The sequence below is a fragment of the Rhinolophus sinicus genome, linkage group LG12, assembly GCF_036562045.2.
Source record: "Rhinolophus sinicus isolate RSC01 linkage group LG12, ASM3656204v1, whole genome shotgun sequence".
NCBI lineage: Eukaryota > Metazoa > Chordata > Mammalia > Chiroptera > Rhinolophidae > Rhinolophus > Rhinolophus sinicus.
Window position 1 is genome coordinate 20,959,020 of NC_133761.1, and position 72,089 is coordinate 21,031,108.

Consider the following 72,089-nt stretch of genomic DNA (forward strand, 5'->3'; position numbering starts at 1 on the left):
CCGATAAGACTGTCAGCAGATTTCTTAACAAAATTTACAGGCCAGAAGGCATTGGCATGAAATATTCAAAGTTATGAAAAGCAACGACCTACAATCAAGGTTACTCCAGCTAGCAAAACTATCATTTAGAATCGAAGGACAGATAAAGAGTTTCCCAAACAAGAAAAAGCTAAAGGAGTTCACTACCACAAAACTAGCATTACAAGGAATCTTAGCGGGACTTCTATAAGACCAAAAACAAACAAACAAACAAACAAACAAATAAACATTAAAATGGCGATAACTACATATCTATCAATAAATGTAAATGAATTAAATTATCCAATCAAAAAATAGGGTGGCTGAATGGATAAGAAAAGAAGACCCATATTTAATGCTGCCTATAAGACACTTACTTCAGATCAAAAGATACAGACTGAAAGTAAAGGGATGGGAAAAATTTATTTTATGAAAACGGAAACAAACAAAAAAGCTTGTGTAGCAATACTTATACCAGGCAAAATAGACTTTAAAGCAAATACTATACCAATTGACAAAAAAGGACCCAGTAATCCCACTTCTGAGTAATTGTCTGAGAAACCCTAAATGTTACTTCAAGGGGATCCATATGCTCATTACAGCATTGTTTACAATGGCTCAGATGTGGGGGCAGCATGGATGTCTGTCGATGGATGAATGCATAAAGAGTAGGTAGTATGTATGTACAAGGAATAGTGCTCGTCCATGGAAGGAAATGGGTTATTTCTATCTGTGGCGGCATGGATGGACCCGAAGGGTTTTGAGCTGAATGAAGAATGTCAGACAGTGAAAGAGAGATGCAATATGATTTTGCTTATATGTGAAATCTAAAGAATAAAATAAACTAAAAACAATACAGAAACAAACTTATAATAGATACAGAGAACATTTTGATGGTTGCCAGATGAGAGGGGGCGTTGGGAATGGGTGAAAAAGGAGAAGGGATTAAGCAGTAAAAATTGGTTGTTACAAAGTAGTCATGCGGATGTAGGGTATAGCATAAGGAATATAATCAATAATGTTGTAATAACTATGCATAGTGTCAGGTGGGTAGTCGACTTATTCAGGTTATAGATGGGAGAGGGTTTGGGAGACAGGGTAAAAAAGGTAAAGGCATTAATAGGTACAAATTGGTAGTCACAAAATAGTCATGGATATGTAAAATAAATCCTATGAAATATAGTCAATAAATTGGTAATAACTGTATAGTGCTATGTGGGTACTAGACTAATCAGTGGGATCACTTTTTAAATTATTGAAGTGTCTAACCACTTTGCTGTACACCTGAAATTAATATACACAGTGTGATCAAACAATACAGTGAATGTTTAAATTAAAAAAAAATATTACTGTAAAAGACACATTGTCATTAACCACCTCAAAATACTCCCCCTCACTTTGAACACACTTATCCCGTATTTCTTACCAAATTCTGAAGCGGGTGTGGAAGTCCTCTTTTGAGTGTCTTTAGTTGTGTTGTGTGTTTGCCTGGATGTCCTGAATCATTTTGACTTCGTGGAAGAGCCAAAAGTCATGTGGTGCCAGATCCAGTGAATAACGTGGATGAGGAGACACCACAAATGTTTTTATTTGACAGAAATTACTGTATACCAGAAGCAATGTGTGACACAATATGTTATCATGATGGAGGATGATTTACAGTGCACTTTAAAACATACCTTTTCTCAATCATAGCTCACACCCAACTGACCTCACTCAACAAGTTGAGTGATGTCACTCACTGTTATTAAGCTTCGAAGTGCAGCTTCCTGTATTGAAGATCCCTGTCTTTCCATTGGATGGCATTTGGCAGCAGCATTCACCATAGCTAATGATAACAATAGAAAGGCTCCAAGTTGCACATTGCTTATGGTATGGCAATTTCTGTCAAATAAAACATTAGGGGAGCCCTCACTCACCTTATTCACTGGATCTGGCACCGTGCGACTTCTGGCTCTTCCCCAAAGTCAAAATGACCATGAAAGGTAAACATTTTGAATCAATTCAGGACATGAAGGCAGCCAGGACAGCACAACTAAAGATGTTCATGAAAGAGGACTTCCAGAACTGCTTCAGAAAGTGGCAAAAATGATTGGATAAGTGTGTTCAAAGGGAGGGGAATTTTTGAGGGGGATTAATGGCAATGTATCTTTTACTGTAATAGTTTTTTTTTTTTAATTTAAGCATTAACTGTAGGTTTTATCACACCTCATAAATTAATATTGAAATGTCAACTGTAATTGAAAAATTTTGAAAGGGGGAAAAAGTTGAAAGGGAATAAGAGGTATAAATACCTTATACATATACCTTAAATTTCCAGGTATAAAATAAATAAGTCATGGGGATGTGATGGACAGCATAGGAAATATAGTAAATAATATTGTGATAGTGTGGTGCAGTGTTACATGGCTGCTGGACTTATGGTGATAAGTACTTTAGGTTGAGTAACTGTTGAGTAACTCTTGTGTACACTTGAAACTTTATGATATTATAGATTAGCTATATTTTAATAACAATCTGTTTCTATGTATTTAGATAACAAGTGAAATACAATTAGAAATTTTCTCATTACTTATATGAAATAACTCATCCATCTCTCTAATATGAGATCCTTATTTCATTTTGGACTAGGCTAAAGTCTATATCTGGGTCTCTATTTAGATTTTAACCCTGCTATCATAAAATGAGTATTTATTAATAACTAAGTCTTCCAGGTTTATGTACAGTCCTGCATTTTACTTCTACAGTATTAAGAATCTTGTTCATCAATTCATTCAAAATTACTGAGCTAAGGACAGATATAAAAATATTCATGCTATAAATGATACACAATTTTAATGATTACTTTAAAATTAATATATAAAATACTCAATATAAACAAGAATAATATTGGATTGTTAATATTTGTGTAACTGGATATTTAGTGTATAAAATAACAAAGACTGTGCCAAGATTAACTCCTAAAAAGGTATAGAACACAGGAAAATGAAAGCATGAAAATCCTCTGGGATATAATTTATATCAGTAATAAGTAACCTTTAATGTCTGGAGAGAAAAGACACAAGACTATACAACATTCAGAGATATATAATGAATATAACATTGGAGGAGAAACTGTGTATACTTTGTTCAATGAAAATCTTAAATACCTCACTAAATGAGGCACAACTGAATATTATCTTTGTTTCACAGATGTTCAAAATTCTTTACAATAAAAGTCTTAATGAACATATTCCTTATAAAGTTCTTTCAGAAGAATATGATAAAAGGTACAACAATGTTTCTCAGATACACTAAAGATTTCTAAAAATTCTGAAATTGTCTAGCTCTGTCTCTACATGCAGGTCAAACCATTTGGCAAACCAAGACTTCACTGGGGAACTGAGTATTTCTCTTATGATAAATCATCATAAATATCCGAAGCAGTCTGTTGTAAATATCTATCATTGTAAACCAAAAGTAAATATTTTGATACATCTTGGATATAAATCAAAACTTAACAGGAGTTTTAGAAATTGTTAACACAATTCCTAAAGGTGAGGTTATGAAGAAACAAGAATTCTGTTTTGGACATGTTAAATTCAAAGTAGCAGTCCAAGTGTGGAGTTGTTAAATAGGCTGTTGGATTTATGTTTTGGTATTTCAGGTAGATGGGGAGAACTAAAGATATGCATTTCAGTCATCAGCATATGTGTGCTTTTCTGTGTAATTTTTTAGAAGACTAATTTACATTTCTTTCACATTTATTTGTTTTCTTTTTTTGAATTTTATCTTTTCCTTTACATCTGCATATTTTGCAGGATCAGATAACAATTCAATTCCAGCATAACTCCCAATGATTGGAAAATTCTAAGCCCTCTGCCTCATAAATCTCCTTTCAGACCTCTTTCTTTGCAGAATAGTATTTGAATACAACTGAAGGAGAAACAGACATAATTTGAGAAATAGTTGAGAAATAACTGAATAGTTCATTGCTTAATAAAAAGCATCCCAAAACATGCAATGTTAATCTTCTTTAAAAAAAAAACAAAACACTGCAAAAATATAGCCAATTTTGATGTTTAAGCTATTATGAACTTGTAAATTCACAATATTTGGAAGCTACATAAGTCATTTATATTTAAGAATGTTCTTTGTCAGTTAATGAGAACTAATTATTCTTAATTATTCACATTGCTTTCCAAAACTCCTCTTGTGACCATTGACACATATGGATAAATTGATGCCTATGGCTAGAGATGCAAATTTTAGTTACAAACAGAATAAAGTATTTGTTTATTAAAGGTTTAGTTTTGAACTCCTTATTTCAGTTATACCTATTATAAATAAATGTAACTAAAAGTTCAATAAGATGTTGTATAATCTGCTATCATCTAAGTTCACATCATCTCTAAGGGTGAGCCAGAGACTGTATTGTTTCTAGTGCTTTGTGAAGGTCAATGTTCATTCATTCAGTAGTCAACAAATATTTCTTGAATACCTACTTTGGGCTGAATACTGTTTTGGTATTTGAAATACATCAGGAATAATTGATATCCAAAAATCAATTTATCATTTAGTAGCAGACTTAGCCCTTCTTCTAGCAATCCTATATGATGTATTAATTAGCCATTTTTACGGAAATATTAAGAAACAAATCTACCTAAAACTTTGTGACTTTAAACAAATAAACTTTTCTTTTTTTCAAGCTCAGAGTTCTGCAATTCAGTTGTGGATATGATGTTGTGGATTGGTCTCAGCTGAGTGGCTCTGCCTCAAGTGGTAGGTTGATTGGACATGGGTCTTGGCTGTGGTTTGGGCTCAGGTTTTTCTATGTGTTTTTGTTCTTGAGCCCTGAAAGGATATCAAACACCAAAATCACGCTCTTCTCATGGTAGATTACAAGAGTGCATAGCACATTGCATAATCCTTTTGGGTCACATTGGCCAAAGCAAACCATGATGACAAGTCTAAAGTCAATAAACATGAATTCATGGCAAGAATCAGGACACATTATAAGGAAGAGAAGATTTTGGAAAAATAATTAATTCTATCAGAGTAATAGGTACAAACACTATTACCATTTTAAGGTAATTTATTGTGAGGCTATTGGCTGCTCCAAGGTCACACTGCTAAAAAGTAGCATGATAGAAATCCAGGATTGTCTGATCCCAGAGATTGTGATTTTAACCACTGTACTATACTGCTTAAGATTTTTTTTTTATATTTTTGATTGCTTATCTATAAATAGAATCCTATTTATTATAGATTTATCATGAAATTAATTGCAAAAATAGTCATGTTATGTGTGCTCATAAGTTTAGTCCAAAATACTGTTTCTCTGTCTCTCTCATATCTTTGTGTGTTTCTTCGTCTGTATGTGTGTATGTACAATTTTCTGACATAGAATATTATAGAATCTAAGAGCATTATTAACAATATTAACAGTAAGGAAGTAAGCCTACTATAATAGCAAGAATAACATGAAATAAAAATCAAAGATGGGTTTGTATACTGGCTTGGCTACTACACAGCCATATGATCTTCAGTAACATGTCCCTCTGAATCTTGGTCTTATTTATTTTCAACTGAAGTCATTTCCTAGTTGAAATGTTTGTTATTAAGACTAAATAGAGAATTTGTTCAGTGTTCCAGGTAGTTCACAGTTCCTGATTCATAGTTCTGCCCTCTCCCCCTTCCAGGTAATAAATTAAGTGGGTCTGTTAGACAAATACCATCTGAGGGAGAAAGATTATGAAAGTTCAAAAGAAGTATATTATAGGTTAAGGATATATTAAATATAAGGATGTTTTTATTAAGGATATATAAAATATAGGTTAAGGATATATTAAATATAAATTGTAGTGTTAAGGATATATTACATATAAGACCTTCTGACATCAACAATAGCTCTTGTAAATCTAACATGAGTGTTTGTGTCTTAGATATTGATGCCGTTTTATATATTGTAAAACTGTTCAAATTATTGTGTTTATATTTCCCCCAGAATTGCATCTGCAAATGTAATGCAATATTTCCTAATTTTGAATTTTAGAAATAAGCTCTCCATCTGGATGGCTAGGAAATTTGAAACTTCTATTAGTGGTTAGAAGAAAATTTGTGTTCCCAATAAATTTAGTTCATGGATTATTTCTTGAATTTCTTAAACCTAAATTATCAGATTTTAAAAGAATTTTTAAAAATGAATGCACACAGACTTACAGGCACACCTCTCCTTAAGTCCCTATTCTGTTACCATAATGACAGCCGACCATTTATTTTTCCTATTATGTAAAAATTAACATGTAAGATTTATGATTTAAAAAGCAAAACCAAAAAAAATATGGAATTTACAGAAGCACCAAGGATACTTGTTTTATTAATTGTAAGTAAATATTCATAAGCGTTTCTATATCAAGAAACCCCCTGTCATAGTTAGATGATGCCTACAAGATATGAAAGATTTATTGGGTGAATATGCAATATCCTTTGTATGTATTCAGATGGAATTGCATGTTAAATGTTTCTATGACTTTAAATAGTTCTAGTCAATTGAGTTGGCATACAAAGAAGAGAGCTAATTCTGGTTAACCTTGTTTCATATCTTGCATTCAATGATGATTTGAGGAGAATGTGTATTTCTATAGTTAAAGTGTAAGGCAAATAAAAAGTTAGCTGTGGATAATAAGATCCATTTTAAGAGTAAGAAAAAATCTTCCTATGAAATCCTAGGAATGTGAATAAACAATCTCTCAAAGGCAATGTTAAAGGGGGGAACACAGGGTTTGCTCACCAACTGGGGACTTTTGAGATGTGAAGTCCTTAGCTGAGTATTAAACCTCTGATTTAAAATAAGTGAAATAATTTCATAGAATAGCATGAAACATATTATGCAAATAAATTTTAAATCTTAGATGAAAGTGATTATTCTCTATAAAAATAAAATTTTCAAGTCTATTTAAATAGAGATAACTGAATAAACAATATACACTAACAGTATTTAATTATCTCAACCTACTCACACACAAAAAGGCAATAGTTCCAAATGGTTTTGCAGACAAAAAGGAATAAAAACTACAAAGGAATAAAACACCTCTCTTTTAGGAAATTTAAAAAAAAACTGCACATTCAATTTTGAGGCTTGTATAACAATTATAGTAAAATCATATACAAACAGTATGAGAAGGGAAAATTATTGGCTGATCTCAGTTATAAACATAAACGTTATATTATATAAACAGATGTTACCAGAAAATAAATAGTAAATAAAATCCGGTAGTGTGTGCGTATGCATGTTTGTGTGAGTATGTCATCACGTCAAAATAAGGTTTATTGTTGAACTACAAAGATGATTTAATATTAGAAAATCCATTGGTAGAACTTGGTAGAATGCAGTATGTGATTTAATTTAATTTATTAACAAATTAAAGGAAAACTCATATTATCTTTTGAATAATAGATATAGAAAATGTACTTTGACAAAGAGTATAAAATAATCTTTTTTCACCTAATTAGGGATACAACCAAATCCATAAACATGGGGTGTCTTTCAATTTGTTTGTGTCTTAAGTTCTTTCATCAGTGTTTTGTAGTTTTCAGTGTACAAGTCTTTTACCTCCTTGGTTAACTATATTTCTAATTATTTTATTATTTTTATGCTATTGTAAAAGAGATTTTTTTCTTAATTTCCTTTTTGGACAGTTTAGTGTAGTGTATACAAACAACTGATTTTTATAAGTTGATTTTGTATTATGCAACTTTACTGAATTAAATTATTAGTTCTAACAGTTGTCTGTATGTGTGCATGTTTGGTGTCTTTAGTGTTATTTACACATAAGATAATGTTGTCTGTAAACAAAGTTACTTTTACTTCTCCCTTTACAATTTGAATGCCTTCAATTTATTTTTCTTGCCTAATTGCTCTGGTTAGGGCTTGTACTACTATGTTAGATAGAAGTGGTGAAGGTGAGAATCCTTATCTTGTTTCTTAGACGAAAAGTTTTCAGTTTTTCACCAGTAAGTGTGATGTTAACTGTGGGAGTCTCATACATGTAGCATTTATTATGTTGAGATTAATTCTTTCTGTACTTAATTTGTTGAAAGTTGTTATCATGAGGAGATATTGAATTTTCTCAAGTGAATTTTTTTACATCTGTTGAGATTATCATGTGATTTTTAACCTTCAACCTGTTAATGCAGTGTATCACATCAATTGATTTTCGTATGTTGAAACATCCTTTCATCTCAGGGGTGAATCACACTTGATTATAGTGTATGATCCTTCTAATGTTCTGTTGAATTCAGTTTACTAGTATTTTGTTGAGGAATTTTGCACCTATATTCATCAGGAATATTGGTCTGTAGTCTTCTCTGGGGAGGTCTTTGTCTGGATTTGGTATCCAAGTAATGCTGGGCTCATAAATGAGTTTTGAAGTGTTCTCTCTTCTTAAATATTTTAGAAGAGTTTAAGGATTAATGTCAATGCTTCCTTAAATATTTGGCAGAATTCACCAGTGAACCCATCTGGGCACTTTTTGCTGCTGATGTTGTTGGAAGCGTTTTAGTTAGTGATTGACTCTCATTACTCATTATTTCTCTGCTCCGATTTCTTATTTCTTCATGATTCAGTCTTGATAAATTATAGGTTTCTAGACAGACTTAATATTGCTAAAATGTCTATACTACCAAAAACAGTCTATAGATTCATTTATCACTATCAAAATCCTAATAGCATTCTTTACACACAAAAAAAAGTCCTAAAATTTTCATATGAAACCACAACATTTTTAATTAAATTTATTGGAGTGACATTGGTTAGTAAAATTATATAGGTTTCAAGTGTAAAATTCTATAATACATCATCTATGTATTGTATTATGTATTCACCACTCCACGTCAATTCTCCTCTACGACCATATATTTGACTTCTTTTATCCTCGTCTACCACCCTCTCTTCGTCCTTACACTCGGGTCATCTCTAAACTGTTGTCTATGTCTATGAGGTTTTGCTTATTTGTTTATTTGGTACTTCTAATTTTATATCCCACATATAAGTGAAATCATATTGTTCTCAACTTTTTCTGTCTGACTTGTTTTGCTTGGCACAATAATCTCAAGATCTATCCATATTGTTGCAGATGGCAGTATTTCATCTTTTTTATGGGTGAGTAATATTCCATTGTATATATACCGCATTTCCCCGAAAATGAGACCTAGCCAGACAATCAGCTGTAATGCATCTTTTGGAGCAAAAATTAATATAAGATCCGGTCTTATGTTGTATTATATAAGATCTGGTCTTATAATAAAATAAGACAGGGTCTTATATTAATTTTTGCTCCAAAAGACACATTAGAGCTGATTGTCCAGCTAGGTCTTATCTTTGGGGAAACACTTGTGTACCACATCTTTTTTATTCAATCATCTATCAAAAGACACTTTGATTGTTTCCATGTCTTGGCCACACCATGAATAATGCTGCAATGAATATAGGGGTGCATATATACTTATGGAAAAATGTTTTCATATTTTTTTGGGTAGATACCCAGAAGGGGGATGGCTGAGTCATAAATAATAATTCTATTCTTAATTTTTTGAGGAACTTCCATACTTTTCGTATAGTGCCTGTACCAGTTTACATTCCCACCACCAGTGTATGAGGGAATACAAAGCTGGAGATATCACATTTTCTGATTTCAAAATATATTACAATTGTACAGTAATCCAAACAATATGGCATGGCATAAAAACAGACATGTAGGCCAATAAAACAAAATAGAGAGGTCAGAAAGAAACCCACGCATATTCAGTTAGTTGATCCTCAACAGGGCTGCCAAGAATACACAATGGCAAAAAAGATAGTCTCCTCAATAAATGTGTTGGGAAAACTGAAAGTCCACATGCAAAAGAATGAAATTAGACTCTTATTTTACACCATACACAAAAATAAACTCAAATAGATTAAACATAATTCTTGAAACTGTGAAAAATGGACAAGGAACTTAAATAGACATTGCTCCAAAGAAGACAAACAAATGGCCAACAGGTACATGAAAAAGTGTTCAGTCTCATCAGGGAAATGCAAATCAAAACTACCATGTGATGCTACCTCACACCTGTAGGGGTGACTGTGGTCCAAGAAACAGTAGCAAACAAACAAACAAATAAACAAAAACCCACGTATTAGTGAAGGTGTGGATCATTTGGAATCTTTGTTCACTATTGTAGAAATGTCAACTGGTTCAGCCACTATACAAAACTTTATGGAGACTCCTCAAAAAATTAAAAATAAAGTACTGTGTGATCCAGGAATCTCGTTTCTGGGTATATATCCAAAATAATTAAAATCATGATCTCAAACAGATATCTGCACTCCCATGTTTACTGCAGCATTATTTACAATAGCCAAGTTATGGAAACAACCTAAATGTCCATAAATGGATGAATGACTAATGAAAATGTGACATGCATATACAGTGGAATAGTGTCTTAAAAAAGAAAGAAATCCTGCCACACATGACAATGTGGACAAACCTAGAAGACATTACGCTAAGTGAAATTAAGATAGTCTTAGAAGAGCAAATACTGCATGGATCCACTTTAATAAGGTATCTAAAATAGACTCATTGAACCAGAGAGTAGAATGATGATTGCCAAAGACTGAGGGAAGAAGAAAATAGGGAGTTGTTGTTCAGTAGGTGTAAATTTTCAGTCAGGCAAGATGAGTAAGTTCTCAAAATGTGCAGAATGACCAAGCACCCATAGTAAACAATATATATTGTGAACTTAAAAATTTGGCAAGAGGGTAGATATCATATTAAGTGTTCTTAACCTGCCCCCCTCAACAAATGTAGAGGAGGGAACTTTTGAAGGTAATAGATGTATCTATTACCTAGCCTGTAGTGATGGTTTTAGAGCTATATGCATAGATCCAAACTCATAAAATTGCATACATTAAATATGTGAAGTTTCGTTTATGTCAATTATACTTCAGTAAAGCTACTTTTTAATAAAAAGAAAACTACTGCAATGATAGCAAATATTTGTGGTAAATAATTAGATGAAATCCCTTTAAAATCAGATACATATAAGCCAGCTTGCCGTTTTTATTTATTAGTAGGTTAGGAATGTATATAATGGCTAAGGGCATGAGTTATAGGTCATGCTATAAGGTGGAAACCTTGTCCTGTCATTTATTAGGTGTGAAGTGTATTTATCTTATTTTCTCCTCATTTTCTCATTTGTAAAATTGATATTATTATAGTATTATCTATCTCATCTAGGATGTTATGAGATTTAAATAAATTACATGTGATTTGAATGATCTGGGAAATAGCAAGCTCTCAATAAATTTTATCCATTATCATTATCTATATTTTTATTAAACATAACATTGGAGGTCTTACTTAGTGCAATATTTTTTTTAATTAAATTAAAGAAATAAGGATTCAACAAATAAATTTTGTCATTATGATACAATTTTCTAAATATGTTCTTGAATTTTCTAATTTGCAAGAAAGGCTTATATTCACTGGCAGTAAATGCATACAGTATTTAGGAATACATATTACAAATTATGGGCAAGACATTTATAAATATTACAAAACTCAATGGAATAAAAGAAGAACTAAATACATGTAGAGATATGCCATGTTAAAGGATGTGATGACTTAATTTGTTAAAAAATAGAAAATACTCTCTTTTTAAATATTCAATAACTGAAATTAAAATGAAGTAGAGAATGTGTGTTTACATCCATGTAACTTGAACAGCTGGTTTTGAGAGTTCTGCAGAGGATATGCAAAAAGAATTAAGGTGATTTTGAATATCACATATGCGTACCTTCGTATATGTCTTACTCTACTAGATACTAAAGTATACAGTAATTCTGTGGTTTTAAAATGCGTGGCTTTTATGTGTGATTAACACAACTGGAGCAATGGAATAGAACAGAGAGAACAGAAGCAGTCATACAAAAATATAGGTCATTGATATATACAGATCATTTGGGGAGAGAGAAGACTGGACTATTTAATAAATCATGTTAAAATAATTAGCTATCTTCCTAGAAGTACAATAAATTTAGCTCTCTATTCCATTCTATAAATAAAGACAAATTCTATATTATCTAAATGTGAAAAGTACTTCTTTGAAACATTTCTTCACAAAACAAAGAAAGCATTAATCACATAGAAAATTACAATGTTATTTGAACTGAAAAATTCTGTACTACAAAGACACCAGTATCAATGTTAAAAACACCACAAAAACAAAGCAACAACAAAAATAAAAACAAGTCATAGATTGGCAGATGGTTTTAAGACATTTATAAAGGGTAACAGACTCAGAATGCAGTAAGAAAAAAGCAGCCACATTACCATTTCAAAAATTTCAAATATACGAATAGGCAATTCACAGAAGAGAAAACAGGAATGGCCAAAACTAAATGTGACAATCTTTCTATTATATATGAAAGGTGAATTTATATACTGATATAACATATTTTATTGAACAGATTGACACTATTTTATACTGTTAATATCAAATGCTGTTGAGGATGAAGGGAAACAAGAATGCAAATCTAGTACTTCAGCATTATTGGTTCATGAAGTGGCTCCCTCCTGAGAGGGTATATTTCAGGCATTCTTCAGGATATACAGAAAATTCCATCTAAATGATTTTCTCAACTCTTTATTATGTGAATATCATCCTCTGATTTAAAAATAATGTTGAAAACATCCTCTGATTTAAAAACAATGTTCAAAAACAAAGCTATAATTTATCTATTGAACACACTTCCTGTCATATAAATTTAAAGTAAGGGTTTACTTTCTGGAGTTATAATCCTTCAAGAATAAAAAAGAAATAAGTAGAGCATACTCTGTGAAAGGGAATTATGAACTAAAATGACTAATCATTATTCTGATTTACATCATATATATATATAACATAATCATTTCACATTTGATATTCTGTGGTCCTCATTTTTTAATGTATAATTTCCTGTCTCAAGATTAAAATTTCAGAAATGAGTGATAATCCTAAATCAGCAAACAGATGTACAGAATATTACAGTCCCCTAACAACTATATGATCAGACAATATACTATATTAAGATATTTTCAGGAACATAAACTAGAATTTCTATATGTGTGTGTGTCCGTGTGTGTATACACATCTGTGTGTGTGTGTGTGTGTAGAAACACTGTGTGTATACACATCTGTGTGTGTGTGTAGATATATAGTTTTTTTGTGTGTGTTTTTTTTCTCAAGCTTCAATCCAAAGGTAAAGGTCAAGCCGATGAGAAATTTCTACAATACTAATTAGTTTTGTGGACTCTTACAGGGTTCACAAAAGTATGTGGCAATTTTCAGGGATCATTCAACACCATTTCAAGGTTCTCAATACTTCAGTTTTAAAATGCCAGCTAATGAATTCAGTGACAGTTGAACTGAATTGTTTATGTTGCTTATAATATTTTTTACATTAATTACATTTCTCTGAGTAGGAAAATTCTATTTTATGTGTCTTACATGAAATTAGTAGACATGGCTGAAATATTTGTTAATATTAATGTATTTGAATTGTAAAGCATAAGGAAAACACTCCCAAGATAGGAAAGAAGATAGATAATTTGGCTTTCTAAAGAAAAGCATGAAAGTCAAAATAGCAAGCAATATAGGTTTTGGAGTTAAAAAAAAAAAGCAGAGATTGGATAGTGGCTCTACTACCTAACAGTTATATCTTACATAAGTTACTTTTCTTTGCTTATTTTCTGTTACCAGTAATGTTTAACGGTAACACTTAAGTTTCTTTAATTTTGTTACTTTCTGTTACCTCATTGAAAAATAGGAATATTATTCCCAACTCTTCAATCTTGTTTGATTATGTTGAGTTTAATGCTGTACTGTTACATAAAAATAGTGTAGGCCTTCCCCACATTCAATCTGGACTGGTCTGTGACTTGAAGAAAACTGGGCTACATGATTCCTTCCATCATTCTAAACAATGAAGGTTTTTTGTCTACCTCACTTCCCAAATTTTGGAAATGAGCATCATGGTACAATATGAGAACTTCTTCGGGACTCATTGTTATTCACAATTGCTGATCACTTCCATACACACCAGATATTCCAGCAGTTCACACCTGCAAGTTCTGGGACCACTGAACAAAACAGGCCTCCAAGCATGTTTCAAAGAAGCTAAAATCCCACTAAAATCTAAATAAAGAATCAGGATACATGGGTTCATTTACCAGAGAAGAATAGATTCGGGGCTGGATTTCTGGTTATTGACCTAGATGAGAGTAGCCCACCCCGGGTACATCCTGTGAAGTTGAATGAGAATCACATAAACAGGCATTAGTGTGAAGACTGAATAAACTCAAGTAAAGAATCAGAATAAAGCATTGACTTAAAGGAGATGAAGAGTTTTGTGAACAGAGAAAAAAAATCAAAAATTGACAAAGATTATGGACCCAATCAGGATAGAGGCATAGATCTTATAAAAATTGGTTGGACTTGAGGAATGATGAAGAAGTATAAAGGCTGAAGTGCTGCAGGGGCTTTTAGTAACTTTCCTGTGGTGTGTTTTCTGGGTTGATGGGGACACACTAAGGAACCTCAATATTTCTGTTTTCTCTGCCTTTATCATGACCCAACTCATTTTACCTGTCATGTCTTTGGGGCTGGATGAATTAAGAATGGAATTTCTGAATATTTTCCACAATTATTGTCATGGGAAATACTTGTTAGTGTTTCAGAGCGTATTTGTTTCACCAACTCAATTCATTGTGGTGAATGGGAGAATAGGTACAATGCACACTTGAAAGACCTGTAAATAATCATTAAGTAATAACTAGAACTGGAATTTATTAAATTACTTCATAATTGTTGTTTCACATTGAAGGATTATTTAATCACAGAAACCCCAAGGTATTTTTTTATTAAAATAATAATTAACCTTCCTTCCTATAGATACAGTTTTAAAAAGTTGTCCTTGAACGTCATTGAACCATGGTTTGAGATATGAGTGATTATGACAGAAGATAAAGTTAGAGGATATTTTTTACAGTTTGTTGTCTAATGAAGAGTTTCTAATCATCTTATCCCCTCCCTGCCATGGAATAAATATCTGACAAGAGATCATTATTTTTCAGAATTGATTTCTAGAAGTCCAAGTTGTGCAGAAATTCCTTCAATTCATATTTCTTATGTACATTTTGTTTTTCTAATGAAACATTTCCAGCTCTCATCCTGGAGTAGTAGTTTAATGTTTCCATACAAATTAAATTATGAAAATGAAGGAGAAATAACCTATATTTAAATTATTGTAGAGACAGAGTTTTATTGAGGTCTGTCGTTGCTTTTAACTATCTTCAATTATTAGGATCAAATGCCATCAAAATAGTCCAAAATTATGTCTCTGTTAATTTGGAAGTAGTATGAGTATGGCTTTATAAATTATATGTTTCACAATGTTATATACGTAAAATTTGGGTATTCTGTGTAGCAGTTTTGTCCCTTGAAATATTTTATTATTAAAATTATATATTGAAGTGTTTCCATATTTAAGAGCTATAAACCTGAGGAGACAGGTGGCTAAAAGATGGGCAGATAAATACAAATGATGACTAATTCAAGGAATTTACTAACAGTACATTTGTCCACCACATCAGTTCAATCTGCTTGTCTAGACTACAACTTGAATATTGAATAATTTTTGATGAGGAAAATAATTTTTATACTTTATTACCCTGATTCAACTTTTCATTATGTGTTAGTAAAAACCATATTTTTATTATATTTCATTTTATTAAAATAAAGTTTTACATATATTTGCAATATATTTGCATGTATTTTGTATTCCATCACTCTAAGTTAGAGCACATATTAATATTACATGTTTTAGGCAACATCTGTTATTGAAAAATTATAGCTTGTCTTTACAAAAATTCTTAGATTTTTATCAAGTTTGTGGCATTTTAATGTCTTAAGTGTGCCATATTTAATTAAAAAGAAACAAAAAAACCTGTATGAATGAATGTTAAATATATTGAAGAAATACTACCAGAAAATGTTTTTAGAGTTTGAGCTTAAGGCATTAATAAATAAATTGAAGGATTTTTTTTTCTTCTTCTCTGCCTTGTCTCTTATAAAAGAAGCTTAGTGTCTGAGAGAAAATAATGGATGAACAACCCAGGAAAGCATTTCCCGAATAAAATAAAAACTTTAAAAGTTACTTCAGCAATAAATATGTGAAAACCTATAGTTAAATTTGATAGCTTAAATACATGAGCTTATAACCAGTACTTTCTGAAATCCTACTGAATTACAATGAATACATGAAAAAGTTATAAGCCTCCAGGTAAAAATGTGAGAAAGAATAGTAATAAAAAAGGAGAAATTTAGAGGTTCAATCTAAGCATTTTAGTGTCTGACTAATAGGATTTCCAAAAAGAGATTATAGGGGGAAATGGTAGAAAAACTTGTTTTTCAGAGAAAATGAAAAAGCCTAGTAAGTTCCCAATACTATTAATATATATAAAAAAAGCCATATCAAAGAATATTTGTGTAAAATTTTAGAAAAAAAACAAAAACAAAAGCATAATGCTTAAAGTTTTAAGTTGGGGTACAGGTAATAAGATATATGGGATGGATTAATCATCAGGATAATAGCAAATTTATTCAGAGCAACACTGGAAGCTAAAAGACTTTAAATGAACACTTTTAAAATTTTGAGTAAAAATAATTTCAGATAATTCTAGACCACCATACAATTAGCCAAGTACAAGTGTTGGACAGATAATAAATGATTAGATTTAGATATAGATATAGATATATAGATGCAGCTATCTATCAATCTATTCTAACATGTATGGCTCAAAAATATACTTCTGTATTTATGCTTTCTCAAGAAACTGTTAAAGTCGTCTTCCAGCAAAATATAGCACACATTCATGACTCATTTGATTAAATGCGAAGGAAAACTAACTCATTATTGGTTAAACTAAAGGAAACCTTGAGGTAGATATTCTAGCATAGCTGGATCCAACCTCTAATTTTTTTTTTTTTTTTTTTTTTTACCCCTTCTCCCCTCAACTCCAAGTCAAGCCATTGTTCTCAGTCTAGTTGTGGAGGACGCAGCTCACTGGCCCATATGGGAATCGAATGGGCGACTTCGGTGTTATGAGCACAGCGCTCCAACACCAGAGACACCCAGCTGCCCCAAACACTAAATTTTAATAGAATTCTGCCTCTAAGTAGTTTTGTTTGTTGGCTCTGCTTTCCTTCATTTGACTTCCTTCTCAGGCAGACTCCTCTCTCTCTTGCAGAAGGACCCTCTATCAGTATCCTCCAAAAAGGACCATTGTTGGTTCCCTTGGGGTCACATGTCTCACTGAATCCACCTCTTCCTCTCTAAAAAATCACTGATATAAAGGTAGTTTCTCTGTTTGTCCAACCTGTATCTTTTCTTTTTTTAATGTGATTAACAGATAAAATCAGATCCATAAAAAGAAAGATATGAAAGGAATTCTGGGCAGAAAAAACAAAACAAAAACAATCTAATCAAACAAATACAGACACACAGATGCCTGCTAGAATAATTTGGCATTTATAAAAATTTATCTCTAAAACATATTTTACTCAGCCAATAATATAGATTATACACATTACAAATACATGTGACAAATGTAACTGGTATTTACTGAGATTTGCAACTATCAATATTTTTATCTTCTATATGAGAAATACAGTCTAATGGATATGTCCTTTTAAAACCAGTCAAATGTATTTGAAACACATCACTTCAGCCACTTACAAAAATACTGTACCTCAGCTGCAATATAAAGATATATTCTTTATTTCTGTATGTATTGCAGATAATCATTCAAAAAGGTTTTTTTCTAAGATAATGTTTGAAAATAGGGCCAACCTATCATTTAATGTGTGTTTTCACAAAAAAATCTTATTATACTTTTTCCACAGGAAAATATCAAACAAGCAAAAATGAAAATACAGTATTTATTTATTGTTTCTAATAGGTTTTTGGTAGTCTTTAGCGTTTTCTATATAAAGAGTTAATCTCGTCTGCAAAAAGTGACAATTTGATTTCTTCACTCCCAATTTTGATGCCTTTTATTTCTTCTTTGCCTGACTGCTCTGGCTAGGACTTCCAACTATACGTTGAATAACAGTAGTGAGAGGGAGCATACTTGTCCTGTTACTGATTTTAGAGGAAATGCTTTCAGTTTTCCACCATTAACTATGATAGCAGGGTTTCTCATATATTACCTTTTTTATGTTGAGGTACTTTCCTTCTATTCCCATTTTATTAAATGTTTTAATCATAAATGAATATTGTATCTTGTCAAATGCTTTTCCTGCATCTATTGATATAATCATATGATTTTTATCCTTTATTTTGTTTATGTGGTGTATCACGCTGATTGATTTACATATGCTGAACCATCTTTGTGCACCTGAAATAAACCTCACTTGTTTGTGATGTATAATCTTTTTAAATACATTATTGTATTTGATTTACTAGTATTTTGTTTAGTGTTTTTGCATCTGTATTCATCAGAGATATTGGTCTGTAGTTTTCTTTTTTTGTGTTGTCCTTACCAGGGTTTGGTATCAGGGTAAAGTTGGCCTCATAAAATGACTCAGGAAGTATTGCCTCTTCTTCAATTGGAAGAGATTGAGGAGGACATCTATTAAATCATCCTTGAATGTTTGATAGAATTCACTAGTGAAGCCATTGGGTCCTGGACTTTTGCTTTTTGGAAGGTTTTTGTTGATTGTTTCAATTTCCTTATGGTTGATTGATCTATTTAGATTCTCCAGTTCTTCCTAATTCAGTCTATGAAGATTATATATTTCTAAGAACTTGTGTATTTCTTCTAGGTTATTTAATTTGGTGGCATATAGTCTTTCATAGTATTCTTATATAATCCTTTGTGTTTCTATGGTATCTGTCATGACTTCATTCATTTTTTATTTTGTTTATTTGTGTCCATTTCCTTTTTTTCTTAATGAGTATGGCCAGGGGTGTGTCAATTTTATTAATCGTTTCAAAGAACCAGCTCTTTGTTGCATTATTTATTTCTACAGCTGTTTTGTTCTCTATTTCATTTAATTCTGTTCTATGTTTTTGTTATTATTATTTCCTTTCTTCTTCTGTCTTTGGGCTTCATTTGTTCTTTTTCTAGTTATCTAAAATATAATGTTGCAGGATACGAAATTAATGTACAAAAATTCATTTCACTCTTATATAAACAATGAAATTTTAGGAAAAAAAAGTGAGAACAACGAAAGAACAATTCCTTTTGCAATTCCAGCAAAAAGAATAACATACCTAAGAATAACTGAACAAAGGATGTGCAGGACCAATACACTGAAAACTATAGACATTAAAAGAAGCTGAAGAAGACAAAAAGAAATGGAAAGGCATTCCATTTCCATGGATTGGAAGAATTAACATAGTTAAAATGGCCATGTTACCCAAAGCAATATACAGATTTAATGCAATCCCCATCAAAATTCCAATGGCATTTTGTAAAGAAATAGAACAAAAAATCATCAGATTTGTATGGAATCATAAAGACCCCGAATAACTGGGAAAATTGGAAAGTCACATGCAAAAGTTAAAACTAGACTGTTATCTGTCACCATGCACCATAATTAACACAAAATAGATCAAAGACCTAAACATAAGACCTGAAACAATAAACTGCATAGAAGAAAGCGTCAGTACTAAACTTATGGACCTTGGGTTCAGAGAGAATTTTATGAATTTGATTTCAAAGTCAAGAGAAGTAAAAGCAAAAGTAAATGAATGGGACTATGTCAAACTACAAAGCTTATGCCCAGAAAAAGAAACCATCAGCAAAACAAAGAGGCAGCCAACTGAACAGGAGATTTTTGCATAAAAAAATCACCTTCAATAAGGGACTAATATCATATATATATATATATATATATATATATATATATATATATATATATATATATACTTCTACAAGTCAACAACAACAAAAACAAACAGTCCAGTTAAAACTGGGTAGAGGCCCTGGATAGACATTTCTACCAAAAGACATACAAATATATAAAATATATATAAACAAATATATAAAAAGAGGCTCAACTTCACTAGCAATTAGGGAAATGCAAAAATCAAAACCATAAAGAGATACCACTTCGCACCCATTAGAATCGCTTTCATCAACAAGACAAGTAATAACAAGTGTTGGAGAGACTGTGGAAAAAGGAACCCTTATATACTGCTGGTGGGAATGTAAATTAGTATAGCCACTGTGGAAAACAGTATGGAGATTCCTAAAAAAAATTAAGAATAGAATTACCATGCTACCTGGCAATCTCTCTTCTGGATGTCTATCTAAGACATTTGAAAACATTTATTCGTAAAGATATATGTGCCCCTATATTCATTAGAGTATTACTCACAGTGTCTAAGACATGGAAACAACTGGAGTCTTCTTCGATAAATGAGTGGGTAAAGAAGATGTGGTACATATATAAAATGGAATATTACTCGGCCATAAGAAAAGATGAAATACTGCCTTTTGTGAAAACATGAACGGATCTTGAGGTTATTGTACTAAGAGAAATAAGTCAGAAAAAGTCAAGAACCATATGACTTTACTCACATGTGGGATATAAAGCTGAGAGCAACAAACAAATAAGACAAGCAAGCAAGGAAAACCTCATAGACACAGACAACAGTTTAAGGGATACAAGAGAGTAAAGGGGGAGAGGGGTGGCAGAAGAGGGTAAAGGAGGTCAAATATATGGTAATGGGTGGAGAACTGATTCTGCGTGATGTATACACAATGCAATATATACCTGATGTGTTATAGAATTGTACACTTCAACTGATTTAATTTTATTAACCAATGTGACTCCAATAGATTTAATAAAAAATAATAATCTATATGGATTGAAGGAAAAAAAAGAGAGAAGTAAATTTTCTTTCATTTTACTTTTATTTCTTAGTAGCTTGATTTTCAAAAGTTAAATATTGAAATAATTGTTTCCTCAGAATAGTGGAGCATTCAAACAAATGTTAGCTGAAAAATTTGTCTCATTTTCACTGAGTTCTTTAACAGATTTTTAACTCTGATCATTTTTATAGTGATTCATAGAAAGTGAAAATAAATTATACTGCTAATTAATTCTAAATAGGGCAGAGTCTCTGTATTGACAACTGAAAAATTGCTGTATAAACTCATCACGTTACTGTGAAAAGATCATTCCAATATAATAAAGCTAGACAAAGTTGAAATGTTTTTTTTTTTTAAACAGCTCATATAAAGCCATGCATTTGCAGATGGCTTTATATAATTTATTTTTGAAAAGAATAGAAACAACTATACAGATTTATCTTCCTTTCCATATATTCTAGAAATCTAAACTGAAAAGCACAATTCAAATTTCTCACAACATCTATTTTATTCTGGTTTTTGTTTCCAATATGATTCCTGTGTTTTATATTTCAAGGTATTGTGATGATATAATGGTTAAGAAAATAGAGTTTTAATATAACTCAAGCTCTTAAATCTTGTGTAATCTAACAGGCCACTTGACCCTAAGCTTCAGTATTTTAATTTGAAAAGAGGGGTAATAATGTTTACCCTACCAGAATATTGGGAGAATTAAATGATATAATGTAATGACAGACATGTCTATTTACTTATTTATTCATACTAACTCTCTAAACACTTATTAAACATATATTTCATACCAGTATTATAATTTGTAGATACAAAATTAAGTGAACAGACATAAAATACAACTTCATGAAGTTTAGGTCATTAAATGACAAATAAATGGGGATTATAATTATTAAACTGTACCTAGCGATGAAGATACATGCTACATTACAAAGACCCACATAGCATGGCTTTAATTATTAAATTATGAAACTAAATTTTATTTACCAAAAGTGAATCTGAGTATTTTTATTAATATTAACCTATAGGTTGTATAGGTCATATCTCAACCATTACTTAACCAGTTGTGTCTTCTCTGCATGCATTCATCTTTGAAATCTTTACACAAGCTGTAAACTTATGTTGTATCAAATGAGTGATAAAACAATAGACGAAAATCCGTCCTACACTACTGTATCTTTACTGTGGCATAGCTAGACTGAAACATCCTCTGTCACAATCACACACTGCTGCAACCTAACTGAGAGTCAATAGAAATAAGATTTCACGTCTATCATTGCATCCAACAGTGTGAACACAATGTTTCATATTCAAATAAGTATTTTTTTAATTGAAACGAATCCTACAGATTTGTTGTTTAGTTACTACTATCATCCTAATTGAGCAAGTTCCTCAAATATTTGCTTGCAAAATGAAAAGGTTAAATCACATGATTACTCACTTTGCTACCCTGTCTACAACTGTACCTTATATTTACCTTTATCCCAGTTCTCATTATATGCAGTTATAATATTCCTATAGTAAAAAAAAAACACTGATATATAATTTCACTTATACTGCCCCCTTGATACATTTAGACACTCAGTAAATATTTGTTGAATAAATAAATGACATGTAGACTTAAAGGATGTATCCTTATTATGTTTATAATACACATTATTGTAATTTAATGCATTAATTATATCATACCTTATTTTAATTATTGAATTGTACTTATTTTCTCCTAAAACATTTGGGAATGCATGAGTGATTAGAGAAATGTAATATTTTTATGAGGGTTGTTTGATAAATTATTGAGTTAAGAATTTTCAGCACACCTGCACAGACTCATTTGAAAGCAGAAGATACAGAGTTGTTTGCCTAGCAGAAAAGTCCCATGGTAATAAAACAGAAAAATATCTGCATTCTATTTTATTTCCAGATGGTCCAATGTTACAAAAGTTGTGTCCAACTAAATTATTGTGAAAATGTGTGTTATTTAAAAATAGATCTGCATAAATTACTTCTAAAATTCAAGGAAATATGTTTGCACTATTCATATAATATAAATTGCACAACTAAATATCAGTGAATTCTTTTTTCCTCTGGCCATGAAGAAAATTAGGAAAGCTTCATTTGAAAAGAGCAACCTGTCCAGTATATAATAAGCTTTAATTTTTGAGTCAAAATGATTGAACTGTTTAACAAAAGGAAATGTCTTTGAGAATGCAGAAAGGTTCGTGGATTAAAACAGTATTCATCACTGCAAAGAATTATTGAAAAACACATTGGTATGCATATCTGATAAAGTTAGAAAGGCATAGGCTATTTTTTTTAAAGAAATAATGTAGGATTTTTTTTGTTTGTTTTTGTGGTTTTTTTTTGTTTTTTTTTACAATGCTCTTTTACTACCATGGGTGATGTATGAGAATTCTAACTGTTGACAAAAATAAGCCCTAAAATTTCATGGACTTTAGCCAACAGAAGTTTACTTCTTAATCACGTAACAGTCCAATATGAAAGCTCTTAGTTCATGAGTAGCTTTCCATTCCGTGGCTGGTTAGGGACTCAGGCTCTTTCTATTCTGTAGTTTTGCCATCCCCCAGGGTTTCAGATTCTTCTGCATTTAGTTGGCAAATAGGGGAATAGAGGGCCAACAATATACACCAGTGGTCCCATATGGGTGCAAGGTACCTGGACAAGCAGTTCTTACAAAGACAGCTACTTCTCAATGACATCACTGTGTTATAGACAGGGGAACACAAATTCATAGTGGAAAGTTAATCATCTCTGCTTCATGCATTGGAGGTCACTCTCACATAGTAAACTAAATCATAATCTTGCCTGTCTCAAAGCATCATTTCATCATTCTGACTTGAAACTCTGTAAGAGTTCAATTTCTGTGTTTTCCTGTTGTAGCTGGGGATGGAAGGGCTAGTAAGAATGATAAACCTATAGTCACAAAAGCATTTTAAAAGCATGTAGTCAAAAGATAAAAATATTTGTATGAATCAGTTGAGATCGGAAAGTTCTGATCCACACGCTTTTTTATGACACCCAAATCTCCTTTACAAAGAAATGTTGCTAGTATTTGTAACATAAATAGTTGTAGTAAGTTGATATTTTCAATTTTTTAATAAAATGTACTCATTTTCATTTCATTGATTCTTCCCTTCTGACCACCTTTAGGAAATATAGGTAAGAGACTGCAGGCTTTAATCAACAACGTCTCAATTTTTCAAGCAAGGAAGAGTTCTAGATATCACCAATTAAGCCAAAATTGAAATTTAAGTCATTGTGGTGCTCTTACCTGAGCTAATGTTCAAGAAAGGATTTATTCAGTCATTGAGTTAAATTGCAATTAATGTAAAACTTTGTTTTAATAATAGGCATCTCCTAAAATATTTTATTTCCTACACATAGTAAAATTTTTGAAATAGAATTTCAATTTCTTTTTGATCACACAAGCTATCTGAAAGGAGACTCACATTACTAATAAAGTAAACATCATTGGAGACAGGGAAGACAGAAAAGGTGTGACCATTCTGTTAACTTAAATACCCTCTCATGGATAATTAGTCTGTGTAATATTTAAATAAAAATATGGTATGCACAAAGTGTTTTAGAATATAAGAAACATTGTATGATGTGGCTTGTGAATAAAATCTGGCACTTTCATACTGTTAAGATTGTTTTTAAAAGTTACTTTTCTCTTTCATGCATTTTGATAGCTTCCTTGTAATTTACAAATTAACTTCTCTCTCTCATATTATCTGCCCACCCCCCTTTCTTATTTTTGCCTCTCTGTCTTCAAGAAATTACATATCCCTTGGAATTAAGACAAGACCATTAACAATTCTCTAAAAGGCCCTGCCTGATCTAAACTTTGACTACCTTTACAGACTTACCTCCTAATACTCTTCATGCCCCAGCTTCATGGCTTTCTTTTGTTTCCTATAAATTTTACTTTAGTGCTGCCCACTAAATCTCCCCACACATAGTATTTCCTTATTCATAATTCTCTCATTCTTACTTCAGATTTCAGTGCAAGAAATATATACTTATCAAGGATGGTATTTTTTTCCTTCCAAAACACTTAAGCACTTTGAAATGATGCACTAATGAATATATATATATATATATATATATATATATATATATATATATATAGTTGCTATTTGATGAAAACGAAGATCATACTTGTTGTTTCACCACTATAATCTCAGTGCCCAATACAGTTATTCACCCATGAGTATTCTGACTACATGTTTCAGATTTTCAGGACTTTCCTTGCTTAAAGCCTGTTGTCACAGCATAATTTTAATAGCACATATTTTCAATCTCAAAATTTCAAGTTTGGCATTACAATATATTATCACCTCATGACTGAACTGGAAATAATTATTAAATATTAGCTGAACTGATTGGTTCATTCATTTAAAAATACTTATTGATCCAATGTCGTATGCTGCAGACTGCTTTGCCATGCAATACAGCAGTGAATAAAATGTTTTCTATGATCGTGAACTAGTTTATCCAATAGCTATAAACATACATACACATACCTTGTGTGTCTTAATGTGTGTCTCTGTGTATATATACATATATTATGTGAGTATTATATATATATGTATATATATATATACACACATATATTATATACACAAATAAATTTTGATATACTTTTATACTTATAGAATGTATATTTATATATGATTTTTAAAATATATTCTTTGTCCTGATTTCCTTTTACCTACATCTCAGTTAGAACCTTTATCACTATTCTTTCTTTCATTATTTTGCATTACCAAACTTATAAATTTTTAAAAATTATAAATTATGTTAAAATATACTTAAAATAGCATCTTAACAATTTCTAAGGGTAAAGTTCAGTCATGTTAAGTATATTTACTTTGTTGTTCTCTTCAGAACTTTTTCTTGTGTCTTGTTTTTATTAAAGTTTATTGGGTGACAACAGTTAGTAAAGTTACATAGATTTCAGGTGTACAATTCTGTAATACATCATCTATATCTCACATTATGTGTTCACCACCCAGAGTCGGTTCTCCTTCTATCACCATATATTTGACCCTGTTTGCCCTCTTCTAGAACCCCCCTCATCTGCAGAACAGTTTCCATCTTTCAAAATTGAAACTCTGTATCCAACAACTCTCTATTTTGTCCTTTTGTCCAGACCCTGACAGCCACCATTCTACTTTATATTTCTATTAATTTAATTATTCTAGATATCTCATATAAGTGAGAGCACATTGTATTTGTCTTTTTATGAGTGGCTTATTTCATAGAGAACAATGTCTTCAAAGTTCATCTGTATTGTAGCATGCACCAAAAATTCCCTCATTTTTAAGGCTGAATATTATTCCATTATATATATATATATATATATATATATATATATATATATATATATATACCGTAATATATATATATATATATATATATATATATATATATATATATATATATATATATATATATACCGTATTTTATTTATCTGTTTATCTGTCAGGGGACACTTGGGTTGCTTCTACTTCTTGGCTATTGTGAACAACACTTCTGTCTACATGGGTGTACAAATGTCTCTGCATGTTCCTGCTTAGAATTTGTTGGAACACATATCCAGAAGTGAGATTTATGGATTATATGGTATATCTATTTTAATGTTTTGAGAAATTACTATATTGTTTTCCACAGCGGCTGCACCATTTTACTCTCCCACCAACAATACACAAGAGTTCTAATTTCTCCACATCCTCACAGATACTTGTTCTTTTCTTTTTTTTTTTTTTAATATTGGCTTAAAGTTCTCATGAAATTTAGTTATTGTTTTAGTAAAATATCTATAGAATCTGCAGTAAAATTTTCTGTTTAATTACTTGAGGATTTGCCTTTTAGGTTTTTATTTTCTTGGTTATACCCATGTGTTATTATAGGAGTGTAGTGTTCAACTCTTTATTCCTTGGAGGATTTATAGATGTTCTATTTTTAATAATTGTTAATTTAATTCCATGTGGTCTGGTAACATGCCTTGTTGACATCTATTTATTGACATTATTTTATGGGCTAATAAGCATGCAGTCTATGTATGTAAGTGACCATATGCTCTTAAAAATAATATTTATTCTGCAGTTGTAGAGAGTGTTTTGGAAGCTAAAGAAAGTAGCTTTTTACCAACAGTTCAATATTTTAAAAGCTAAAGCATTGTATCAGTGTGCCAGACTAAATATCAGTCTTATTTATATGCAGACTCATATCATCTACAAATAATGATATTTTCCTTCTTAGCAATCTTTATCTGCTTTTCTATTACTGAGTTATCTAATCTACTCCACTTAACTACTGTTTGTTTTTGTGCTGTCATACTATTTTTATTTCCATGCATTATAGAATGTTTTATAGATACTAGGACATTTCTCTTTGTTGTTTATTAACGTGTAGATATTTCCCTTTGTGATAAATATTGAAATTAACTTTTTGCATTCCTAAAAAATTCAACTAGAATTGTGATTACTATTTTTAAATATATAGACTGTTATAAAGATATAATTGTTATATTGTGTTATAATCTCCAGTCCATAAACATATGTCCTTACATTATTGAAATAATATTTTTCCTCTAATGTAATTGTTTATAGAATTCTAGAGTAGATTCTTAGTTATTTCCTAATAACTATAATTTTAAATATTTTTTAATCTGTATTATATTTGTTTAGTGTATCACTCTTGGTATGGGGATACCTATGGATTGTTTAATGAAAACAATTTCATTGAAGTATTACATTCATATGGAAAAGTACATGTCTCATAAATTTATACCATAGCAATAATCACAAGATTGAACACAAGGTGCAAACCTCACTTGTATCAAGAAATACCATATTTTGCCATTCATAATGCACACACGTTTTGGGCCCAAAATTTCAGGGGAGAAAATCTTTTGTTTTAATTTTTTAATTCAAATTTTTATTTGTTTACTTTTAGGTATTTGCTTTTCGTATTACAAAATAATTTTAGCTTTTATTTTTTAACATATTATGGTACAAGAAATTTTATGTACCGGTAACAAATTTATGATATTTACGCATCATAGAAGGCCAAGAACTCTTCGTCGTTTCAAGTTTGCCGCAAGTTCAACAAAACCGATTATCATATTCTAGGGTAATATTTTGCATACAGAGCTCGTTATTGATTTCTAGAGTTACACATTTAACTACTGAGCATAAATAAAATAATTAAAAACATTTATATAGACACGGGAGTAGTATTACTCATGTATAATGAACATCCTTATTTTTCCCTTAAAAATTTGGACAAAAACGTGTGCACTATACACAGCAAAATACGGTAATACTCAACGTTCTAGTGCATCCTACTTCACACTACTCTCCCCACAGCTCAAACATAAACATACCTGCTATCCAGATTTTTAATGCTAAAAATTTTGTGTCTCTTATTGACGTTTATATAATTGGATTCATACAATATATAATCTTTTAGTCTGGTTTCTTTTATTCAAAATCATGCTTGTGAAGTTCATCCATGTTTTCTGTGTCTCATAATTTCATTCATTTTCATGGTACCGTGATAATCCATCATGTAAATGTATTGCTATTTTTAATCTATTTATATCTGATAGTCTTAGAGACATTTCTAGTTTTGGGCTATTATCAATAATACCAATAATTTTGGTATTCTTGATAATGTTTTTGTACATGTGTTTTGAAACATATATGTGCATTTTTGTTGGGTCACTTCCTAGGAATACAAATGCTGGGTCATAAGGGATGTGTATGTATACTCTTGTCAGCAACGTCTATTAGTTTCAGTTGCTTCGTATCTTCATCAAAACTTTCACCATTAGACCAAGTGCATGATATAATAGTCTCAGTTTCTCCAGAAACTTTTCCTGTGTCATTAGACAAAGCATATGTAATTTCCAACAACCTTCATCTCCCAAATCTAGCATTCTCTTATATTTACAATAGATTCCTTCAAGTGCTTGGCATTGGTTTAATTTTTGGTCAGTCTTGATTCTGGGCATTTAAAAAAATATGTCTTAATAGACACATAAATGGGAAGTCATGATAGTACCCATAATGCACTTTGGACCAAGCATGATTTAAAATAGGAATTCCATTTCATTGTTTTTTCAATTCTCCATCTTATTGTCGTCTGAAAAACTATTTTTTTTCCTGTTTATATGCCTGTTAATCATCCTTCTTTGACATCTAAATCAGTCTGGGTCAAATAGGGAAAGAAACCATGCAATATCTTGAACATAGAAAGTATAATATAAAGAATTATTGACTACAATGGGGGCATGAAGTAATGAAAGATTGGCTAATAAGCAGTAAAGGAAACTCTAAAGTATATAGGAATAGCAAATATATAATATAATAACAGATATGTAGCATAATAGTCACTACCCCTTGGACTGAGATAGGGCTCCCTTCATCCCAGAAATGAGATGCAGAACTTGTTGGAGAGGGCATAATTGTGACTCACTGAATGGCAGAAAAATCTCTGTGGTGCTATCAGAACTTACAGGATATCCATGCCATAGGATGCCAAGAAAAGATTTTCACAGGGAGGTGCCTCATCAGGTGCATTCATTATAAAATTGTTTGATGGCATTGCTGGCAGAAGATGCTGGCCTTGGGTGATGCTGGCTACTGTGAATTGAAAGATCTAGGCACTGGGGAAACCATGTGCACTGCAGGAAGTGGATACTGGAGAAGTTTCTGTGGCTGTAGGAGGCTGCCTGGGGAACACTGAAACCAGAAGGCAAAACAATTTTCTCTTGCAGTCTCTCCATCACCCTTGACTGATAAAAACTTAACAATATTACAGCTGGCAATGAAAAAAAACAAAACAAAACATTGAAGTACCAAGATTCATTTTCATAGAGCAAGCAAAATGGTGAATTTGGAGTTGAGTGGCAATAAATCAACGACTCGGTAAAAGTCCTTTTCTGGTTCTTCTTCCTTTGTCAGTGATACGCAGGACAAAGAAGTTCCCCCTGTATCATTTAATTTTTGGCTATCATTTCTTATCACTATACTTAAGAAAATTGACTATTGTTCTATTGTATGCTCCTTAACTTGCAGAGCATCATATGGAAAGAATTCATTGACTGTTTTTGACTGAGTGAATGCTGAATAAGGTAATACCCAAACCTAAGTCTCAACATGATGCTTTTCCCTAAGAGCCTGGACATCTTCCCCTCAATGTCTTGCATGCACTGCAAGCTGAACTCATTACTCTTCAGGTCTGCTCCCCTTCTATATTCCCTATGATATTAAATGGTGTCATTTCCTGCCCCATGATTCAACTTAGAGACATGGAAGTCACCCCTTTCTTCTTTCTCCCATTCTGCATATTGAGTCAATTTATAAAGTCTTAGCGACACTATTTCTCATTTGTTGACAATATCCCCTACTGTTGTTTTCTTGATTCAGGCTCTTATCATAGCTTTCTGAATCATTGTGATGTTCTCCCTGATGACCTTTCTGCCTTCAGTTTTGCAAGCCTCTCTGATTTGTCCTTCATTCTGTTGCCCCAGTTATCTAGTAAAATGCAAATCTCATCATGTAACTGCTTTGTTTAATCCTTCAGAGGTTTTCTATTGCTTAAAGCAATGCTTTAAAACTTGTGCTCTTAGGAATCCCTAAGTGGATACCTTGACCTTCAGGTGTTATAAAGAGGAAAAGGAACAGAGAGAGGGCAAGATTCTGGGACCCTCATTTTTCTTCCAGCATAATTTGATCTCTTGTACCTATTTTATGTAAGATTTTGTTTCAATAATATGGTTCACTTCAAGCAACTATAACAATTACAGTGAAACAATTTTGAAAACAATTAAAACTAAAAGATAAATTACAAGTCTTTGATATAGCATACACGATCATCTACAATCTGGCTGCTGACTAATTTTTAGCCTGATTGCTAATACTTGATATCTGCCAGGAAAGCAAAATTCAACCACAGCCATACTCAGTTATTTAAAGTTTCCTGAATATGCCACATTTTAGATTTATTTATTTTTTCAAAAAATAATTCTTGAATATCTACTATGTCCAGCGACTGTACCAAGTGCTGGTGACATAATGGTGATAAAACTAGGTAAAACAACAACAACAACAACAAACAAAAACAAGAAATTAATTACCTAACTGTAGAATATAAGTATACGAGAACCAATCTGGAATAAAAAAGCACTCTGGAAATTGAGATTGGGAGTGGGGAGACATAGTTTTAATTATCAACAGGATGGCCAGGGACATTCTAACCGGTGTGGCATATGAGTAAAGCCCCAAAGTTGGTGAATAAGGAAAAAAGTCTAGACAACTGGGGAAAGAGCTTTCCAGACCGAGAACAGAAAATGTCAATTCCCTCAAGGAAGAGCATGCCTAGAATATTGGAGGAACACCACAAAAAGACAAGGTAGCTAGAGTAGAGGGAACAGGTGGGAGATGAGATTATGGGCAAGACGGGAACCAAACTGTAAGGGCCAAGTAAGTCATTATAATTCTTTTGGCTTTTGCTCAGAGAGATGTGTTGTATAAATTTCCTCAGGCTGCTTTAACAAAGTATCAAAATGTGGGTGGATTAAACAATATAAATTTATTCTATCATAGTATGGAGACCAGCAGTTCAAAATCAAGGTATCAGCAAGGACATGCTCCCTCTAATGGCTCTAGGGGAGAATTCATTCTTTGGCTCTTCCTAATTTCTTGTGGTAGCCATCCTTTGCTTGCATTTGCATCACTTCAATCTCTGCCTTTGTCACATGGCATTCTACTGTGTGTCTACCCTTCCTCTTTTATAAGGACACTACTTATATTGGTCATGCTACAGGATGATCTCATAATAGCATAACTAATTGCGTCTGCAAAGACTTATTTCCAGATAAGGTCAGTTTCTGAGGTACTGGGAGCTAGAAAGTCAACATATCTTTCTGGAGACACAATTCAATCCATAGAACATGAGAAGCCAGAGAGTTTTGAGATAGAAGTTACATGATCTGACATAGATCTTAAAATACATATTTTTGGTTGCAATAGTTAGAGATTAAAGTGAGACAATGTTGGAAGCCAGGAGACCCTAAGGAGACGGTGATAGATGATAAAAGTTTGAGACTAAAGTTGGGATAGTGAACGTGGTGAGAACTGATGGATTTACTAACAGTTTCAATCTACCGTGTTTCCCTGAAAATAAGACTGGGTCTTATATTAATTTTTGTTCCAAAAGACACATTAGGGCTTATGTTCAGGGGATGTCATCCTGAAAAATCATGCTAGGCCTATTTTCCAGTTAGGTCTTATTTTCGTGGAAACACGGTATGTTTGAAAGAGAGCAGTATAGATAATTCCAACATTTTTGACCTGAGCAAGTAGAAATGTGGAATTATTAGCTGAGGAGAAAATTACAAATCAGAGTCTAGGGGGATGACATTGGATGGAGTTCACTGAACATAGTAAATTTGAGAAATGCTTTAAACAGGTTCCCTGGTAAGTCCCAGTTTATACCTATTGCCTACATTCTGTTTAATGCATGAAATACGTATTTCATATTTTAACAAAATATGCATATTAGTAGTATATCAGTATACTGTGGCTACAACAACAAATCACCAAAAACTGGGTGGCACATACCAACAAATTTATTCTCTCAGCATTCTGGAGGCCAGGATTGCTTCCTTCTGAAAGTTCTGAGGGAGAAGTCATTCCATGACTGTCGCGTAGCTTCCAGTGACTGCCAGTTATTTTTGGTGTCCCTTGGCATGGAGATGCATCACTCCAGTCTCCACCTTCATCTTCACATCACTTTCTCCTCTGTGTGTTCTTTCCGCTTCTAATCTGTTATAAGAACACTTATTAGATATAACAGCCCACCCCAATCCAAAATTATCTCATCATGAGATCCTTAATTACATCTACAAAGGCCTTGTTTGTAAATGAGTTTACATTCATAGGTCATAATAGGGAGGTTCCAAACCACAGAATTGAGACATACATTTCTGTTGTTAAAGCTACACAGTTTATACTATTTTGTTAGGACAGCTGAGCTGACTGAGATGGTGGGCCAATGTGATTCCACCGACTACACCTAAATCAGAAGGAAAAAAATCTAGTTCAAACATTTATAGTTACTTTAGTTTATGAGTAAAGATTTAGTTTATAGTTTATGAGTAAAGATTTCACTGAATGATAACTTAATACACACAACTGCAGAATGTGTATTTAATCACTTTCTGAAGCTTGACATTTTGTTTAGATAGAAGTTCTAAACTTAAATGAAATTTCCCTTCTATGATAATTTTGCATATTATGGATTTTGAGTTTTCTTGTACACATATGAAAAAAGTGAAGTGATAGATCCATTAAAAGAAGTACTTCACAGTTATATGATGCCACTTTTATATCAAAAGCTGTGTTTCAAATAGAAAATACCAATAATGGCTAGATTTTTAAAATTCCAGTTTATGAAATAAATGTAAGAATTTTGAATATTTATAGTGATCAGATGAAATATATTACAAAATTGTGATTATTTATTACAAGTTCAACTAAATGGTTCAACATTTAAGACAAAATAAAGTGATGTTATAAAACAAATTTTGTTGCAGGAAGTTATGTGGTTAAAACTTTTAAGTTACTAAATTGAAAAATTGGAATTGTATGTATATACATGCTACATTTTACATAATGACTGCAGTTCATTTTTTTTTTTTTTTTTTTTTTTGGCATCAGAGGTTTTGAATATAAAAATATCTTCCAGTAAAGCAATGTTTTCTTTGCTGCCCATGTATAAATATTTGAACCTTTGAAAAATTACGTTGTAACTGAACATAATTACTTTTTAAATGAACATTTAATGTTATTAAATTACTTTGTAAAGAAGTTCTCTAAATGTTGTATGTATTTTATTCTTATTTTTAGCATGACTTTTATTTTCAAAAGTCCAAGGTCAAATAACCAATATAGACACTAACTTTAGACATCTAATTTAACATTTCAAGAAAGCAGTTGGACATGTGTGTAGGAATTGCAGGAGAGAGGTCTAGGCCAGACATGCAATTTGGAAGTCATTAGTATATAGATAGAAACTTAGGCTTTAAAATGGGATTTCTTCCGTCACTTTGAAAGGATAAGTAAATCGGAAATCTTTATATGTAAAATCATCCTCATTTAAGTGTGTATTAAAAGCTACCCTTCAATCTGAATCCACTAACATTTAAATTGCTTTGGGACTGTTGTGTATTATAGAGTTTTGTTTTTTCTTTTTTTTCCTTTTTTTCTTTCTTTTCTTTTGCTTTTTATTAAAGTTTATTGGGGTGATAATTGTTAGTAAAGTTACAGGTTTCAGGTGTACAATTCTGTAATACATTATCTATATCTCACGTAGTGTATTCACCACCCAGAGTCAGTTCTCTTTCCATCACCATATATAAGACCCCGTTTACTCTCTTCTAGAGCCCCTTTCCCCCCTTACCCTCTGGTGACCCCTAAACTGTTGTGTATGTCTATGAGTTTTTATTCCTTCATTTGTTTCTCTTGTTCTTTTTCTGTTTTCAGTTTTACATAACACATATAGTGAAATTATATGGTTCTCTACTTTTTCTGTCTGACTTACTTCGCTTACCACTATAATCTCAAGATCCATCTGTGTTGTCACAAATGGTACTATTTTATCTTTTCTTTTTTCTTACCACGGAATAGTATTCCATTGTGTATATATACCAAAATGTATTTATCCATTCATCTATCGAAGGACATTTTGCTTGTTTCCATGTCTTGGCCACCGTCAATAAAGCTGCAATGCACATTGGAGAACACATGTCTTTATGAATAAATGTTTTCAGATTTTGTGGGTAGATACCCAGGAGAGGGATTGCTCGGTCATATGGTAATTCTATTCTTAATTTTTTGAGGCACCTCCACACTGCCTTCAATAGTGGCTGCACCAATCTTCATTCCCACCAACAGTGTGTGAGGGTTCCTTTTTCTCCACAGCCTCTCCAACACTTGTTACTATTTGTCTTGTTGATGATAGCCATTCTAGCTGGGGTGAGGTGATATCTCATTGTGGTTTTTATTTGCATTTCTCTGATGATTAGTGATATTGAGCATTTTTTCACTTGTCTATTGGCTATTTGTATGTCTTCTTTGGAGAAATGTCTCTTCAGGTCCTCTGCCCATTTTTCAATTGTATTTTTTGTTGTTGTTGTTGTTGAGTTGTGAGTTCCTTGTACATTTTTTATATTAGCCCCTAATCGAAGGCACTGTCTGCAAAAATCTTCTCCCATTCAGTTGGTTGCCTCTTTATTTTGTGGATGGTTTCTTTTACTGTGCAGAAACTTTTAAGTTTTATATAGTCCATTTCATTTATTTTAGCTTTTACTTCCCTTGCCTTTGGAATCAAATTTATAAAATGCTCTTTGAACTCAAGGTCTATAAGTTTAGTACCCATGTTTTCTTCTATTCAGTTTATTTTTCAGGTCTTATACTTAGGTCTTTGATCCATTTTGAATTAATTTTGGTACATGATGACAGATAGCTGTCCAGTTTCATTCTTTTGCATATGGCTTTCCAATTCTTCCAGCACCATTTATTGAAGAGGCTGTCTTTTCTCCATTGCATGTTTTTTGCTTCTTTGTCAAAAATTATCTGTCCATATTTGTGTGGTTTTATTTCTGAGTTCTTAATTCTATTCCATTGATCTGTGTGTCTGTTTTTCTGCCAATACTAATCTGTTTTGATTATTTTTGCCCTGTAGTACAAGCTAAAGTCAGGGGGTGTGATACCTCCAGCATTGTTCTTTTTTCTTAGGATTGCTTTGTACATTCGGGGTCTTTTGTGGTTCCATACAAATCTGATGATTTTTTGTTCTATTTCTTTAAAAAATGCCATTGGGATTTTGATGGGGATTGCATTAAATCTGTGTATTGCTTTGGGCAATATGGCCATTTCAACTATGTTGACTCTTCCAATCCGTGATCACGTAATGTCTTTCCATTTCTTTGTGTCTTCTTCAATTTCTTTGAAAAATGTCTTATAGTTTTCAGCGTATAGATCTTTCACATCCTTGGTTAAGTTTATACCTAGGTATTTTATTCTTTTTGTTGCAATTGCAAAAGGGATTTTTTTTTTTCCCAGAGATTTCATTGTTAGTATATTGGAATGCAATGGACTTTTGTACATTGATTTTGTAGCTGACAACTTTACTGTATTTGTTTATTGTTTCTAATAGCTTTTTGGTGGAGTCTTTAGGGTTTTCTATATATAGCATCATGTCATCTGCAAAGAGTGACAATTTAACTTCTGTATTACAAATTCGGATGCCTTTTATATCTTTGTCTTGCCTGATTGCTCTGGTAAGGACTTCCAACACTATGTTGAAAAGCAAAGGTGATGGGGACAGCCCTGTGGTGTTCCTGAATCTACAAGCAAAGGGCTTCAGTTTTTCACCATTAATTAATGATATTAGCTGAGGGTTTGTCATATATGGCCTATATTATGTTAAGGTATTTTCCTTCTATATTTATTTTATTAAGTGTTTTAATCATAAATGGATGTTGCATCTTGTCAAATGCTTTTTCTGCATCAATTGATATCATCATATCATTTTTGTCCTTTATTTTGTTTATGTGATGTATCACATTGATGGATTTGCATATGTTGAGCCATCCTTGTGCCCCTAAGATGAACCCCACTTCGTTGTGATGAATAATCTTTTTAATGCATTGTTGTATTCGATTTGCTAGAATTTTGTATAGGATTTTTGCATCTGTATTCATCAGAGATATTTGTCTGTAATTTTCTTTATTTTGTGTTACCCATACCAAGTTTTGGTATCAGGGTAATGTTTGCCTCATAAAATGAGTTAGGAAGTATTGTCTCTGCTTCAATTTTTCTTAGTGAGTCTAGCCAACAGTTTGTCAATTTTGTTAATCTTTTCAAAGAACCAACTCTTTGTTACATTAATTTTTCTATTGTCTTTTTGTTCTCTATTTCGTTTAGTTCTGCTCTGATTTTTGTTGTTTCCTTTCTTCTGCTGACCTTGAGTTTCATTTGTTCTTCTTTTTCTAGTTCTTTAAGGTGTAACGTGAGGTAATTTATTTGTGATTTTTCTTGTTTCTTGAGCTTGGCCTGTAATGATATAAATTTCCCTCTTAAAATGGCTTTCACTGCATCCTGAAAATTTTGGTAGGATGTATTTTCATTCTCATTTGTTTCTCTGTATCTTTTGATCTCTCCTCTTATTTCTTCTTTGACCTGGTCATTCTTTAAAAGTATGTTGTTTCTCTCTACATATATGTGGTTTTTCCTGTTTTCTTTTTGCAGTTGATATCCAATTTCAAAGCATAGATCAGAGAATATGCTTGGTATGATTTCAATCTTCCTAAATTTTGATGAGGCTAGTTTTATGTCCCTATATATGGTCAATACTTGAGAATGTTCCATGTACACTAAAAAATGTATAGTCTGATGTTTTAGGATGAAATGCTCTATAAATATCAATTATGTCCATTTCACCGAATGTGTCATTTAGGACTGCTATTTCGTTATCTATTTTCTGTTTGGATGATCTATGCATAGCTGTCAATGATGTATTTAGGTCTCCTAGTATAATTGTGTTTTTGTCAATTTCTCCCTTTAGTTCTGTTAATAGTTGCTTGGTATATTTCAGTATTCCCTGATTGGGGACATAAATGTTGATGACTGTTATGTTTTCTTGTTGTATAGTTGACTTTATCATTTAAAAAGTCCATCTTTTTCTATTGTTACCTTTTTTATCCTGAAGTCTGTTTCATGTGATATCAGTATGATTACACCTGATTTTCTCTGGATACCATTTGCTTGGAGTGTTTATTTCCACCCTTTCACTTTGTGTCTATGCTTGTCCTTGTAGCTGAGATGTGTCTCTTGGAGACAGCATATGGTTGGATTTAGTTTTTTGATCCAATCTGCTACTCTGTGCCTTTTTATTGGTGAGTTCAGTCTATTTACATTTAGGGTGATTATCGATATGTGAGGATTTCCTGTTATCCTATCTTTAGTTTTCTGCTAAGACTGTGTTTCCATTGTTTCTTTGCCTTTTGGTTGTTGTCTATTATTTCTGTGTGATGGTATTCTATGATTTTTTCCCTCGTTTCTTCTTTTATTACATTATATATTTCAGTTCCAGATTTTTTTTTTTTTTTTTTTTTTGAGCGGTTACCATTAAGTTTATGTAAAGGAAAGTTTCATATTTAGAGTACTGCATTTTCTTCAGCATGCTTACTTTCTCCATTCCCATATTCCAGTTCAGACCTTTTCTCTCCCACCCCCAACCCCCTTTAAGTTTTGATTGTCACACATTATCCCTATTTATGTCTGGAAAGGTCTTTATTCCTCCTTCATATCTGAAGGATATCTTTGCTGGATATATTATTTTTGGCTCATAATTTCTCTTTCAATAGTTTGAATATTTGATTCCACTCCCTCCTGGCTTGTGGAGTTTCTTCTGAAAAATCTGATGATAATCTAATGCACTTTCCTTTGTAGGTTACCGTCTTCTTTTCCTGGCTGCCTTGAGGATTCTTTCTTTGTCATTGATTTTTGCAACTTCAATACAATGGGCCTTGAAGAAGGCTTGTTGGGGTTGAAGTAATTAGGTGTTCTATTTGTTTCATGGTTTCGAGGATCCATTTGTTTCCACAAGTTTGGGAATTTCTTGTCCACTATTTGTTTGAATGTACTTTCTGTTTCCTTCTCTCTCTCTTCTCCCTCTGATATGCCCATTATTCTTATATTGCTCTTTCTGATGGAGTCACAAGGGTTTGTAGAGTTCTTTCATTTCTTTTAAGTCTTAAGTCTCTTTCTTTTTCCATCTGTGTCATTTCCAGATTTCTATCTTCAATGTTACGGATTAATTCCTCCATCTCGTCAATTCTTCTACCTAAACTGACTATTTCGCTCTTCATTTCTTTTATTGAGTTCTTAATCTCCAGAAATTATACTTGGTTCTTTTTTTAAAACTTCAATCTCTTTGGTAAAATATTCATTTTGTTCTTTGATTGTGTTTCTGAGTTCATTAAACTGCCTGTCTGTGTTTTATTGCATCTCAATCAGCTTTTTAAGAACTGTAATCTTGGATTCCCTGTCATTTAAGTCACATACTTCCATGCCTTTAAGTTCATTTTCTGGAGACTTTTCATTTTCTTCCTTAGCTGTCTTATTACCTTGGATATTCATGGCGATTGATTATTTATTATTTCTCTTCCTAGACATCTACAGGAGTGGCTTCTGCAACAGGTTGTTAGAAAGATGTCTTTATTTTGTTTTCCAGTAGATATTGGTAGAATATTTTATTTTCTCTCCGACTGCAACCTTTTATTCTCTTATATAATACTGTAGTGTTATATTTTCTCTGCACTATTCCAGCTTCTCATACAATGGGGGCATTCCCTGGAAGGCGGGCTTCTCCTCTGTGAACAGTTCACCTGGGTCATAGGGCGTCACGTCCGTGTGGGTATGTGGAGAGCTTCTGAAGTTCTAAAGCTTCTTCTGCTTCAGACTCAGTGCCCGTGTGTTTTAGCAGCACTGTTTATTCCTATAGGGATCCACCCAGATAGTTCAGAACAGGGGTGGGGTGTGTTGTGAGAGGTGGCCCAGAGCAATGAAAGCGACTACCCCCACAGCCAGTCCTGCTTCTATGGCTCCCTCCCCTTTGCTGGAGGTAGTTGGGCTGTGAGTCCGTGTCTGTGGACTACAGTTCTCAGAACTGCAAATATTCTGTTCTTTTGATCTGACACTGCTACTGTTCTGTTTCTAGAACTGGGCAAGTGGGGGTGGGGCGAGCTCTGGGAGGGTAGGGAGGGGGTGGCTAGGTTCAGTGCCTAAGTCTTCCATTTTCTGTCTGGCCATGAGGGCTTAAACCACTGTTTTCAGCCTTCTTCCCTCAGTCTTTGCTCTGAGGTCTCTGCCATGAGCATTGGGTTCAGCTGTGTTATATGCTGTCCCCTCAGCCCTGTGGGCCATAAGCAGAGCCCTGGAAGTCCAAGTTCTTCCCTCTCCCGCAGCTGTGGTAGTTCCAGAATGCAACAAGCTCGGTGCACTGAGCTAGGTCTGCATCCAGTGCCCCCGCAGTCCCGTCTCTGCACTTCTCTCTTCCCTCCTCCCCTGCTCGCGCAATCTGCCCACCTTTAGATGATTTCAATAGTGCATCTCTTAATCTTGCCTGTTAGCTGCATGGGGAGTCCTTTTTGGAGTTATAGTCATTCAATTTGTTGTAAATTCTAGGGGCGATTTCAAGAGTCTCACCTCATGCCACCATTTTTATGACGTCATCTTGTTTTTTTCCATAGTAGTAGAATATTGCCTAATTTAGATTAATAGTGCTGTGAACACAGATATAAATATCTAGTATAATAAAGTTATTTAACTCATTCATTTCATATTTTTCAATGCTTAATGTCAGTTAGCATTAGGAGTAGCAATTGCCTAATTTCTTTTTGTGATTGCGTTTCCCAAGCAGTTTAAAATGGTTACTGATATTATTAACCAAATTTCTGTATTTCATTGCCAGAACAATGCTGAACATAATAAAAGAAGTTAAAACTTAACATTTCCAACTGTTTAGTAGAAAGAAAACAACAAACAAACAAGAAACCCTCTCTGACTAATTGTTCTGTCAGAAACTCAAAATCAAATGTAGGGAAGGCAAAAGGGTAAGCACAGTGTCCTATCCCTCCAAATTTTCCCCCAAAATCTTTCTACCTTTTCTATTTTCTGTTTCTGCTTTGAAATCACCAGTTTTTAATTTACTTAGTCTTAAAGTATTAGAATTATTTCATATTTTTTTATTTTTAAAATATGATTCCAGATATCCATCCTTGACTGAATCTCTGCAATAGCTCTTAATCCAATTTTGCTCTCTACTCTTTCTTCCTTAGCATGTTCTGGCATCCACTGGATTTACCAAATGATTCAAATATGTTTCTAACCACACTGTTTCCCAGAATATAATACCTAGCCAGACAATCAGCTCTAATGGTGTTTTGGAGCAATAAATTAATATAAGACCCGGTATTATAATATATTACATTACATTACATTACATTATATTACTATATTATATTTTATTATATTATATCATATCATATTATATTATATAAAACCTGGTCTTATTTCACTAAAGGACTGGGTCTTATATTAATTTTTGCTCCAAAAGACGCATTAGAGCTGATTGCCCGGTTAGGTCTTATTGCCAGGGAAACACGATAGCATCTCTGTTTCTGGTCTCTCCTATCTCTAAAACGTGTTATATAATTTCATCTTTCTGAAGAGGATCCCTTAGCATATCACTCCTTTTCCTAGTAATATTTGGTGTCTTTCTTATAGCTATTGGGGACATGTATATTCCTTAAACTAGCAATTGAATCCCATGCTATATTTTTAATCTTGTCTTTCACTTTTCTATTTTACACAGTATGGTCTAACCAAATTGAACTACTCATTGTTTCCCACATATAATATACATTATCTCTCCTCAATTCCATTCCTGAGGAAATTGCTTCCTCTGCACAAGCCTTCCTTCCCTTACTTGTGCATATATAAACATATGTAATTCAAATGTCAGCTGACCTCATCGGCTCACGTATAAATTGAGCTGCTGAGCTATTTTTGTACCTAGTTTTAATATTTATTATTTTAAAAGTAATATATGTGCTCGCTTCGGCAGCACATATACTAAAATTGGAACGATACAGAGAAGATTAGCATGGCCCCTGCGCAAGGATGACACGTAAATTCGTGAAGCGTTTCATATTAAAAAAAAAAAAGTAATATATATGTAATATATATAAAAGTAATAATATATATATATATATATATATATATATATAATAAAAGTAATATATGTATATATACATACATGGTTACAAAAAAATCAAATCAGTATTCTATTTCCCTCGGAGAGCCATTTTCCTAATATTTGCTTATTTATTTTGGTGGTTACTTCTATAACCCCAAAGAACATGTTTTGATTTTTATATCAATTTTAATCTAGATTAAAATGGAAAAACTGAAGGCTTGTAGGTTTACCTTTCAAAAGCTATGTGGTGGAGAAACATTTCTTAGTTGTCACCTGATTTACCAAAAAAGCAGTCTCTAGACACTGGCTTTCCAATCCATCTAGCAGCTATTGAACACTCCACTTCAAATCAACTTCAGTACTCCCTCGTCCATCTCTCCTAAGGCCTGTATTTCTTTTCCTAACAGTACTTTATTCCAACTTTGAGGACAGACCTTTCCCTAGATTCCTATCAGTAATCGTTCATACAAGTGAAACTTTTAACAAGATCAGAGATAACCAATTACTTGCCAACACAGAAGATAAAATTTACCTGCTTCTATTTATGGTTACTCTCAGATCCAGTCCCACATTTGGAAATGTCCAAGAATTGCCCCTCTTGGCCCAAATCTTTGTCTGCCTTCTATGGATAAAGTCAGCTTATCTTTCTCCAGTGGGAATTTGACACATCTACACTCCTCAGAGTGTAGTTGGAAAAGCCTGGCAGGACAGAAGGAGGCATGATGTGTCCCTCCCCTAAAACAAGCTGTACCTCCTGAAGCCTTGTTTTCTTCAGATCTACACTATTAAGATGAATGAAAAATCAGAATATCTGCTTCATTTAAGCGAGACCTGTGGGGTGGTTTTGCCTTTGACCTTTAAAAGTCGTAACCTCCTAAATGTGCGTTATGCCTATGTTTTCCAAAATTTAGACTGTTCAGCCATAAAAGATACTATATGTAGGAGTTTTGCAGTTATCAGACTCTTTTATTTGTTCACCTTATGCAAGTAAGAGTTGAGTGTTTTATTAACTCTTTTTGTAGTCTTCCATATCTCTACTCTCATAGGATCCTACACACCACACACATACACATCTTTTTTTACACTATCAGATCATAATGAACAAGTATGGTAGAGATTAAATCCACAAATGAAAAGAAAACTTTTGCTAACAGAAATACGATCTGTGCAAATGTAACTTTTCTTACAACAAAGGTGGTCTCTTAAATGATCATGTAGAAAATCCAGGTCTCTTGGCTTCATTGCACTTCAGATAATGCCAAACAGTACCAAGTTGTAGCTGTATTCTGCATGTCTTACCAAACTGAAAGCTACGTAGCTACTCAAATCATTAACTTACAGCTTTTTCTTCTCTATTTAATAACTGCCTTGTTATGGTTATAAGGTCCTTGGGACTAAAACTTAGAAATTCCAGCTCAAAGGACCAAGTTCATTCTCAACTGTTTAAAAACTGCAAGAAGAAAGATTTCCTATTCTTGTGACTGAGAAAGGCAGCTTCATTTGAAGTATCATTTAGAGGTGTCTTTTCTCACATGCCTAGTTGTTGGTGCCAGGCAGTGATGCCAGATAACTAAAGACAGTGGAAGAGCTACTTGTGTTTTTCCCTTTTCTATAGCAAGATGTTAAAATCTTGTAACAAGATGTGGTATACCAAAGTCATGAGATACTTCAAAATGTGTAATTTACTAAGGGAATGCATAATAACATATTCCATGACACTTGGACCTTTTAGTCAAATCAAGTTTATGAAAAAAGCCAGGGTGTATACTTTGAAGAAAGGATTTAATTAGTTAAATTACCTAGAGGAAATGTAATATAGGGCATTTCCAAAATTGGTTGCAATGTCTCCCTTCCCAAATGCTCTTTTAGAACATTGATACTCCCCATCTAGAGGTAAAATTTAATTTTCTCTCTTTAAATCTGAATAGTACCGTGACTCACTTGTAGCCATTAGAAAGTATCAGACATGATGCTGTGTGTTTTCTGAGGCTATGCCATTAAAGATAATAAAGCTACTATTTTTAGCTTGGTATCCATTTTGGAGCCTAAACCTCAATGTATAAAGTCCAGCTACCCTGAGGCCACCAGAAGAAACCAAATTAGGTATCTGTCCAAAAGCTTCAGTTGACATCCTAGATGATAGCCAGTATCAACTGCTACACATGTGACTGAAAACACTTCCAGTCACAATAATCTTAATAATCAAGTCACCTCCCAGGGGAGGCTCCATGTATCATGGAGCAAGAAAAGCCACCCCCACTGATTTCTGTTTGAAAACGATCAGCAGCTTCTTTGAATACAACAAAATTAATTTTTATACCGAGTTTTAAAATAATTTGTAACACAATATAGTAACCAAAAGTGAACACTACACTGTGAATGCAAGGAAGAGAGAAGGGGAGTCCCTGAAGAGTCACCTAAGGTGTTCCTGAAGCCAACATGAATTCTCTGCAGTTGGAGGACCCAAGGACTGATACCCCATATAGCCAAAATGGTTGTGGCAGAGCAGAATGAAGACATCAGAGGATTGCAATAGGCAATAAACATTCTCATTGATGACAAATGATGTATGACCGTTTCCTATTTCCTATGGACAAGAGGTAGGCAAAGTAGAAGAGACACCTGGCAGACGGCCTTTTATGTCCTATCAAAGCAGACTGCCAGGGAACTCTGCAGCTAATGTCTGAGTGTGGAGCTGAGATAAAAGTGTCTAGCTGAAGAAGAGGCATCAGACATATCAAGGGATCTTTGGGTAGAAAAGGGAACTTCTGAAGAACATTGAAAATTGTCCAGGATAGAAGAAGCTTTAAATATTTGCAAGGTCTGGAGAATTAGAAGACAGCTTATAATATTAGTACTATACTGTACTATACTATACTCCATAACACTATATAACACTATACTATATAACACTACTGCACTATGCTACTCTATACTCTACTATAACCTACTATACTAATGTGTGGCATAATGGTGTAATATTAGTACAATATTACAGGACAATAAATTTCTTATTTTTGCTTCCCTTGCCTCTCTTCAAAAATTGCAGTTATGGCTAGGGAAGAAATTAAGGGAAAAAATAAAAAGTGAAAAAATAAAGGCAAATGAAACAAACCCAGACCTTTGATAGAAAAGAATGTGATCTAATGGGCCTGCACCTTTAGCCGATAGTAACCGGATATAAGGCACAGTGCTTTGGTCCCAGACACAGATGGGTAGATGTGGTTGTCAGAGTCAGTAGAAATCCTGTTTTGATTTTCCCCCATCTCCTCAATTAAATATTTAGTAGGATCATCACCAAGAGTAAGGGTGGAGGAAAATATTCATGTTTAAAGATAAAGAAGAAGCTATAAAATAGTCATCAGGCAGAATGATTAATATTTGTCTTTCTCCATCTGACTTATTTCACTTAGCATAATATTCTCTAGGGCCAAATGCCATATGATCTCACTTGTATGTGAAATCTAAAGAACAGAATAAATGAAAAAACAAAACAGAAATAGACTCAGAGATATAGGGAAAAACAACAACAACTGATGGTTGCTAGATGGGAGGCGGGTAGAGAAGGGGGAGAAGGTAAAGGGACTAGAAAGTACAAATTAGTATTCACAATATTGCCATCGGGATATGAAATACAGTTTTGGGGAATATAATCAATAATGTAAAGATTATGTAGGGGGTCAGATGGGCACTGGACTTATTAGGGGGATCACTTCATGGACTGTGTAGATGCCTGACCACTGTACACACCTAAAGCTGAAGTTGAATAATATTGAATGCCAACTATTATATATATATATATATATATATATATATATATATATATATATATATATACATATATTCATAGGATGTGGAGTACATCCTAGGGAAATAGTCAATGGAATTGTAACAGCTATATTTGATCTCAGATGGGGTAGGAGATTGGGGATATTATCACTTTGTGAGGGGTGTAAATGTAAATGTCTAGCTATTACATTGTTTTGTACACCTGAAACTAAAAATAAATAAATATAAATATATATATATATATATATATATATATATACACACTTTTTTTTTTTTTTTTTTTTTAAGAATGATTGAACTAGTGTAACTATTTGACGGGTGACTGACATGAATAGTTCATTTGAGGTCGGTGATCAAAAATTTAAAGTGATTAAGACTTTAATCACTTGTCTGTTACTCTCCAGCCATGTTTCGCTGTTGGATGGGCACACAGATTAAGTAAACAGTTGTATCTGAGAAGCTTTGAGGTTTTACCAGATGAGGGTACTGAGTAGTAACACAAAAGAGGATGATTTTAATTAGGACGTTGAAATTTAAGCTGGGTAAGGAGAAAAGTGAAGAAGTGAGGTGTGGTGAAGGAAAGTAAAAGGCTGGTAGGATCAAAGCTGCAGGTTCTGAGCAGTTGGAGTGGGGCTAGTTGAAGGAGTGAGTTAGAAAAATAGAAGGTGGTTGTTATCTTAATGTAATAAATCAGTGATATGCTTGAAGCTTGAAATAATTTGACCCATTATTAGGATATATTTGTATTGTATAGGACTATCTATTTTAACATATATTATATGTTGTATATATTATCTATTGCATACATATGAAATAATTAGGATATTCAGCAAATTAGAAGTTACCAAGGGTATATTGCTGAGTCTTTATATCCCATATGTCACAAATCTCAATTATGCTAATTCTGGAGTCATTTACAGGGAATTTCTTCCATGAACTAAAGTATTTTACAAATATCCACCACACTAAAAATATCTGTTAAAATTTCTGCATTTGTTTTTAAAGGAAAAGTTTATTTATTCAACTTACCTGTATTAAAAGAAATTTTGAACAAGCATTTACAATGTCTGTTCTGTTTTGGATGTCAAACTATTATGACAGGCCTTGGGAGGGCTAGTAATTATAAATCTTTTTGAATTTTTGAAAAATTGATTTTGTTATTTATTTGAAATTAGTATACATCTTTTCCTCCAATACTCATATGTATTCTGGCATGATCATCAATAATAAAGAAAGGTGAAATGCAATCACCTTTCTGCTAGGAATGAATATACAGAATTACAGTTCTCCCTCTCAGTATGAATTACAATCTAATTATAAACACATACATAGATAGTTAGTATTCTATATTCTTTTTTGGTTTTCCTTTTTAAATGACTTAATTTATTCACCAGAGCCTGCAATTTTCAAATTATTTATAGACACAGAGGACATTAAGCCTTGCCACATAAATGGTAAATAATGGCACCATAAAATAATCCTTTAATATTACTTTATGAATATGCATGGCATTATTCTAAGTAATATTCATTTCTCAAAACTTCCTTATAAACAAGGATAAGTACATAATAAAACAAGCAGTAAGTACTACAAACATATTAGTTCTATACATAATTTCTATATAAGTAGTTTATATAAACTTCACAAATTTTTAAATTATCTGTTATTCTCTAGATTAGTATTTATTTTTTGTTTTACAAAGTTCTTTTTTCTACTAACTACCCTGTTTCCCTGAAAATAAGACCTAGCCAGACAATCAGCACTAATACGTCTCTTGGAGCAAAAATTAATATAAGACTAGGTCTTATATTAATAAAATTAGACCAGGTCTTATATTAATTTTTGTTTCACAAGGTGCATTAGAACTGATTGTCTGGCTAGGTCTTATTTTTGGGGAAACACGGTAATAGAAAACAAAGAGGAAAACATCATATTGTAGTGTAGATGAATGACATTAATTGAAAATTCAACTTTTTTGTCTATAGTTTTTAGGAATAACGTTGAAAAATCAGAAGCAATGGCAAGCCCAAATTCACCACCTACAGGATTTTATACTTCAGATTTCAGTGTAATTAAGTATGCATTTTATTTCCAGCATTGTCTTCATTATTATCTTTAAATCCCAACTATGCTAAGAGATTTAAAAGTGTATTTATTGTCAAAGGTGTTTCCTCTTTAAAAAACTGGCTGCATCCTGAAAGCTGAACAGCAATAATTATCCTCTATGATTTTTTTCCTCAACAGCAGTTCATGTTTATAATTATTAGATACTTATTTCAAATGCCCTACACATCAATAATGGTGATATGATTTAAAATTACCTAAAAAACATGGTTCATGGATTTAAATTGCGCAACTCCGATTTTTCAAGCAGTGTTGTTTTTATTCTGTGTCAATAATAGAAGGGAAGATAAATTTATGTTGACTATTGGAATGTCTAAGTCTTGTTGCAGATGGTAGAGAATTAAAATTAAAATTTACTGAAACCATTTTGGTTCCCTACGTATTTTCCTATTTTTAAAAATAATTTAAGCAGTCTCTACTTTAAACTCCCCTAGTATCCCTTGAATTGATTCCCATTAAATCAGTTAATTGTGTTAGAATTTTTTTCTTACCTAGTGAAAATAATAAAATGAAATCTTTACCTCATGCATTCACAAAATGAATTCCACAAGGATTGAAGACCTAAATGTAAAGATCTAAAACTTTAACCTTTGAACCATACAAGATCTGACAGTAAAGTTTGCAATCTTGTTGCAATGATATTGCTAACCTTTTTTGATGTCAGAGGGATTATTCATTATGAATTCATACCAACTGGACAAACAGTTAATCTAGTTTACTATTTGGAAGTGCTGAAAACGCTGCATGAAAATGTTAGATGAAAATGACCTAAACTTTTTGCCAACAATTCATGGCTCTTGCATCACGTCAATGCACCAGCTCCCACAGCACTGTGTGTGAGGGAGTTTTTAGCCAGTAAACAAATAACTGTATTGGAACACCCTCCCTACTCACCTGGTCTGGCCCCCAGTGACTTCTTTATTTACCCGAAGATAAAGGAAATATTGAAAGGAAGATATTTTGATGACATTCAGGACATCAAGGGTAATACGATGACATCTCCGATGGCCATTCCAGAGAAAGAGTTCCAAAATTGCTTTGAAGGGTGGACTAGGTGCTGAAGTCGGTGCATACCTTTCCAAGGGGAGTACTTCGAAGGTGACCATAGTGATATTCAGCAATGAGATATATCGCACTTTTTCTAGGATGATTTTGAGAACGTAAAAGTCCAACCTTGTGTGTGTGTGTGTGTGTGTGTGTGTTGTATCTTAAGTATATATATATATATATATATACATATATATATATATATATATATGTATATATATATGCATGTATGCATGTGTGTGTGTATATATATATATATATATATACGTACATATATATATGTATTCATATGCATATTCTGCTACTATGTATAATTAACCATATTTCGGGACTCCAATGTTTATGCCTAGAATACTATAAAATCTACAACAACCTCCTAATTAGTTATTTTCAGACCACTTTTGTCTCCTGTAATACATTTATTTGTTACTATCCCAAAGGGTCTTTTAAACATACGTTAAATCAAGCCACATCCCTATTTAAAACCACCAAGTTCTTTACACTGAACTTAGAATGACATTTGTATTACTTACACATGTACCCCTCTTTGACTTTATACGCTCATGGTTTTCTGTGTTCCAGTTACACTAGCCTTCTTATTCTTTCTTAAGCATATCCAAGGGCATTATTTGTGCATCCTATTCCTTCACCCTGGAGCAATCTTTCCTCATGTCTAGCATGACAAGCTCCTTCCTATCTTTGAAGTTTAAGGTCAGTTTTAACTCCCTCAGAGATTTCTTCCCTGATCGCTCTATCTAAGGAGCCTATCTCTATCACTCTCCATATCATCAATTCGTTTTCTATTATTTATAGCTTCTGTCAATAGGTAAATTAAGTCTTTGTTAATGGACCTAACTATAGTCTATCTTTTCCCTTGGTTGTGTTTGATTCAGAGACCTTGACTTTCTCACTACAGTTCTGTCACTCATACTTTGAAACTATTGTTGAGTGAACCAAGTCTTGGTATTCCCATGGAAGATTTGACATTCAGAAATCCCCATTAACACCTGTCAGATAATGTTCCTACAGGTTGGATTATAGTTGTTATAGAGTTCAAGAAAAGTGCTTGTCACTTTTAAATATTGACTAAAGATTATTGTTTCTATATTTTTTAAACGGGGTTGTCTATTTGTCAAGATATTTTATACTCTGTGTCAATAAAAGAAGCAAAAATAAATTTATGTTGATTATTCGAATATCTAAATATTACTTCAGAAGGTAGAGAATTAAAATTAAAATTTACCTAAAACATTTTGGGGCACTACATATTTTCTTATTTTTAAAAATAATTTAAATGGTCTCTAAACTCTTCCAGCACCCATTGCATTGATTCCCATTAAATCAGTTAATTGTGCTGGAAATGTTTTCTAACCTTGTGAAAATAACAAAATTAAATCTACCCCACTCCATTCACAAAATGAATTCCACAAGGATTAAAGACTTTAATGTGAAAATCTAAAGCTTTTATGTTTCAAACATATATAGTGCTAGCTTTTACAAGGTGTGCACTTACACACACACACACACACACACACACACACACACACACACCCATACACCCATAAGCTATAAGCAAGATAAAATTGTCTACATTAAAATAAACAAACTTATTTATGAGAAAAGACCTACTGTTAAAAAGTGTAGGCAGCAGGTTGACAGACGGTATTTTAAACATAAACTAAATGAACGTATCACTCATAAAAATAACTGCTAAAAATAGTAACATACATACCTCCCCCTACTAACAACACACAAAGGCTAACAGATATTTGTTGAATAATTTAAAATTCCAAAGCATGTAAAATCAGATCTGCAAAGACCCACTCTCACTTATAATCAAGGAAATGCAAATCATTCTTAAAACTGAGTTACCATTTCACACTTAACAAATTCAGGGGAAATTTATAATACCAATTACTATCTAGACTGTGGGAAATAAAAAGTCATGAACTCATAGTGAATTATATAATGGTACAATCATTTTGTATAACAGTTTGTCAATAACCAGTAAAGCCGAATATGTGCTTTTTCAACAACCCAGCAAAACTACTAGGTTCTTTGCTGGAGGAAATCTCAAATAACACAAAAGAAAACCTGCTCAGAGGTGTTATTTCCATTATTTGCGATGAAAACAAATTAGAAACCACATCAATACTCATCAAAAGAAAATACTTAAATAGTTGTTTTGGTCATATGATATAAAATTGTCTTATATTTAAAATGAATGAACGAGAACTATCAGCATACAGATGGAAAATTTTGGATAATAATGTTTACTGACTAAACATATTGCAGAATAACGTTAATGATATGATATTATTTATGTAAAAGTTAACATTTACTTAAAATTTACCACAACACAATGCAATATATTGCTTGGAGGTACATAAATGTGTAGTAAAATATGGAAATATGCCTGGGAAGGTTCCAACCTATTTCAAGATGTGGTTATCCTGGAGGAGTTTGGGTGGTATTGGAGGGAGTACTACCATACTCTATCGTTTCACGTATTTTCTTTCTTATTATTTTTTTTTAATCTAAAGCATATAAGATAAATACTATTTGTTACATTTGGGTAGGAATACATAAGTTTCAATTACTATTTTATTTTCTCTATGTTTGAAATATTGTAGGTATTAGTTTCTTATGGTTGTAAAAAACTAACATAAATTGGTAGTTTAAAATCATAGCTGTTTCTTATCTCACATACTGGAGGCCAGACGTCTAAAATCAGTTTCATTAGGCTACAGTCCTGGTGTTGGTAGAACCACAATTCCTCTGGAAGTTCTAGGGGAGAATCCATTTCTTGCTTCAACTTATGTTGGCTGCTACCAGCATTCCTTCATTTGTAGTCTCATCACTTTGTTCTCTGCCTTTTTTTTTCATATCACATTTTCAGGTGTATGTCTAATCTCTCTCTGCCTCTCCTACAAAGACACTTTGATGGCATTTAGGGCTCAGGATGATCCAGGATGATTGTGGAAAAAAATTTACTGCATAAGGTAACATGTACAGGTATTAGGAATTAGAACCCGAAATCGTTTTTGCAGGGCTACCATTCATTACATCACATTTTATAACAAACAAACAAACAAACAAACAAAAAAGGAAAGAAATCAAATTGAAAAATAGTATTTATTCCCTCACTTCTTTTTTTTTTTCTTTTTTTCAACATACAAGTATATTTATAGAGCACCTATTATATACTAGGTACTCTTTAAGCTTTGAGGATACAATGGCAAATAAGATAAACAAGATACCTGATTGAAGGTAACTTACATAAGAGTGTGAGAGAGGTATGGTAGGTCATTATGTAAATAAAACTATTACATAGTATAAATTCTATAAAGGAAATATATATAATGTGAGATCAAAAATATCAAGGGATAGAAGAGAGCTACTTTGTGTTATTTTTCTAGGGAAGGCTTTTCTGACTGGGCACCATTTAGGTTATTACTAAGAGATTGAGATGAGCTGGTGATACAAAGGACTAAGGAAGGAGCTAAAGAAATAAAGTAGTACCTGGAAAACAGGCAAAGTCATGTATGCACAGCTTTCTGTGACCAAATTGTTTTTAGCAGCTTCAGCCAATTTGTTTTGTTGTCTTTGAAAAGAACGACAATCTAAGAACATGATTCAAACTAGACATTTTGCAAAATGGATATTTTCCATTCATATGCAACAGAAAAAATAAATTCCTCCATCTATTAAATCTCATCAACGATTATAATGTATTTAGCTACAATATGATAGCATTTGGCCAAAAGGTATCAATGCAATAAGAAGAGATATATGTTCTTATATGTCTACACAGTATTTACTACTAATGGAAAGAAGAAAAATTCCTCCTTGTAAAACACTGACAATTTATAGAAATAAATATACTTGAGAGTCCTATCCTTTCATATATGTAAATCAATCCATGGAGATGGAATCTTCATGCCTGTAAGAAATAATAGCAAGGTTGAACAAAATAATCTTGGGGGTAAGAAAGATGATTTTAGCTAGAGGATATGAAGAGAGAGAAAATAAATCAGGAAGCATAATCAATAGATGAAGGGCAGAGGTTATTTACCACTGGCAACACTGATGTTTTTGTGTGAATTTAACATGAGAACTAGATAAGGATTCTGTTTTGAAGTGCATACACTTTAAGTCCAATACTATACAAGTTAAAAGGTTGCAGAGACACTACTCAGAAACAATGCATAGTCCAATTTACAACCGAATAGCTTTGCCTAGAAATGTTTCAAGAAATTGCTCCGAGGGTCAGAATTTAAGAGCTTTGATGATTGTTTGGGTGTACAGGAGTGTGACAACAATAATAGAACATGTTGAAAAAAGGAAGACTAAAGAAGCAACTGCAGTGACCTGAACTCCCAGTGTTTCTCTTGCATTTGATCTCCAGACAGCAGGGTACCACTTGACTCAGGAAGCAAATACTACCTACATTTACCTAGTACATTAAGAAAGGATTGTACTATTTAAAATGGAAAGAGATTCTCTCTACCATTCCACCAAACAAGGTATATTTCACAAAGTTTCTGTGTACAAAGCAATTGGATATAGGTAACTGAAACCAAAAAGAAGTGCATGTCAGTTCTCAGTTGGGAAAAACACTTACCTTTTTTTCTTGAGAGATTTTATTTTTAGAGCAGTTTTTGGTTCACAGCAAAATTAAGAAGGTACAGAGATTTCCCATATACCCTCTACCTTCATACAGGTATAGCCTCCCTCATTATCAGCATCTCACACCAGAGGGGTACATTTGTTACAAGTGATAAACCTATACTCATACAGCATATCACCCGAAGCCCATAGTTTACAATACTGTTCACGCTTGGTGTTGTAAAGTCTATGGGTCTGGACGAATGTATAACGACATACCATTTGGTATGATACAGAGATGTTTCACACCCTAAAAATCCTCTGTGCTCTGCTTCTCATCCCTCCCCCCACCAACCCCAGGCAACCACTGATTTTTTTTTTTTTTACTGTGTCCATAATTTTGCCCTTTCCAAAATGTCAAATAGTTGAAACCATACAGTACATAGTCATTTTAGACTGACCTCGTTTGCTTAATAGTAATCTGCCTTAAAATTTCTTCCATCTCTTTCCATGGCTTGACAATGCTTTATTATATTTATTTATTTATTTTTGTGCTAAACAATATTGCATTGTCTGATTGTAGCACAATTCATTTACCCATTAATCTGCTGAAAGACCTTTTGGTTACTGCTAGGTTTTAGCAATTCTGAAGAAAACTGTTATCAACATTTTTGCATCTTTATGCAGTTTTCTACGGACATACATTTTCAGCTCCTTTGGGTAAATATGAAGGTGCGTGATTGCTGTACTGCACGCAATAATATGCTTAGTTTTGTAAGAAATCATCAAACTGTCTTCCAAAACGGCTGTACCATTTTGCATTCCCACCACCAATGAATGCCAGTGCTTCAGATCCTTGCCAGCATTTGGTGTTGACAGTGTTCTGGATTTTGGACATTTTAATAAGTGTGTCATGGAATCTCATTATTATATTAATTTGCTTTTCCCTGCTGATATATGATGTGGTGCATCTTTTTATGGGTTTATTTGTTATCTGTTTATTTTATTTTATTTATTTTATTTTATTTTATTTTATTTTATTTTATTTTATTTTATTTTATTTTATTTTATTTTATTTGGTGAGGTGTCTGTTAGGGTCTCTGATCCAGTTTTGATCAGGTGTTTTGTTTTTTTATTGCAGAGTTTTAAGATTCTTTGTATATTTTAGATAACAGCACTTTATAAGTGTGTCTTTTGAAATTATTTTGTTTCAGTTTGTGGCTTTTCTTTTTATTCTCTTGACAATGTCTTTCACAGAGCATAAATATTTAATTTTAATGCAGTCCAGCTTATCAATTATTTCTGTCATGGATTATACCTGATATTTTATATCTTAAAAAATCATCTTTATACTCAAGAAAATTTAGGTTGTTTTTTATGTTATCTCTAGAAGTTTTATAGTTTTGTGTTTGACATTTACATTTAGATCTGTGATCCATTTTTAGTTCATTTTTGTTGCATGTGGATGTCCAGTTGTTTGGGCACCATTCATTGAAAGCACTATCTTTGCTTCATTGTATTGCCTTTGCTCCTTTGTCAAAGATCAGTCGACTGTATCTATGGGGGTATATTTCTGGGCTTTCTATTCTCTTGTATTTATCTAATTGTCTATCCTTTCACCGATACCACAGTGTTTTGATTACCACAGCTTTATAATAAGTCCCAAAGTCTACTCCAAGTATGTTCTTCTGCAATTATATTTGCTATTCTGGGTGATTTGCCTTTCCATATAAACTTTAGAATCAGTTTACTTATATCCAAAAACAAATCTGTAGGATTTTTACTCAAATTGCATTGACTCTATAGATCAAGTTGTGAAGAGCTTACATCTTTACAATTTTGAGTCTTCTTATCCATAAACATAACATATTTCTCCATTTATTTGGCTTTTTGATACCTTTCATTAATTTTGTAGTTTTCCTTGTACAGATGTTGTATATATTTTGTTTGCTCTATGTTTAAGTATTTCATTTTGGGCGGTGCTAAGGTAAGTTGTATTGTGACTTACATTTCAAATTTTACTTGTTCATTGCTCGTATGTAGGAAGTTGATTGAGTTTTGTATGTTAACCCTGTATCCTGCTGTCTTCCTATAATCACTTCTTATTTCCAGGAGTAATTTTTTAGTGAATTCTTGAGATTTTCTACATATACAATCATTTCATCTGCCATCAAAAGCAGTTTTACTTCTTCTTTCACAGTCGGTATATTCCTTTTCTTATTTTATTGCATTAGCTAGAATTTTAGTACAACGTTAAAAAGCAGTGGTGAGAGAAGACATTCTTGCCTTGTATTTGATCTTAGTGAAAAAATGTTAAGCACCTGATAATTAAGTATAATGTTAGCTGTAGGATTTTTTTTTTTTGTAATTTGTTTTCTTTTATCAAGTTGAGGAAGTTCCCTCTATTCCTAATTTACTGAACATTTTCAATATGAATGGATGTTGAATTTTGGCAAATATATTTTCTGCATACATTAGTATGATCCTGTGTTTTTTCTTCTTTAGCCTATTGTGATGGATTACATTAATTGACTTTGGAATGTTGAATCAGTCATGCATAACTGGGATAAATTGCATTTGGTCATGGCATATAATTCATTTTATACATCATTGCATTTGACATGCTAATACTTTGTCAAAGATGTTTGCATCTATGTTTATTAGGAGGATTGTTCTGTAGTTTTTGTTTTGTTTTGTTTTTGTGTAATATTTTGTCTCATTTTGTTATTAGGATAATGCTGGCTTGACGGAATGAGCTAGGAAGCATTCTCTGTGCTTCTTTCTTTGGTAAGAGATGGTAGAGAATTGGTATAATTTCTTTCTTAGATGTTTGGTAAAATTCACCAGTAAAGACAGATGGACCTGGTGCTTTCTGTTTTGGTACATTATTAATTGTTGATTCAATTTTTTAAATAGATATAGGCCTATTCAAATTGGCCTCTTCTTGTGTAAATTTTGGTAGATTGTATTTCTCAAGGAATTGGTCCATTTTACTTAGATTTTCAAATTTGTGGACATAAACATGTCCATATTATTCTTTTATTATCCTTTTAATGTTCGTAATATCTGCAGTGATGTCCCCACTTTCATTTTTGGTATTAGTAATCTGTGATCTCTTTTTATATTAGCTTTGCTAGAGGCTTTTGATTTTATTGATCTTTTCAAAGAACCAGCTTTTGTTTTTATTGATTTTCTCTATTGATTTCCTGTTTTCAATTGAATTGAATTCTGCTCTAACATTTATTTCTTCATTGTTTTATTGTTCACTTTAGATTAAATTTGCTGTTCTTTTTCTACTTTCCTAAGATGAAGCGTAAACTATTGATTTTAGATCTTTCTTCTTTTCAAATATATGCATTAACTGCTACAAATTGTCCTCCAAGCATTGCTTTTGTTGCATCTCTCCAATTTTGATGGGGTGTGAACACTATCTTTTGAATACTTAGTTTAAAAAGATAAGCATTGTTCAATTGCAGGAGTCAGTATTTCACTTCTGAAAATGTGTATGAATGTGTGTGTTTAGTGTTTTTGTTATCACTCATATTATTTTATGGGGAAATTTTAAAAAATATAGCATAATAATAGGATGAATAACAATAAACTCAGGAATTTACTTCACATTTTAACTTTGATGTTTCCCGTTCTGGTATCAGAATCATACCTCCTAAGTTGTTTACAATTTTCTCCTTCCTTCTTCCAAGATTTTTTGTTTTTTTCCTAACATTTGGCTAATGTTTAATCTATTCTCAATTCTGTAGTAGCAGTTCAAGGAAAAGTGATAGGTTCACTGCTGCAGTACCTCCATCTTTTATAGGTACATATAAAAATGACTAATGGAAATGTCCCAGACATACTGAGAACTGGATCTTCCAGAACCAGCTGCATAAGATTTTCTCCCTTTATTTAAAGTATACTAGTACAGTACTGGAAAATAATTTTTAAATTAGGTTTTATTTTTTTCTCCCATTAGTCAAATAATTTCCATTAGTCAAGTAATAAAAAGTATTTATTACAGTCTACAGACAAGCTTTCTTCATTCTGTCAAGAGTTGATCAGTGTCAGGTAAGAGACCTCTCATTATGGAGAATATTCTTTCCTTCATCACTCACTTATTGACTCAACAACCAGCTCTTTATTTTTTATTTTTTGATATATCATGACTTGAAGATCATGTATGTTGGAGTTTTATCTTGATAGTCATCTTTTGGGAAATTGTGTCTGAGGAGGGTAAAGTTCTTCAAAATTCTGCCACTTATTTTAAAGATTTATATTAACTTAATTTTATAAGCAAATTTATCTCTTCTATTGGAAATATTTTTTAAAAAATGTCTTCCTTTTTTGCAATTATGTAGAGAATGTGATGACTCAACTATCATATACTTGGAAATATTAAATGATGGCACGATATGTAGCGCTTTCTGATTCTTACTAAAACATTCTTTAATTGAGTTGTTTTCTCCTGATAAATTATTTCTATGTAGATAGAGCCTAAATCAGACTTTGTGACTAAAGTTTGATATATTATGTACTCATCATTTTCCTTGATTGTTAACTTCTTATATACTATTTAATAAACATAGTATCTTCTACAATTGATATGTTAATATATACAATTTCATGCATTATGCCTCATATATTTATAATAAATAGATTTATATATAGTGTATCACTTATACTAAAAATATCTTATTTATTCTACCATTGGTTAGTGAATATGGAGACAGCTTAATATTTTTGGAAGTTCGCATCTTTCTCTTTAGCATTATAGTGACATATTACACTACTCCTTCATAGATAGAAGTGCTGATATGAAGGCAGGATAAGTTTAATGTCTAGTTATCTATATATTTTTTAGGATAGCACTTGTTGTTGAACATCAAATAAATATGTTTCTAGTTATATAGTCAAATGGGATTAGATAAATTGTAAATTTTACTGCTATGTGGTATGTAGGGAAAATAATGTTTTTTGAAGGGAACATATAAGTCAGAGAGTTTGAATAGATAGATATCTTTACCACTGACTACGAGTAGGGACCAACTCTCACAGGAGGAGCAAAAAATGCCAGAACTGTTGTTGTTATTGTTCCCTTTATCATGTAAGATGAATTCAGTCATAGTCAGTGGGACCTGAAAGGAAGCATGCAGTGGTGCTACTGGAGGAAAATGTTTCATTAAAAGAGAAGTGTAGGAGAAAAAGATGACTCCTATTTCCATTTCCTGTAAATTGTCATATCTAATGGGATATATGTGCCTATATCATTTATCTGTGACCATGAGGGATCAAGCCGAAGAATCAAGCCAATAATTTTGACAATTAAAGACAAAAAAAAGACAGAACAGCCCTGGACCCTTCATTGCATTACTAATTCTGGACGTGTCTCCTTTCATATTTGTTGTCACATGAGATTCTTTAAGCCTCTTTCAATTAAACTCTGTATTCCTTGTATTTAAAAGCATCTTAACTGACATACACACCTCAGCCAAGCCATCTATGTGTCCTTTCAAAACTCCTGGGGCAACATACTTTGAATTGATTTCTCTTCTCCTCCTCTAATTCCCTAAGCTACATTACCATCATTTCTGACTGGGAATAGCTCGGTAGTCTCCTAAATGTTTTCCCTGCTTCCACTTTTGCTCCCATCAAATCACCACACAACAGCTAGAATTGTCTTCCAAAACCCACATATTATTATATTACCTTCCTGCTTAAAATTCTCCAGAGCATTTCCATTGCACTTAGGGAAGACGCCTGAACTGCTTCTTCTGGCCACAACATTGTATCGCCTGCTCTTGCCTACTTCTCCATCCTCGTCCCATATCACTCTCTGCCTATTTCACTATGCGTTAGCCACATTGGGAAATTTTGTTTTCACAAGTATATCAAGATGTTCCCATGTTAGGGTTTCCCCATATACATCCCTGCTGCTGGTAATGCTTATCCCATTGACTTTATGATAACAGAATCCTTTTTGACATTCTCACCTCAACTTCACACACCACAAGGAAACTTTCTATGACAATCTAATTTAAATTAGCCACCCCATGACTCCCTTTTAAGGCACTCATTTTAATTATTTGAATAGTATTTATTGCTATATGTTTTCTTTTGTCCATATATTAATTCAGCATCTTTTCTTTGACTCACCTTAGTGGAATGTAAGCTTCCTATGAAGAGAAAAACTTGAGTATCTTGATTTCATGTCGTACGCATTTTGGACAGGCTTTCAATTTATATTTGCTAATTATGAAAATGTGCTCAGTTTCTTGTCATTTCTTCAATCTTAGTTATATTTTATTTATATATCAAAAAACTGGCAGTTTCATGTTTTTTCCTCTACCTTTTTCTACTTAGTACATGTCTAATCTAGAGAGCTTCAACACATTTGGTGATATTGACAAAATTGAATTTCCAAGCCTAGAAAATTAAATGCGGAATTTCTGGAATATGGAAAAACATCTTGTAGCTTTTATAGTATTCTACCTATTATAATACATATTAGTATGTGGCTTTTTTTTCCTTTCTTTCCTTTTTTTTTTTTTTGGTGGGGGGATGATGGTGGTGGTGGTGGAGGATAACTGAATATTAATTAAAGTAGATTTTGCATTGTTTCAATTTTCACATCCTAAACCCTGATTTAATAAAGACATTAAATCACAATGAACATATTACCAGAATATGCTTAATTTATTTTTAAATGGAATACAGTTCTAATATGAAACTATGGACTTTAATTTAATGAGGAAAGCCTCTAAAATTATAATTTGATTTCAGTATTGCTAACAAAACATTATTTTGTGTTCCTCTATGGCACCACTTAACTCAAGACTTCTTCAGAATATAGTCCATTTTTATAACTCCAGTACTTTGCAAAACGTCTGACACCTAAGAAGTATGCAAAATTTTTGAAGAAAATGGTCTGTGGTACTCATGATTTTTGCAGTGGTAGATTGGAAAGAAAAACAAAAACAGAAACAGAAATGCAAGTCTTCCAAGTCATTGCTGAGAAAAAAAAAAAAAGTAAAGGCAAAGCATTTATGTAATTCCATAAACCTTTAGAAACTGATAATTTTTTTTAATTAAAGTTTATTGGGGTGACAATTGTTAGTAAATTTACATAGATTTCAGGTGTACAATTCTCTAATACATCATATATATATCACATTGTGTAGAAACTGATAATTTTAAAGATATTTTTAATAAAATCTTTATCCTACTGAACACAACTAATGCTATGGAATTTATAGATTCCATTCTCATCCCCTGCTTCTTCTCACACACAATTCCATGTCCCCTTCTTTGATTTTACTTTTACTTTTTTTTTTTTTTTTGTAGCCTTGAAATTTATTTCCCCATTTCTTAATGTGATGAATCTCTATACATCTGAGACTGACCCTGCAGATTGGCTAATTCAATCTCAATCACATTAACCTCATTTCTTATGTCCTTTCACTCTAGAGACTAAACAGTCTAGCCATACTCTTCTTAAACTCTTTCAGTTTGAGATGGTCATGTGTCAAAATTCTCACAAGTGGGGCATAAAAACTGTCTTATAGTGGGGAAATATTGTTTTCTTTACTGAATGGGTAGATTTTGCTTGAGCTTTCTTGTATCTAGAAGTGTTATCTGGAGCTACAGTGTCCATTTTTTAAGCATGACAAAGGTCAATTGAATCAAAGAGATGTGGGGCCTGATTTTACTGCTTGACAGTTGTGGATCACTGACAATGCTGACCACCACCTTTGGCCACTAAATTTCTCACCATTAAAAGAAACAAATCTCCATTTATATATTGTAGTGCAGGCCAAGTTGTATATTACCCATCAGTGGATATCCTCTGTTCAGACACAGGCAAGATATTACCTCTGCTATGATGAACTCAGCAACCCGCCTGGGCAGAACTCATGGTGACTTTACCTGATATTCCATCATTCTTATGGTGCTTTCTTAACACCAAAGTCTCTGTTCTTTAATGGTATATACCTGCCATGGTATTTTTCTTATTTGCTAGACTGTGTTCTTCTTGAGGGCACAGATTATATTTTATTTATTTTCTAAAACACAACATCTAGAGTGTGTCTTGGTGCATGTAGCCATACTACAAATGATGTTAGATTGAAAGTATTTTAATTGTAGTTGGTTTGGGGGTAAAAACATGACTTGACCTCTGAGAAAGATATTTGGAACCACTGAAATGGTCCCTTGCAACTATAGCTGGTATAATAAAGAGACATACACTATTGACTGACATACATGAGTGAAACAGGGTCAAAGTGGATTTGATTGGAGATTCGTCCACAGATATTGCAGGCTATGCAGTCTTTGGTAGAGGACAACAAAATAACGGAAGTCTTACTGAGGAAGCTTGGTTTATTTCATTCTTGAGGAAATTGCTGCTTCCCTTATGGCAGATACATGGAACCAGAATTATACAGCCATCTGTCCAAAACCAGAAGGCCAGTTAACATTTCTTCCATTTAAATTCAGGCATAGGTGGGTGTTCACATTTGACCAAACCCTCAGGCTCCAGAATGTACAGTAGGTCCTTGAATAGCATTGTTTAATTCAATGTCATTTTGTTATAATATTGATGAAAAAAAAAATTGTTCCAGGGCAACTATCTGCGTGGAGTGTGCACATTGTTCCCATGTCTGTGTGGGCTTTCTCTGTGTGCTCTGGCTTCCTTCCACTTCCCAAAGATATGCATGTGAGGTGAATTTGTGTGTCTACATTGTCCCTGTCTAAGTGAGTGTGGGTGTGGGTGTGTGTGACTGGCTCTGTGATGGAAGGGTGTCCTATCCAGGATGGGTTCAGTCGTGGGACACTGAGCGGTCAAGATAGGCTCCGACCACACAGATGTGGGCCAACAACACCCCCCAGTGTGAGCCAAAGTAGTTCTGAAACATGGTTTAGGTGGAAATAAGTTGTCGACAGATACATATAGACTTATTGGCCTTTGAGAATTCCATCATTCCTTAACTTTTCCAACCACCAAAGACAGCTGACTTTTCCTGAAGGAGACAGGTATAATCTTGAAAAACATCAATGCCAAGTAGAGATACAGATAATAAAACCAGTGGCTTTTCATCCTAAGACACACTACACAAAATTTATTAAAAAGGGCATAAGGGAACATACTAAATTTAGTCTTTCCCCCAGGTACTCATCACTTTTGCCAGCCACGGCAATATATTGTCTAAAATGTCACATTATAAAAAAATTAGAAAAATATTGAAAATAGATATAGCAGGAAAATACAATTCTAAAGAAGTTTGGTATATAAATTTTAAAATTGTAAGGAAATGTTAAGACAAAAACATCATCTGGTTAAAGAAGAACGCTATATACAAAAAAGGGAATAAAATACTAAGAAAATATTAAAATCATATATATATGTATATGTATATAACATATATAACATAATAGCTTTAAAACATATAATTCAACAAATTAGAGAACTACAGGCAAAATGAAAACACAAAGAAATAAACAGTTATATTTGGATATTATGATACACTCTTCTCAGAAGTGTATCTCAAAACTATCAAATAAACAAAAATATAAAATAGTTAAAACAATTAACAAACCTAAAACAACACAAACATAAATAACTTTGATCCCCCAAAGTAGGATAAAAAATTGTTATTATGTTTAAGGCAATATGGAATAGCCACCAAAATGAGAATATTTAGGTGTCAAAGTAAGCATTAATAATTCTGGAGACTCAATATCAAACACTGTGTGTGATATTATATAAATCAAATGTAAATTACAAAAGGATAGTTTAAAATTTCCAAATATGGAGTGAACAACAAAAAACTTGAATATCCTCTGATGAAAGTGAAAAATATAAGAGATATTACAAATTAATCAGAAGTTTAGTAGCAAATAATATTGAACACAAAAATTGTCAAAATTGGGTGCTGAAATAAAGTAGCACCTAAAAGCCTATTTAGATTTTTAAACACATCAGAAAGCAAGAAATAAGTTAAGAACATTCACAATGCAATTTAGTAAATTATAAATAAAGCAACAGAATAAACTGAAGAAAAAAGGAAGAGCAGAAACCAATGAAAGGAATAAACCAATCAATATTAAAAAATGTTAATTGCTGTTGGAAAAGTTAATAATCTTAATAAATATTTGACCAGGTTGATCAAGAAATGGAAAGAAAAGATGCAAATAAAAATTGTAGGTGGAATAAGGATAAATAATTATACGTAAAACAGATTAAAAAAGCAATCTAATAATGTTTTAAACTTGCATATACTAAAACAATAGAAAATATAATATAAAAATGTCAAAATTAGTGCAAAAGTAAGTATAAAAATTAAACAGAAAATTAAATATTAAAGAAATTGGAATGCTTAGCAATATTTTTCTCAATAAAATAAAAGTTCCATCATGTGATGGTATTAGAATTGTGTTCTAACAGATCTTAAAGGAACAAGCTATCCCTCTCTGTAAAAGTGTTCCAGAAAATACATAGGGAACATCTGTATCCCACTTTCTGCTATTCTAAAACTGAGTAAGTAAACCATGAGAAATTCACAAGCCTGATTAACCCATGAACACAGATGCAGACATGACAAATGACCTGTCAGTACACAATTCTAAATATACAGTAAATATTAATATAACATGATCAAGAAAGGCATACCCCAGAAATATAAAGATGGCTTACCTTTAAGAAACCTAGTTAAAATGCGCCCTATTAATTGACAAAAGAAGTTTATTATATTATTATCGCAATAGATACAGAAAAAGCTTTTGATAGTTTAATTTCTACATCAATGTAATACTGCTCAAGAAACTAGGAGTGTTGGGGAACTTTCTTTTAAAAATAATACTATCTATCATAAAACTACAGCCAGTATTGCACATAAAGGAGAAACTCTATACGAATTCCATTTGAAGAATGGGAACACTTGACTTCCTCTGTCACTGCTACTGTTCACCATGAACTGAAATCCTTGCCAAAACCATGAGACAGAACAAAAAAAAGATCAGGGAGTGCAGAGGGGAGTGTAGCTGTTATATCAGGTTGGTGCAAAAGAATTGCGGCTTTTGCAATTATTTTTAACCTTTTAAATTGCAATCACTTTTGCACCAACCTAATATTTGCTCAGTAGTTGCCAGTCAAAAGACAACTCGTAAGGGGGTTGGGGAGTGGGAGATGAGGGTAAGGGGGATCAAATATATGGTGATGGAAGGAGAACTGACTCTGGGTGGTGAACACACAATGGGATTTATAGATGATGTAATACAGAATTGTACACCTGAAATCTATGTAATTTTACTAACAATTGTCACCCCAATAAATTTAAAAAATAAATTAAAAAAAAAAGACAACTCAGAGAACTGATTTTATGATGAGCAACATACTTTATTGCAAGCCAGCAAGCAAGGACATAGGAGGGCTTGGGGTAGTGGGAGTGAGGTGAGGGTCACTTCCCCAAAGTGGCTTGTCCCGCATAAAGGATCAGATTTATCTTTATTCAGGGAAATGATGCATAAAGATAGAGGTGAGCTTTGTCATAACATGTATTGGTGGGGATATTCCTGAGCATGCGCAGTTAGGAAACAGGCCTATACATACATCGCATGTACAAAAATGGAAAATCTCCGTCCCTATGAGGAGATTTTAATATTATAATGAGGGTGTAATGACAATAGTTAATGAGGAGGTCAGTAAAGAGCCTTCCAGGCCACTTCAGCCAGCCTCCTGCTGGTTGAGTCAGATTAGTCTCATGGTTCTGCAAATCATCTGGGGCTTCTCTCTAAAAAGTCAGTTCTGGTGTTTGTCAATGTCAGGGATGGCACAGGTATGGAAGAAAGTGTAAGTCTCAGTCCTGTTAAACTCTTAGCAAATTACAGCATGTGGTTACACAAACCTTTTAACACTTAGGGTGATCTAAGTGGGTTTACAGGTTAATTTAAGCAAAGTTATGAATGCTACATAAAAGTTAGTCTATGCTAGGATACCTGCAAGCCTGTGTGAGTGTGTGTGTGTGTGTACATATTGTACATATGTGTGTATATATACATATATGTGTATATATACACATATGCATGTATATGTATATATAATGTACAAGTGTATATATGTAATATACATTATGCGTGTACATATGTATATAAGTATATATATATATATACACATGATATATGTATATGTATGTATATATGTACACACACACATAGGTTACAATATCTGAGTAGCTTTTTTAAAGCCTTTTTTTAAATTATAAAAATTCATACGTTGACTTATAGAAAAACAGCCATTTTTCCTGTAAAAAGCCCAACATTTTGTTTATAGCTGTTGCATTTATATTGCCATGTAACTTGTGTCTCTGTTCCAATATTGTCTAGACTAAGTATAGATCTAAAGTTTAGTTTCATGTATCATCCCCCCCTCTATTTTGTTTTCAAAAGTACTTCATATGTGATGCTATGTTCTTTATATTGAATTACACCAGGAATCACATGGTGTCAGTTGTCTCACTTTTAATGCTGCTTATATTAATCAGTGGGTTCACTGAAGAGTTAATACTCTCAGCCATTTTGAAGTATCACATATTTCCAAAAAAAAAATCATCAGCGTACAGCTCTCATAAATGAACATATTTGGGTTATGAATACCTAAATTAAGAAATGAAACATTACCAGTATCCCAAAAGCCCTGTTTATGTTCCTTCCAGATACAAGGCCCTGCCTAAAGTAGTCACTTCTAACACCATGGATAAGTTCTGCCCGTTCTGAAATATATGTGACTGAACCTGTATAAAATGTCATCTTTTCTGTCTGGCTTCATTACTAAACTTTATATGTGAGATTCATCCATGTTGTTGTTCGTAACAATAGTTGATTAATTTTCATTGCCGTATGCTGTTTCATATATTCATCACTATATCCGTTCCATCATCTATAGACATTTAGTTTGTATCTATTAAGACTATTATACACAGTGCTACTGCGAACATTTTTGTACTTATTTTTTGTGATCATTTTTATAAATTTCTGTTGGTAATATACGTAGGCCTAGGAGTAGATTGCTGGTCATAGGGGATGCTATGTAGATATGCCAAATAGTTTTCCAAAGTAGTCAAATCCATCAACTTTTTTCACTTAATAAGAGTTTTCCATTATTGAAGATCATTGTTTGATTGGATATTAGATTAAATAATATTAGTTATTAAGAGATTACTGTTAATTTTGTTAAGTGTGAAAAATGGTATTATGGTTACATAAGGAAATGTCAAGTTTTGGAGTTGTATTTTAAAGTATTTAGGTATAAAATTTAATCAAGTCTTAAACTACCTTATAAAACAAAATGAGGTGAGGATTGATAAAAATAAGTATAGCAAAATGTAGATAATTTTTGATAGGTATGTAGACATTGGTTTTACTCTCTACTTTTGTGCATGTTTGGAAATTTTTATAGCCAATTTCATAGCTTAAGGCTAAGTTCTATAATTCAATTTCAATCAAATGTTCTTTCTATGTTCAATTGAAACTGTCCAATATGTTTAGAATTATAACTTTAATTGTGCTATCTTATTAACAAATAACTTACATGTGAAAAAAGTACTTCTATGTACATATTATGATACATTTCATTCCACTAACATTGTTTTTATTTAAAAAGTAAATGAAATTCATATAAGATGTACTATTGAACTTTTATTTTGCAATCAAGCTGTTATTTTTATATTAGAACATAACAAGCTTTTTTTTAAAATAAGGAAATATGAAGATGAATTAAAGCAGTATAGACTTTTAAGCCTTATTAATGTAGGATTAACTTTCAAAGAATAGGATTGATTTAGCAGACATCAATTCATTATAACTCAGACAAAGTTACCCTGCAAAATAATCGTGCATCAAATAATAAATGCATATTGAAAATGGGCATTTGTTCATTCAATTCATATGAAATATGTGAAATTAAAAAAGAAAAAAGAGTAATTTAAATGTAATCAAAGGAGAGTTTGAATGGTTTAGACAGAAAAAGTACTTTCAGTCTGTTCTTCCATTTATCTTTATGTACTTAGAAAACTATAACATTTCCCCCCATTTACTTACAGGAATCTTTATATTTCCAAAATTCAGAAAACAGAAACTTAAATGCCAGAAACTACTGGCTTCCCTCACCCTCAGATAACACAGATGTCCCTGGGGTATTCCTCTTTCTCAAGAATTTATGTTAATTTAGCTAGAAGTTCTGTCTCACAGCCTAGGACTGCTCTAAGGCCTTCCTGTAATGTCTAATCTTCACTTCTTTACTTCCTTAAGTTGTCCAGGTTTCTCTGTATCGAATGTCTCCAACTCACTTCATCAAACTCAGGTGGCCTCTTCACGTTTCTCAATATGTTTTGCATTGTCAGAGAGTATCCTATAGAGTATCCACGACTATACTGAGTATGGGATGGCAGGGGGTAGAAAAATCACATCATGTACCTAAAGATGTCTGCTGTCTAGAGGAATCATTTTTTACTATATTGGCCTACCTGACTTCCATTCTACAAATGAATGTAGGGGAGAAATAATAATTGTCCCCTTTATCCTTCTGAATTCTTAGATGAGACCCTTATAATAAAAGCCAGATTAAGGAGAGAAAAACAAGCAGAAGAGCATTAAAGTGTATACTTCATATATATGTGGGACATAACGAGGGACAAAAGAGTAACTCCCCAAGGTGGCTTACAATTCAAGGTTAAATGCCATCTTAACAGAAAAAGGGGCTGGGGGAAGCATGTAGACATCTTAGGGGAGAGTACATAATTGTTAGGGAAGATGAATGGATCCTTAGAAGAATATATGAGAGATATGCTAGGTTCTGACAAGTTAGTCTGGGTGTGGTGTCAATTTCTAGTCTCTCTTGTGATAAAAATCAATCTTCCCTGGTGGATGTCACTCCAGGGGGCAATATTTATGAGGATCGAGTGCCTTTTTGAGGATCTGTCTTGAGGCTGATAAGAGGAGTTCAGAAAAAGCCTCTCCCTGCATTTGCTGTTTTTCAAGTGCCTGCAGCTCAGAATGATCAACATGCCAGAGGGCGTGTCTTCAGCTCCTACAGTCCCATTTTGGGTTGACATATGCTGCTCCCCTTCATTTACAAAGTCTGTGATTGCAAAAGTCTCCTTTCCTCTCTGGAAGTGTGGTTCTGTCTTTTGCCACACCGGAGTGTAGTAGTCCTGACAAATACACCGGTGTGTGCATTTTCTTTTAAACTTCAAGAGCAGACAAGAGACTTAAATTATTTAATTTACTCTTCTGATATTAGGGCACTTTTATCATTGGTGTGTGTATAACCTTTTCTGGTTAACTTTTGCATTGCTGTGGCACTGTGTGTTTATTTTGTTTTGTTTGGTCTAACAAACTATTTTTCCAACATTCTCTACCTTTTATCTCTCCTTGAAGTCACCTACTCTAATATATTTGGTTATGCCCTTGGAAGTGAGGTATCTTTGAAAAAATATTGGTAGAGTTAACATATGTGTCCTACTTAAATAAGTGTATTGTGTTATGAATAGTTTCCTGTTTCCTATTTTTTAAAAAATGAACCAGAGCTCGTTTTTTTTTTTTTTTTTTATCTAGCCATGTTCATGTATGTTTCTACATCACCGGTAATCTAATCATCAAATTCTATGTCAAAGGATGCTTTGCCACATTTTAGTTAATCATTTCTCTCTAATGGCAACTGACTATATCCCCCCCCCCCCCCCCGCCGCCCCAGCCCAAATAATGCTATAACCCACATAGTTCTATAAGACATTTTTCTGGGGTATATATCCAGGAGTCAAAATATTTGTTCCCAGAGTTTCTTTTATTTCCCTTGTACTATCTGATTGCCCCCAAAAGGCAGCGACTAGTGATATTCTCATCAGAAAAGCATGAGAGTGCCTGTTACTACATCCTAGACAGTCTATGATATTCTCCTACTCATTTTGGTCAATTTGAGGGTATATAGTGGTATGACATTATTGTTGAAGTTTACATTTTGCTGATTACTAAAAAGGCTGAGCTTATTTTCATAAACATATAACCATTCCATGAATTGCCTGTGCAAATTCTTTTTCTATTATTTTCCTTGAATTTCTTACCTCTTCTTGTTAATTAGAGGGTTAATTACACATTAAACATATTAATTTTTGTCAGGTTTAGTTGCTGAAATATCTCCTCCCAGTGTGCTAACATCTATTTGTTAAATTTGTCTATGGTTTCCATTACTGCGAAAAAATACTGTTTTATTTCTGATGTTTATTTTAACTTTCAAATGTGTGAAAAAAGGTTTATAGCTGAATAATTGTTTCATAGTGAAAGAGATTATTTTTGTGTGTTGGGGGGAGAGGGAAAAACATCAAATGAGTTAGAGCAAAGAAAAACATATTTGCATTAAACATACTTCTTATATCATTCAAATTTGTAACTAATGACTTTGTCCTACTGCATATTATTGGCAAATCATCTTTTTATAAATTTGCAATAAATTATTCAGCAACAATGAACTCAATAAAATAGAAGCGCATGTTTAATGAGAAATTAGATACCAAATTTAGATTTCTCAAAAATGTTGTTTATAAATGTGTAACTTACCCAAAATATTTGTTGACATTTACCACTCACTCTGGAGGTTTTGGTGATGTCACTGGCCACATGAATACCAGAAGACAACAAATTTACTGAGAAAGCATTGGATATACTTCCCAAATGAATAGTCATTAAAACAGTATGCCTGAAAATGGAAATTTAACAGGGGCAGTTGCAGAAGTTTCATTTACATAGAGCTGTGTAAATTATGACTTTTTAATTATATCAGATGGCTATTCTGCTAAATTAAATTGGCTCATTTTTGATGTCAAGTTTGTGTGTGTGTTTGCACTTATGAGACGTGTGATGATAGCTACTGATGTGTTAGATCCATTAACAGAAGAGCTTTGCAAACAGTTATAAGATGCCACTAAACCAGTGTAATCAGATGTCTCAATAAGAAAGTCAGTTAATTCCAGTAACAAATCATTTATTTGTCCAACTTATGGAATCAAAGAAAAAGTGTAAGAAGTTTGTTCTGTCAGAAACATCTGCCATTTTTGTGAATATTTTAAGTTCAATTGAGAAGCTCAGTGTTAAATAACAATATTCTTTTGTTATGATAATAAGAATACAAACTTGAAGAAAGCAAAATGTCATGGAATAAGCATTGTTCTTCTGAACTTAAGAAGCTAATGAGTATAAAAATGTTCTTGGAGTTTTTGGAATCTATATATTTTTTGAGTTCTTGGAATTTATAATAACATCTGAGAAGTGGAGATGTTCTACCAATCAAAATAAAAGTAGTAGTAAAAGATAACTTTTTACATATGTGAGTAACTTTTTAAGATACATATATATACATATATCTTAAAAAGTTACTCATATATGTAAAAAGTTTACTTACATGATATATACATATATATATATATATAGAGAGAGAGAGAGAGAGAGTGAGAGAGATCTATATATATCTATATATATGGATATATAGATAGATAGATATGCCTATATTTACATATATATGTAAATCAGCATTGCAGTACATGTTTTCTCACTTTCTGTTCTTAAAGATTTATGAAACATTTAAACTTTTAAAAAATATTTGAAAATTAACTTTTCTAGAATGGTATTACATTTTTTTGTAAATACATTCTCTAAAAATTTGAATGCATTTTGAAAATCAGTTGGAAATCTTTAATCAAAATATTAACAATCAAATATTAGGAAAAATTCAATTCTTAGAACTTTCCATAAAGTTTAATATTTAAATGAAACTAAAAAAAAAGGAAACCCTTGAACTTTATTCCTTCAAAATCAAGGTAAAAAATAAACTATATGATGAAAACTCAAATGGTGTGTAATATTTAATTTTGAAAGTGGATCTTTGTTCATTAGAATATATCAGCAGTGAGATAAATTTTCAATACTTCTTTTACTTTTAAAAAAGATTTATATTCTACTGGAACGTAATGAAATTAAGGCCTATATTTTACAGTATATCAATTTAATAAAACATTTAATTTATCAAAATTATAGAAAATTATTCAGTTAATTACATCTTGTAAAAGTATTTCTTAAAGGAAAGTACCCTGAATGAAGACAAAATGTGCCTCCAAAACTATTTCAGCTGAAATGTTAACAAATTTGAATACAAAAAGAAAATAGATAATATTAAACAGCCTATTTGCTTCGAGCCTACCAGGTACATCAGTATCTATGAAGGTATCATTTTTTTAAATTAAAAGAACCATCACCTATTAAGATAATGCAATTAAAAATGTCAATGATTTCAAATTCATTAATACATAATGTATTTTTAGAGAAAAATATAAGGAATTTTATTAAAATTTATAATAATAAGAACACATTTCCAGAACCTGCAGTTGACACTTATCATTTTTAGGTGATAGCCTTTCTTCTAACTCAGTTCCACCTTTCATTGCCTGGCTCTCTGCTCACCGTCTCTTTTGATGCTCTGCTTGTCCTTAGCAACATCACATCACATTCAATTTCTATTTTTTTTCTTTTTTTTTAATGAGGTATAGTTGACATATAGCATTGTATTAGTTTCAGGTGTACAGCATGATAATTCAATATGATGTACATATTGCAAAATGAACATCACAATAAGTCTAGTTAACATCCATTACCACA

General features: G+C 32.5%; 1 non-coding gene across 1 annotated transcript; it reads left to right on the forward strand.

The window, feature by feature from the left end:
- The first annotated feature begins 41,683 nt into the window (after positions 1–41,683).
- LOC141567996 (U6 spliceosomal RNA) lies at positions 41,684–41,790 on the forward strand. The gene has a single exon (XR_012491015.1). It is a non-coding gene; the product is annotated as a U6 spliceosomal RNA (small nuclear RNA).
- The last annotated feature ends 30,299 nt before the right edge of the window (positions 41,791–72,089 follow it).